General features: G+C 45.1%; 1 protein-coding gene across 1 annotated transcript; it reads right to left on the reverse strand.

The window, feature by feature from the left end:
- Window positions 1-726: 726 nt before the first annotated feature.
- Tmed10 (transmembrane p24 trafficking protein 10) lies at window positions 727-35,643 on the reverse strand. Its single transcript, XM_059279097.1, has 5 exons — window positions 35,359-35,643; window positions 18,286-18,397; window positions 14,067-14,140; window positions 2,231-2,357; window positions 727-1,487 (listed from the first exon to the last, which is right to left on the reverse strand). The coding sequence occupies exons 1-5, from the start codon at window positions 35,581-35,583 to the stop codon at window positions 1,366-1,368; spliced, it is 660 nt and encodes a 219-aa protein (XP_059135080.1). The 5' UTR covers window positions 35,584-35,643; the 3' UTR covers window positions 727-1,365.
- Between the last annotated feature and the right edge of the window lie 25,884 nt (window positions 35,644-61,527).

The following is a 61,527-nucleotide window of genomic DNA, read 5'->3' on the forward strand; positions in this document are numbered from 1 at the left end:
TAGAGGGCCTACTACACAAAACTCTACAGGGACATGAACAAGTGACCCAAACAGAAATTGGGCAAAAGCCATGAACAGACGTCTCATTGACAAGGACATACTGATGGTAAATGACCAGTACATGAAAGAATGGTCAACACCATCTGCCATTAGGAAAATGCAAATTAAAACCATAATGAGGTATTACAGGCACCTATTCAAGGGGCTAAGTTAAAACAACAAGGATAAATACTAATGAGAACGTGGAAATGTAACATGCTATAGCATTCTAGACGAGAGCAGCAAAGTCTAAGAACTACTTCCCACACAGCATAGCAATTGCCCTCTTAGGCATCATCCCAGAGTGATGAAAACTTACATTCACATAAGAACCACCCATGTGATCTTTAAGCACACTGCAGTAGCATCCATACCCTGGAGGAGTATTAGCAAGGAAAAGGTAACAACTAGCAAACTAGCATACATGCAACAACCTGGAGGGGCATTTCACCAGGATGGCGCTGAGTGGGAAGTCAGCCTCCAAAGGTCACACTCTTGATGATTCCACTTCCATAACAAAGGAACAAAGTCACAGACATGGTGAGCAGAGGAGGGAGCCAGAACCCAAGAAGGGAGTGGCTGCCATAGGGCAGTAGGAAGACCTCGTGCTGGAACCACTCCACCTTGAGAAGATCCCTGGGATCACACGTGACAAACTGAGACAGAACTAAACACATACACAAGGAGTTCAAGCAGTTGAACACAAACATTTTAATTGTCTAAAATGAGATTTTCTTTAAGGAGATTATCTACAGTTCAAAGCTCACTTCTTTATGTGTCCCATCCACGACTCTTTTAGGAGACATAAAATTATGAAGGCTATCACCAGAAGCTACGTAAACATTTCATCTAAGGGCCAAGAGAAAGTTCAGGGTGTTTTCACAGGGAAACCGAAGAGGACAACTGGCGTGAAACAAGCTGAGCGTGGTCACAGAAATACTGGGGAAGAACTCGAGTGAAGGACCAAGGTGATGAGCGAGGGGGGGAAAAGCCAACAGCTCCAACGGACCACGTGAGGAAACCCAGGGCCAGTGCTGGCTTTGGCATTAGCTAGGTAACCCCTGTTTTTGTTTTGTTTTTCCGTAGGTGACTTTAATAATCTTGTCGAAAAACCAGTCCAAATCCTCCCGCATTGAAAAGAAGTCCTCACTGACGTGTTGAGTGTAGGTGGCGCCCCATGTTCTCCCACACCAAAAGAAATCAGTTCTGGCAAGAAAACTCCACTGTGCCTTGATGGTACTGTTAGTAGGATGGCCTTGACCTAGGCCAGGCACGTCCCAGCGATGTTCTGCTGGCTGACACCAGGGGACAGAAGACTAAGCCTCATTACTCTATCAACTTCTTGGCCTTGAAGAAGCGACGCAGGTAGAAGACCTGCCAGGTGGCTAGTCCAATGAGGCAGAACATGGAGAAGATGCTGAAGTACAGGACTCGGGTGTTCGTGGACTCTAAGAAAAAGAGAGAGCATTGTAAGTGGAATGAAGGAGTTGCTTCAGTTGGCTAACCAATGGCCGGGGGAAGACAGTGAATTAACCTCATTCTGTCCCTAAGTCTAAGAGTTCAAACAATTAAAAAAAAAAAAAAAAAAAAAAAAGAAGGGGGCTGGAGAGATGGCTCAGAGGTTAAGAGCACTGAGATCTGGTGCCCTCTTCTGGCCTGCAAGCCTACATGTAGGCAGAATATTGTATACATAATAAATAAATAAATCTTAAAAAAAAAAAAAGAAAGAAAGCAAAAAGTCGGGTGTGGTAATATACCTGTGCGCTCAGCACTTGTGAGGGTAAGACAGGAGAGTCCCAGGCCAGCCTGGGCTACACAGCAAGACTGTTCAAAAGCACCGGCTGGGGAGGTACCTCAGTGGCGCCCCACCTTCTTAGCATGCACAAGGCTCTGAGTTCTAGCTCCAGTGCTGTTCTGCTTCTAATCCCATTGAAAACGTTAAAAATCACAAATTGGTATCCTTTGCTACAAGCCAACTGAGAATATGGTTATCACAGAAGACAATTCCAGTCTTCTGAAAATCTAGTCAGCTGATTGACCTTTTAGTAGCAATAGCCCCAAGGAAGCAATTTCCTTTCTCCAAGTTATACTGCACTTTTCCCAAACTGAGGAGAGTGTGCTCTAGAATTCAAGCTCAAGATCTGTCCCCATTATAGTTCACTCATAAGAAAGGAAAGCCACCCTCCCTCACCATTGGTGTCCCGCATCTCCTCTTCCCGCTTCTTCATGTAGGCAAAATCATTAACAATTGATTCGGAAAGGTCCTCCAGGCGTCGTAGCTCCACCTCCAATGGCTTGAGTTTCTCAACTTTTGCAATCTGGAAAAGATCAGAGTTAGGACTCCACTCCCCAAGAAAGCTGCTCAAGTCAAGAACACCAAGCACAAAACCAAACAAGACATCAAAGTGGGAGGGTTTGTAGGGCAGGGGTCAGCCAGTGTTGGGAGGAGGCCAAGAGAAGGGAGGGAATGTGATCAGAATGCATTATACACATGCACGAAACTCTCAAAGTCCTTTCAGAAGTTTACCACATTCAAATTTTCTTCTGTCAGTCATCCTAAGATACGTTAAAATTTGGCTTTCTACCTTTCTCTACAAACCATATTTTTTTCCACCTTAGATGTTTAATTTTGATTAAGATTTCTTGAAGATAAATATAGTAGAGGTACATAGCAGTGGTACACTAAACTCGGCATTCTGGAGGCAGAGGCAGGAAGATCTCCAGGACAAGGTCAGCCTAGAACACAAAGAAAGACTGTCTTCAAAACAAAGCTAGGGAGATACCGTAAACGGCTCAGTGAGTAAGACCACTTGCTATGAGAGCAAGAACACCTGAGTTCATCTCTAACACCCATGTGAGTTTTTAAAAGCTGGGCATGGTGATGCATTCTTGAAACTCCAACTCTGCAGGGCAGGCTGGAGACATGCAGATGGAGGAGCTCAATGGCTTGCCCGCCTAACTAAAATGGGGAGTTGATGGCTCAGTGAGACCCTGTCTCAAAAAACAAAAACAAGTCCAAGAGCAACAGAGGTGGTGCCCGGTGTCTTTTTTATGTGCACAACTTACACACCAAAACAAAACAACCCACGTCTGTAGAGGTACTGTACAGTGGAAGGCTGAAAAGCAAGATGCTGTCTCCCCAGATTTCTGACTGCAATAAAGTACTTTACGTTGCTTTTTCATTCATTGATGGGTAATAGACACTATAATTAGTATGGTAGCTGTGAGAGTTGTATTAGGTCAAATACACACAGAAGAAGAAAGCATATGTTCTTACAGCATCACGGAGTAACTAAAAAAACACAAAACAACAAGAGGATCCTGTTTTGCACATATTAAGTCATACACCTCTAGGCTTGATTACAGTTCAAAGCCAAGAAAAATCCTACGTTTGCTCAAAAACACCAAAAACAAAAACAAAAAACCACCCTAAGTTTTTTCTCCTTCCTTCCTAAAATGATACAGCCAATTATCAAAAGAGCTCTCCAAGGCCTCCCGGTAGGCTGAGGAGTGGAGGATGGAAAACTCGTAAGTAGAGGCACATATCACACAAGTAAAAATGTAGTTGCTTTATGTTTGTTTCTTATCAGCTATTATTTCCTTTATTTTTTATTTTTCATTAACTTAGGGGGGAAAAAGCCAAGCATGGTAGCATACACCTGTAATCTGTACACTCTAGAAGTGGAGGCAGGAGACTTAGGTAATCCTAGGCTAACTACACAGTGGGTTGGAGGTCAGCCTGGGCTACATGAGAGCCCATTACAAATATAGACATATATTTGTGACAACCAGCCCACACAAACCAACAACTTCCCTAAAAGGGGTCTCACTATGGCCATTTCGCCCAGCTGATTCCTTCCACCACAGTCTCTCAGGCTGAGAATACAGGCACCCACCATGTCCAGCTCACATTTTACTTTGAAAAGGACAAAACTGCCAGGCCTGTAATCTCAGCTCTCAGGAGGCTGAGGCAAAAGATCATGAGTTCAAGACTAACCTGGGCTATGTAAGAAGACTAAAAAATAAAGGAATAAAATTCTGGAGCTTTTCAGATCTTATGCAAACAGGTTGCTCTTAAGTTTTCCCAAACAAAGAATTTTTCAATAACGCCCTTTCTACATCTGCCATTTACTTCTTATTTATTTATTTTCTATTATGAGGCCGAATCTCACTCTACAGCACAGACTGACCTCGAACTCAAAGCAAGCTTCCTGCCCTAGCTTCTGGAGTGCTTTCTTTTTTTTTCTTTCTTTCTTTTTTTTTTTTTTTAAAGATTTATTTATTTATTATGTATAAAACATGTATGACTGCAGGCCGGAAGAGGGCGCCAGATCTCATTACAGATGGTTGTGAGCCACCATGTGGTTGCTGGGAATTGAACTCAGGACCTCTGGAAGAGCAGTCAGTGCTCTTAACCCCTGAGCCATCTCTCCAGCCCCCTGGAGTGCTTTCTTTTAAAGGCGACTAACATGGAATGAATGGAAGGGTTAGAGTGATCTCCATGTTCTCTTTTCTAATCTCTCTCTCTTTTTCCTGGCACGAGGTCTTATTATGAAGCCTATGCTGACTTGACTACTACCCTCTTGTCTCAACCTCTAACGTGCTGGGATTACATGTGTGCACCAACCCACCCAGTTCACTTATCTACTCTTCTCTGGGTGAGTACAGAACAAGATAAGGATTATTAGATATCAAAATATAACCATTCAGAGTTTTCCAAGGAACCGTCTGTTAGGGCAGGGATAGAAAAGCTGAGTTTAGTGTAACGTACATTTAAAATGTGCCGCTGAGCTGATGATGATGACAGACACCGAGTCTTCACTGGATGACTGTCGCTTCACACTGGAAAATGCTGGCCGCTTCATAAAGTTAAATGTTATCTGTTCTCCTTCAGTCCCCACATTCCCTTTCAGAAGCAGCTATTGTTATAAACTTAGCATACAGGTTTCCAGACCCTGTTAGAAGAGATTAGTGTTTACACTTTTCTAGCTTTTCTAGCTGAGGGTCCAGGGTTACCATTAACCTATAGTATTTATCTGCTGTTTGATTTCACACAAAGTCACAGAGCACAAAATCCCCCAAGGAAAGCCGGGTAGAGTGGCACATGCCTTTAATTTCAGCACTCAGGAGGCAGTGGCACAAAGATTGCTGGGAGTTCAAGGCCAGACTGGTCTATGTAGTGAGTTCCAGGACAGTCAGAGCTACATGGTGAAACCCTGTCTCAAAATAACAACAACAACAACAACAACAAACAACAAAACCAACCAAACAAAAATCCCCAGGGAAAAGATACCAATGAGATCTATAACAAACCAAACTTAGTCTGTTTAACACCCTTCCCTGCTCTGTGCTTCCCCATCCAAAGCTTCCTGAATGAGACAGAGAAGGCAACGGCATGAAACTTCTTAGACATCAATTATTTAAGGGTCCCCAAATAGAAACTTGCAAAAAGGAACTGGAACTGCAACTGTGGTTGTGCTTCTGCCAGCTAGAAATTATATGTGTGTGTGTGCGTGTGCACGCACGCACGCGCGTGTGCATATATATGATAGATGTGTGTGTGCATATATATGATTGATAGATAGATAGATGTGTGTGTGCATATATATGATAGATAGATAGATAGATAGATAGATAGATAGATAGATAGATAGATGACAACAGCCAAAGGCCTAAAACTCAAAAAAAAAAGAAGCGCCGGTCAAGGACGGCCTATGTAAATTAAATTACATCTATCCCCATCATGGCAGTATTTATTTCTCAACTGTACAAGCATACATAAATGCTCCCAGCTAAAACACTGTAATTACTCAGAAGCAGGGAATAAACCAAAGTCTACCCTGACAGCTCTTCGGTTCTCCTTCAGTCCCCACATTCCCTTTCAGAGGCAGCTACGTTATAAACTTAGCATACAGGTTTCCAGACCCTGTTAGAATATATATGGTGTTTACACTTTTGTGTGTATGCAAGTATACCTGAAAATACAAAATAAAATGTATTTGCTAATGCGCCATACTATACAGTGTTCTGTGGCTCACTGTTTTCAACCTAGAAGGTCTTTTCAAAAGCATCAGCGCTTTGGATTCATTCCATTCTTCCCAATGACCACACGTTATTCCACAGAGCCTATTCATTCACTCAAACCTGTAGCCCCTTCTCTAGCACTATCTTTACAACTATCCAGAACTAAGTAGTTCAATTGTGATTTTCCAATTGAATTTTATTTCCTCAGTGAAATCCATACTGATCCCCCCATCCTTTTTTTAGAAAATGGGTTTCAGGCTACTATTAGTGGGATAAAGATTTCATTGAAATTAAAAAAGAAAGAAAGAAAGAGAAAAAGAGAGAGAGAAAGAAAGAAAGCCTCATTTTTGCTGAATAATAACTTTGCTCTTAATTTAAAACTGAGAAAACACATGTAAGTACACATGTGTATGAACAAATATATAAATAAGACCTACTGAGTTGGTTAAAAAATAAGTAAACAAATAAAATTAAAATAAAACTCAGAAAACTTAAAGGAAACCCCATGAGGAACCATCTGTTGGGACGGGCCAACAGGAACGGAAGGAAGAGACAGGGAGAGAACAGGAGCCAAGGACAATGGTATATACATGTCCAGTGTCGTAACAAAATGCAGCCTTGTATACAACCTAACAAACAGTGGGGATGGTAAGGTGCAGGCTATGTTCAGAAGACACTCTACACCCAAGGAGTCACATAGACTAAAAAAAGCTCAACTACAAGGTGCATTTTACTACACAAACCAGCACATGCATGCTTGGAGGTGGGTGATCAGACACCAGCAAATAAAAGGCTCACAAGTAAGGCCGAGAGCTGGGCTTGGTGAGAGCTACTTGGGAAACTGATGCAGGAGACCTTCCTCGACTATAGAGTGAGCTCAAAGCCAGCCTGGGCAATGTAGTGAGTTCTTATTTCAAAACAGCAAATTAAAAAGGGGGCTAAGGATCTAGCTCAGTGGTAGAGCACTTGTCTAACATACACTAGGCCCCAGGTTCAGTCCTCAGTACCAGAAAAAGGGAAGGAGAGGAAGAAGAAAGTGCTAGAGAGGGAGAGATAGGGAGGGAGGAAAGGAAGGAAGGACAGAGAAAGGCTTTAAGCAGCATGACTAATGAGCCCTTTAACCCATGTTCAGAATGGGGTATTTTATATTTTACCGTACCTTTCAACCATGGAGAGTATTATCACCCTTACATCTTGAGCAAACAAACGAAGACTCAGAGACATTAATTAAGTCACTTCTCAAGGTCTCACAGCTTGGTGGAAGTGAGATGAGATCCAGTCTATCAGAGTGTACTACTCATTCTGTAGGTTCTAGAAATTTCATGAAGGAAAGCAGTGGCCACACTAGGATGCTCCTGATCAAAAGGGAAGGAAGAGCAGGGTGGAAAGCCTATCATCTAAGTGCTCAGGATGCCAAGGCTGGAGGACTGCTGTGAACGAGACCAGCCTGGGTGACAGAGTGAGACGCTGACCGTACACCTACACACACGCACACGCACACCTAGGTGTGGTGATACAAACTCGTGACCCCAGCACTTGGGAGGGAAAGCAGGAGGATGAGGCTCTAGGGCAGCCTTGCCTACCATACAATAAATTTGAGGTGAGCCCAGGCTGCATAAGACCCTACCTAAAATAAAGAAAGAAAGAAAGAAAGAGAGAGAGAGAGAGAGAGAGAGAGAGGGAGGGAGGGAGGGAGGGAGGGAGGGAGGAAGGAAGGAAGGAAGGAAAAACGGAAGGAAGGAAGGAAGGAAGGAAGGAAGGAAGGAAGGAAGAAAGAAAGAAAGAAAGAAAGAAAGAAAGAAAGAAAGAAAGAAAGAAAGCGCTCTCCCCCTAAAAGGTGAACAATTATACTCCCCCTAAAAAGGTCAGAGGGGTCTGGCTAAGTTTTTCAGAGTAGGGCTGGAGAGATGGCTCAGCAGTTAAGAGCACTGGCTGCTCTTCCAGAGGACCTGAGTTCAATTCCCGGCACCCACATGGTGGCTCACAACCATCTGTAATAGAACCTGGTGCCCTCTTCTGGTGTGCAGGTATACATGCAGAACACTCATATATAAAATATAAATAAATAAAATTTTTTAAAAAAAGTTTTTCAGACTAGTAAAATTTGAGAACTTTTCCAGTTTTTCCATTGCTACTATTCTGTTTGTAGGCAAAGAGTAAAACTTGAAAAGAAATTCTGAGTGCATTTTCCAGAAGACCCTCTTCACTTGCCCAGGACTAAGCATTCAACGAATACACCAGGACTTTATAAACCAGTCAGTACAAATCTAAAGAGACATCTCAAGGCTGGATGTAGTGTGACAGGCCGAGTGCTTGACTAGCATGAATGAAGCCTTGGGTTCGATCCCCAGCACTGCAAGTAAAATTAATACTTGTCTGAAAGCAAATGAACCCCCCCCCCCCTTCAACTGCTGTTCTGCTCATCTAAATGTCTGATTTAATGCTTCAGGTTTCTTGAAGAACACAAGATTGTATGTTTCATGAAGACAGACTCATACTCTAGCTACTTTTTTCTCCTAAGGCTGAAAATAAGCTATTTTACCCCGTGCTTGATAAAGGCAGGCCATGACAATGTGACACAAATCTTCCACTAGGGGGTGCCACTCTCCCGATATGTTGCATGTAGCCATTAACTAATCAAAGACTATTAGAGGAACAAGGCACTCATTTTATGAGTTCCTCATTTTACAGAGGAGGAAACTAAACATTCCATAGTCAGCCCTTTTGGTGCAGACTACGATTAGCAGCATCATGGTCTCTTGACTCTTCACCCAGCTAGGGCATTTATTTAGCATCAAAACTGCAAAGCTCGGCCCTAAAACCCAAGAATATTATATTAATCCTGTAGTTCAGAATCATACAATCTCATGCTACCCAATCCTATTTATCTGCAAGTGTTAATTATGAGGACTCCTTCAGTCACTCCTGTCCATGACAGCTTCTTTTCCCTAACCCTAAAGCTATGGTTGGCACAATTAACACCCATACACTGACACATTCACACATTATTGTTCTGACTTGTATCTCCAGCCTGAACTCAAGGAAATTACCTAATACACAGCAATGGCCTCAAAGCAGCCCGCTTTCTCAAGTACTGTGGCCCCCTTAAACAAGTGCTCTGTGTGTGAAGATCACTCTGAATCTTTTTTCCATAAAGCCCACTTGTCCAGAAAAAACCTTCCATCCCACAATAGCTACTACTTTAACATGATAACGTGACTAGTCCATATGGCTTAGAAAAAACTAAAGCCATGTGGCCTTTCCCTGTCTATGACCTTCAGAGCATCAATAAATTAAGCTCTTCCTAAACTGCATTCATGTCCGCCACTCTGATGAAGACGTGAATCCAAAGAGTTCAACGACTTACTTATCTACAGTGGCACTGAGAAAAAAACCATTATCACTGAAGCAAAACTAAGCAGAACAAATAAACCGAACCACTTCAAGACCCATGTAAAAAGTTTCTTGTTACAAGCCAAAGTCAGTCAAATTAATTTGCTACCTCCATGCCCCACTTCACAAAAACAAAAACAAACAACAAACAAATAAACCAGCACAGCTCCCCGAAGTTCCAAAGGCAAAGCAATACATGTGGGGGCTAACAAAAAGTAAAGGTAAAGAACCAGATCCAAGCACCAATCTCCTGGCACCAGGGGAGGTCCACAGCCCATACGCCCGTTCACAGCAGCTCACAAGGCCAGAGGCTGTCAAAGTCAAGTTCAGATAGTAAGTCCAACCACAGGCAGGAAGCTGTGAAAGCTCTCATCTACTCCTGTTGTGATCACCTGACAGTCTCCAGGATGGGCAGGGAAAGGAGGGAAAACTCGCACACTGATCAACCACATTTCAGGGGCCTTCCTCATGGCCTGTCCTTTAACTGTGGAACTGGTGTATGGAAGCATTCAGAGAACCAGAACCCTTGGGAAGTCTCAGCTATGGCCCCAATTCTGTTTTTGGAGTGTCTACTGATAGAATGGCAGACTAATGGAACCTAGCTGAAACAGGACTTCCTCATGTTGAAAACATGGACATCTACAGTAAGAAAGGTCATACACAGCTCAGGGGTTAGGGATTTATCACGGCTCCTTCTTTATGAAAAACTGCCTTTGGCACCAGATGAATGAAAAAGGAAAGGACATGACTGCTCCTAGGTATGATGGGGGAGAAAGTTTACTATAGATATGTGGAAGAGCATAGCCAGAGGCAGAGACATCTGGGAAAGTCCAGAGTAGACATGACCAGGCTGAGCTGGGCCCTGGGGGGGGGGGGGGGGGGCAGGTGCAGTAGCCAGGATGCACAGAGTATACAAACAGACCAGGTAACCAAAATGATTGGATTATATAGAGAAGAGCAGCTGGGGGAAGGGCAGCCCAGCCCCTGGGCTGGAGAATTCAGGGTGGAGGGCAGGGTATGCCAGCCAGGAGGGCCCTGGAACAGGTAAGGCCTGAGAAATTGGGGAGAACCTGGAGGCCAGGTCTGCTTTGACATGTTAAATAGGCACCCCAGCCATCTGGTCCCCGTTTGAAACCTGACAGTCTCCCCAGTTACACAGCCAGGGAGTCTATCCCTGCAAACACCTACTCCAGTTCACAGAGCACAAGCTGCTTAAAAACTGAGAAAACAAAAAGGCTAGATTCCCATACTGAATCTAAGAGATGTCACCATCTAAGGGGCAGAGGCAAGACAGGTGCAGAAGTCCTTAAAACACAAGGGACCAAATGTCTGTTTCTGTATAAAAAGCTCTCCTCTTATGAATTCAAAATGCAAGATTTTAGGCTTCTTTACATTACAGCAAGTATTCTGTCTTTAAATACCACGTTTGTATTAAGGTTATATAGGAATAATTAAGTCCCTCATAAAATTTCAAATAGGTTAATGTGCTATTCTGTCCCACTATTAAGACACTGATTGAGCTGGCTGTGGTGGTGGTGATACAGGCCTGCAGTCCTAGTATCGAAGAGGCTGAGATTAAAGGGATTGACAGTTTCAGCTCAGCCTGGGGCTTTATAGTGAGTTCCAGGCCAGCCTGGGCTACATGCTGAGGCTCTGTATCAAACAGTAATGCATTACTGGATTTTACAGGACAATACAGGATTTCAGAACTGAGTCCACATTCTTGAGATGCTGGATGTGAAGAAAAGGAAATATGCTGCCATCCTGATGCCAAATGGTCCAAATCCTTTTGAGATAAAGGGTCTCCATTATCTCCAGGGCTTAAAATTAAATGTCCCCAAACCTCTATGCTCAGTGCTCTCCAGCAATTAACTAGGAAACAAAATGCTTCTGTTATCTTTATTTCATCACAGGTATTATTAGCCCAAGACAAGTCACAGCTATTGCTAAGCAAGGTCCAAGTCTAGTAGCCTAGCCAAAGACTCAAAAAAGGACTGACTGTGGCCTGTCATAGCTACTCTGCCTCTGCCTCAATCTGCTCTGCTGTTGGGAGCTGGGAGGGGGAAGTCATTAAAGCCAGTGGTGGGCAAGAGTTTGTGGTTAGGAAGCAGAACCTTAGAGCTATGTGGTAATCATGTGCGTAAAAAGCTTAGGACATGCCAGACATCCAAAGCAGGAAGCAGGCAAAGGAAGCGATGTAGTTCCTTTCCGCTAGGGATTCCCCTCTTATATTAAGCAGAGGGTCCAAAAAAAAAACTCCTTTCCCAGTGTTAGTAACACTTAAAGATACTGGAAACGTCAGGAATTACAGGCATAATTCCTGTGGTATGATAGTAGCATCCATACCATTCTTTTTGTAAAGGCACAGTAATGCCAGTTGTTTTTGGGGGAATATGATATGTCTGCAGTGTAATAGGGCTTTAGGTGTCCTGTTATTGAATACATATGCGCCTTAAGGACAGGACAAAGTTACAACAGTTATACAGTAGGAAGCAATGAATGTCTGTTTCCCAGAATGATCTATGGGTGGAAACAGCAGCAGTAAGGAGGCACTGAAAACACTGTACTGACTCTTGTAATTCCCCCTCTGAGGCTCAGGGGACATCGTGGCAGAGGGGGCAGAAAGAATGTAAGCTCTCGAGGACAGGACAGGGAGGACTGCTGTGAAATGCTGGCTTCTACACATGACGTGGCCCTTACACACATGAAGAGCTCACAGCAGCTGAACAAGATCTGAACAAGATCAAGCCTGGGGCGCAAGAGTCCTCAACCTGGCTGAGAAGCTATTGGCTGTTAATGGCTGCTAGGAGAGAGAGACAATTGTTCTTGGGAGTGTTGCCACTGTTAGGTTGCTCATGTCCCACACCCATGTGCATGTAGGCAGCACTAACTAGACTCAGTGGAACTTTGATGAAAAACCAAAAAAACAACAATAACAAAGACATGAAGATAAAAGACATTTGGTGGTGGTGGTGGGGGGGAGAGGCTGGAGAGATGGCTCAGTGGTTAAGAGTATTGACTGCTCTTCCAGAGGACCCAGGTTCAATTCCCAGCACCCACATGGCAGCTCACAACTGTCTATAACTCCAGTTTCAGGGGACCCAACACCCTCACAGAGACCTACATGCAGGCAAAACACCAGTGCACATAAAATAAAAACAGAAAAAAAAAGACATATAGGGATGGATGTGGCCAAAATACATCATGTACATATATGAATTTCCCAAAGAATAAAAAATATTATGCAAAAATAGCCACAGTTTGGTGGTGGTGCACACCTTTAATCCTAGCACTCAGAAAGCAGAGGCAGGTAGATCTCTGAGTCTGACGCTAGCCTGGTCTACAGAGTAAATTCCAGGACAGGCAGGGCTACACAGAGAAACCCTGTCTCAAAAACAAAACAAAATGTCACAATTTTCTTAGTGTTTAATATCTCACAATAGCAGTTTAAATGTGTTATTTTATTTCAGAATCTTGAAGACTTAAGATTTCACTTTTAAACTCATCAAATAAAGAGGCTCTCCTATTTTCTTTTAATTAAACGAGCCTGGAGATACAAGCAATTTAGTCTCTACTGGGAACTGTCTTCTGTTCATTACTGTATCGCTTGCTCTATCTACTGCTTCTAAGAAACCCTGGTTTCACTCAATTGAACCCGTGAACAGAAGCAAGAGGAAAGCTCCATGGACTTAGCATCATTATGCTAGCACTTCCTAATGTACAAGTGGCCAATCACTTCCTATCTGCTTCCACTTTAGGACAATTTCCTTCCAAAATTTTGCCAGAGCAATGTCTGTTCATCATTCCTAAAAATTCTTTGAAATCACTTTAAGCAACTTTTCTTTAGGATACCCCAAAACATCCATTTCTATTGTTCTATTCTATTTCCTGCCAGAATAAAATTTGTCTTTCTTTTGTTTTTTTGAGACAGGGTCTTGCTATATAACCCAGGCTGACCTAGAACTTGCCAGGTAGCCAAGGCTGGCCTCAAACTGTGGTGATCCTCATATCTCTGCCTCCCAAGTTCTAGCTAGGATCACAGGTGTGCACCACAAGGGCCTCCTTCAAATTTCCACTCATCATCACAGCCTCTTGTCCCTTGCAGCTTTTTGTACCACCTTGCCTTCTTCCTTAAGTCTGGAATTACTTTAACTGGAAGTTATTTTTTGACTAGTACTGGCTCTCAAAACCAGCACAGCTATTGGAGTCTACACAGCACTGAATCTATGCCCTTAGACTGATACCTACCTATGGTATGTATGGGAGGGGGTAGGAATTTAAAATTGTTTAATTTTTGACTGAATTCTAGTTTAAAAAAATAGTTTGTGCATCTTCTGCCCCTAGAATGCTAATGGCATGACCGAACTCCTTACCACACCAACACACAGCTGCACAGCCAGCTGGTTCAGTCCACTGGCTATAATCACAGCCAGATTACTGTTCAAGTCTGTTACTACAACCTTTTGTATCACTGGGACAGTAGCTGGTTGTCACATGACTGCTGAGAAAACCACAGCTTCTGGGCAAAGTGCAGCCCATTGGCCTGATTAGGTCACACAAACCTCTCAGTGCTACTCCCTCGTCTGTCTGCCAGAGAGAGCCGTACATACCTCTTCATAATTTTTCGCCTCTACTCCATGCTTCATGTCTAGAATCACGAGTTGGTCAGGTATCCGCCCTGTTCCTGAGAAAGAAATCAAAAGACTCATTGTGCAGAATACTTAAAATTCCGGGAAATCACCCAGCCACCCTCTCTCTCCCTAAGCCTATCTTCTCAATAGAAGGAAACAGTCACAGCTGCTCCCGGCCACTCGGCAGCAGCAAAGTCCTGGCCTGGACTACAGTCACCAGCACTGCAGACAAAGCTTTGGTCTGTGCAGGGTTCCGGGGACAAGCAGAGCGTGCTGCTGGCGAACATCTCCGAGCAGGACACGGGAGACTCCAGCTGTTCCGGAGGGCAGATTAGGAGAAAGAAAACAGCCTTCCTGGACAAGATCCTCAAGTCACAGCAGCATGAACCTGAGTGGCACGCAGGTCAACAAGGAGTGGGCCCCATTTCTATATCTCAGAAACAACCATCACGTTCTGAGAGACAGTCAGGATCTCTTAGGATTACAGGGTATGCTAAGTTTAGATTACTTAAAACAAACTTTCTAAGTTTAGATTACTTAAAACAAACCACTGTGTTGACAATGTAGGTCTTATCTAATACTCCCCTCTTTGATTCCCAACATTTTGACCAAAGTAGGGTCTATTTTAACAGGTGAATAAAAAGTTTTAGGGATATCCCCCTTAAACCTTTGAGAGTTAGAAAAGCTCAAAAAAAAAAAAAAAAAAAAAAAGCCAAATTTACAGTCTGAGTATAACCCTCGGGATGTTTCTTAGAAGGAAAAGGCCATCTGGGAGAACAGGCCCAAGCAATGCGGCACTCGCAGGAGAAAATTCATCTGATTTAGCCCATCTTAAGACACTAGGCAGAAGGGGAAAGATGCAAACCCCAGAAAATAGTCCATAATTTCCTGGATTTTTCCTATTTATAGAATTAAAAACTGCCTGCATGAAGCCAGGAATGGTGATGCACGCCTTTAATCCCAGCACTCGGGAGGCAGAGGCAGGCGGATCTCTGTGAGTTCAAGGCCAGCCTGGTCTACAGAGCGAGATCCAGGAGAGTCAGGGCTACACAGAGAAACCCTGTCTCGAAAAACCAAAAAACAACAACAAGAGAAAAACTGTTGTCTGCATGAAATTAGAAGCCTTAGGCACATTTAGTGCCATTTAAGCAATGGGCTTCTTGATGTCATTGGCCACAGAGAATGTTACTATATTCTTTGCTGCCTGAGAGACAGACATTTTCTGAAACTGGCTGAAGTCAACTCCAACGGTTCTGATGGAATGCTCACTGGGAGCTAGAACTGCACTAGTGAGACTTTACAAAGGTACAATCTCTGCTTTCAAATGATCTGATGATAACGGAGGACAGACAGACAGACTCCCATAAATTTAAAAAGTGAAGCTATACACACACACACACACACACACACACACACACACACACACACACATATTCCATATCTGAAGCTGTGCCCAGGCTTTCCCTTTGTCTAGAATGCTTTGCTCCAGGCTCACCCTCAGATGCTTGCTAGCAGCTTAACAAGGTCAGCCTAGAGCTCACCTCTCCTCTCCTATTACCTTCAGTCCACAGCTAGGGTTATCTGAGCTAAGGATTTGGATTTAAACTTTTACAGTTTAAACTTACACAGGGTGTGTGTGGGTGTATGTGTGTGTGTATGATGTGAAGATATCTGTAGAAGCCAGAAGAGGGTGTCAGATCCTCTGGAGCTGGAGTTACAAGTGGTCCTGAGCCACCCAATCTGGGTGCTAGGAACTAAACTAAGTTCCCCTGGCCGAGTGGCAAACACTTTCAACCACTAAGCTATTTCTCCAACACCCTCCCCTCTTTTAACACAGGGTCTCATGTAGTCCAGGCTAGTCTAGCACTCACAACATAGCTACTAAGTCTGACTGTGACCTCCTGATTCTCCCAAGTGCTGGGATATAGACACAAGGCAAACGTGCACGGCTGAGTATGTTTACAAGACAATGAAAAACAGCCTCTGGACAGACCAGAAAGATCAGCCTGCAAGCAAGAGAAAGACTACAGAGGCGAGACGAAGAACAGAGTAAGAGATGCTGTGCAAACACAAGACCTGAGTTTGGTCCCCAGAACCACGTGAACTCCAGACATGGTTGTGCATGTCTGTCATTCTAGTGCTCCTATGGCATGAGACTGGAGGCCAAGACAAGAGAACCCTTAGGAGCTCCCAGGTCACTAGCCTGCTGTCCTCAGCAACAAACAGGGTGATGGCGAGGACAAAGCCCTGAAGTGGGTAGTCCTCTGACCACATATGTGCTCTGGTATGCAAGGGCCTGCACTCACACATACCAACACTCAGAGGCGTGTGTGCGCACACACACACACACACACACACACACACACACACACACACCATACACACATACAAAAAAAATTTTTTAAGCATTAAAAAAACAAACAAACAACAACAACAACAAAAAAAAAAACAACCAAACCCCAAACCCACAAACTCACAACAGACTAAGACAACCAGGGGTGTTTTCTGAATATTAAACCAACAAGTCTACACTCAAGGCAGCCAGAGCAGCCTCTTTGCCCAGGCAAATCCTCTGTGTAGTCATGAGAGTGACACTGAAATCTATGGTACAAATTTGCTTTCCCTCCTCATTTAGAAGGCTAAGAGGCAGGCATGAATGATGGGTCAGTAGTTAGACTTGTTGCTCTTGCACAGGACTGGGACTTGGTTCCGAGCATCCACATGGTATTTCACAACCATCTTTAACTCAAAATCCAGAGGATCCTATGACCTCTTCTGACCTTCTCAGCAACAGGTATGCATGTGGTGTACATACACATAAAATAAAGTCTATAAATAAACAAACCAACCTGAGAGGGGGATGTCCTGGTTAGTGTTTTGTCAACTTGACACAATCTAGATTCATCTGGAAAGAGAAACCTCAACTGAGAAAATGCCTTCATCACATTGCCTTTACGTAAGTCTGTAGGGCATTTTCTTCATTAATGACTGATGTGGGGGAGCATCCTAAGATTGGGGGCCGAGATGGCAGGAATGGTGGCACACACTTATCATGCCAGCACTCAAGAGGCTAAGGCAGAAGGCTCACTGGGAGTTCAAGACCACCCTGAGCCACATAGTGAAGTAAACTTAAATAGTTCTCAGGCTTGCTTGTCTAAGTGATCAGATCTGCTCCTTCCTGGTCTAGGAATACATTTCTGTGACAGTATCACCCAGCAAATGCAAGGCCCCATGTGCAATCTCCACCATGGCAAAAACAAACAACAAAACCCCACCTTTTCTCTCCTGTCTCTTTAATTTTTAAAAAAAATTTTTTTAAAGATATTCTCACACTGTAGCCCAGGATGGCCTCAATTTCACAGTAATCCTACAGCCTCAGTGTCCCGAGTGCTGGGATTGTAGGTGCAAGTTACTACACCTGCTTCTTGAGTATTCCCTGTCTACCAAAGTCTCCCATTTCTGTGTGTCATAGCATATAGCATTAGCAGTTTCCAATCCCAATTAAAACCACAAAACATAGGCCTCTGGCTGATCTGAGTATAAACTATAACTTCTTGTTAGAATAGTTATCCCATTTCCTTGGCTAATTTGAAGGCCTTAAAGGGTCTTTAAAGCTAAGAAAGAAAGAGAAGAAAGGAAGGAAGGAAGGAAGGAAGGAAGGAAGGAAGGAAGGAAGGAAGGAAGGAGAGAAAGAAAGACCTTTCTAGTTATTTTGCTTTCTGCATTTGCCTGGCAAATAGACAATCTACTTTTTCTTTTTCCAGATTTTAGGACAGAAGATTTAGGCTCAAAGCAAAACTAAGTGGAAACTATCTGAGTCCCCTCCAGCTCCAGAGGACTTTACCACTACACAGGCCAGCCTCTCCACTACCAGCCTCTGCTATGGGAGTGATCTGTGGATGAGAACTTGCACTGATACATTATCATTACAGCACAGGAGGAGATAGAATACATGTCCCAACACACACACCATACAGTACCAGACAGGAGGCTCCACTGCCCTACAAATCCTCTGTGCTATACTTCCTCAACCTTAAATTCCACCCAGACAATCTTTTCAAAGATGTCACAAAAGCTACAGGCATTGGGTCTCTGTATTAGAGTGAACAAGAAGCAAATGAATCAAGTCCTGACTCTAGCAGGTAGCTCTGCAGAGCTGGCGAGGAGGCCTGGTGCAGGGAACACAGTGATCACTTACCCTTGCTCTCGAAACACACTTCAAACATGTCATAGTCTTCTGTGGTAAAGGCAAACTTCCCCTTAGTTGCATCCTCTTTGGCATATAGAATATGGCCAGCAGAATCTGTAATCTAAAGAATAAAAAAGAGTTACTTAGTAAAGAACTCCGAGGAAGGGCAATTATAGAAACTGGGGAGACAGATAACATAAAAAAGATAGTCAGGGGTTGGGGATGTTGCTCAGCTGAAGAGGGCACACATAAAGCCCTGGGCTTGATCCCCAGCACCATATAAAAACTGAGTGTGGCAACACACACTAGCAATCCCAATACTGCCCAAATGGAGGGAGGAAAGTCAGAAGTTCAAGGTCATCCTCAACTACATAGAGACTTCAAAATCAGCCAAGTTTATGAGACTTTGTTTTAGACAACAAAACAAACTAAAAAGACCATGGGGAGCTGGAGAGATGGCATGTACTGCTCTCTCTGCACCTATGTCCAGTGGCTAACAACCACCTGTAACTTCAGCTCCAGGGCATCTACTGTCTCCAGCCTTCTGGGGCTCCTGCACTCATGTGTACATACCCCTACACAGGCACACATATACACATAACTAAAATTAATAAAGCCTTTTAAAAGACACAAGGACTGGACTAAAAGATAAAACACCCCAAACAACAGTAAAATTTGTCCATTCAAATAGGTTAAATTCTCTCTCTCTCTCTCTCTCTCTCTCTCTCTCTCTCTCTCTCTCTCTCTCTCTCTCACACACACACACACACACACACACATAAAAAATGAATCTTAGACATAGAGGATAAGCCTAACTTTCTCTTCAAAAAGACACCTTTGCTGCAAACAAGACACGGAAAGAGGACAGATGGAAGAATGCAGTGCAAAGAACCAGTGCTTCAGGTGCACAGGACTATGGAAGAATGCAGTGCAAAGAACCAGTGCTTCAGGTGCACAGGACTATGGAAGAATGCAGTGCAAAGAACCAGTGCTTCAGGTGCACAGGACTATGGAAGAATGCAGTACAAAGAACCAGTGCTTCAGGTGCACAGGACTATGGAGCGACATGGTGGATTTGAGGGAACAAACTGAAACTTAAGGAAGAACATCAACCAAGTGAAGACAAGAGTAGAGAGCTTGCAGCAGCTGACAGTCCTCTCAGATGTACACAGCACTGCTATCTGCATTCACACCTCAGAGACCAGCAGGCAGCCGCAGGGGTCATGACCTCAGCAAGGAACACTTGGCCCTGAAGATTCTCTAAAGCCTCTGTTCACAGATACTTTTCCTGGGTAACCAATTAAGGAAAAAAGCAAGGAAGCAAACTGCTTGATAACCCTGACTATACACATACTATGAGCAACAAGGTCTGGAAACTAATCAAATCCCAAACTAATGTAGCCAGCGTGGCGCCACACTTCCTTCTTCAGAATCAGTTCACCCACTAAACATTCACTTTCCTGCCGCCAGCCTCCCCAAAGCACACTGACAACTCTTAAGGACAGTTCGAAAAGCAGACTGAAGAGACGGCTCAGTGGTTTAAAGCACTTGTTGCTTTTGCAGAGGACCTGGGTCTGATTCCTAGCACCCAATTGTGACCTCACAACCGTCCATAACTCCAGTTCGAGGATATGACCCGCTCTTCTGACCTCCTCAGTTACCAGGCACACATGTGATACAACATACATACACGCAGGCAAAATATTCATACATATAAAATAAATATGAAAAAAATTAAAAAGGTAGACTGGAGGAACAAAGCCGATGTGAAAACCCCAAGTTGGTTGATGTCCTATGAATGGTGTCTCAGACAACACAGAACTTTCCTAGAGTGAATCTGGGTGAAAGAGACTTCATTATTGCTTGCGTCATTAGTCTAGTTCTACAGGGAGTGGAAATGCGGTTGTTAAGATTCCTTTAATCGGAAGAGAGCCAGTGGAGGCCTACAGGGAGTAGGCAGGAAGCTTCCAGCAGTGAACCAGCAGAGATTCCATCTTCTCCACACTCAGGCAAGGACCAGGCCAGGTCACTGGCCTAGACAGACAACTCAATTTAACAGCACTTATAAGAGCTGGCACACATTTGCCCAACCATCTTATTTCCTAGAAGAGAGATTATGATCACTTTAATTTTCTTCTAAAATATTAAAAGCGTCCTTCAATGATTTTTTTTATTTAATGAAAGGAGCCATTTCAGATTATAAAAGTACTTAAACTCAGGAGGTCCTAAAACTCTTGTTATAGCATTGGTAACAATGTTGCAGGGAGTGATTTGAAAAGAAATCAAGAACTCAGCTGTGTTCCTCTGAAGGACTCCACAACAATTCATACCTCCAATTGGTACTTCTCAATGTCACCCTACACTGTGCTGAGAAACTACATTCATGGAAGATTGTCTGTTCCATGACATCTGAAAATCCATTAGAGGTTAAGTTCATTCTAGGGCAAAGACTCAACTGCATTACTAGAGGGCTGAATGAAAGACCTACCTTTTTTTTTTAAGATTTAATTTTACGTGTGTGAGTATTTTGCCTGCATGTATGTACGTGTACCATATCTGCCTAGAGGTCAAAAGACGGCATTATATACTCTGAAACTGGAGTTACAGTTGGTTGTAAGGTACCGTGAGGCTGCTGGGACTGAACCCAAGTCCTCTGCAAGAGAAACAAAGACTTGAGCTGCTGAGCCATCTCTCCAGCCCCAACCTGTAGAGGTCTCAGCTTACAGAAAGCACTAGAGACCAGAACTGTTAAACACACAGCCTTTTTTCTTATGGGAGGAAACGGTGCCTGTTCACCTGGAAGGCCCGAGTGGATGTTGTCTAACAACCTGGTGATCTTTGGCTATTCTACAGTGCCAGCCTTCACCTGAGCCCCCCAAATCCAGAGCAATCCTCTCAGTCAATAGAACACACCTTTCTGCTTATTACAGGCCCTTCCTCCCTAGGCCCTTATCCAGAACACTTTTATCAATCAATAAAATTCATTCTCATGGCTAAGGTCACAAGTGCTTGGCTGGAGAGATGTAGCCATGCCTAAAGCTTTGTCGTGTTGTGACAACTTGTCATATGGAAACTTGTCCCCAAAGTTTTACTGTGTTTAAATGTGAGAAAAAGAAACGGCTTGGTCAGACTCTAGAAGCAGTTGACCCAGCACCAGCTAAGTCATGCTGACCAGAGTTGCATTTTTACCTCATGAGGATCATTTCTCTGGCAGCTGTGACGCTTGCAGGGGCCCCCACACCAACTCCCACCACTGCCTTTCATCAGCATGAAATCTGCCTTCCAGAAATAATGTGTAATAACGCTTAGTGATCCTTTGGCCATCACAATTCTATCCTTGCTGGGCGGCGGTGGTGTACGCCTTTAATCCCAGCACTCGGGAGGCAGTCAGGTGGATCTCTGTGAGTTCCAGGCCAGCCTGGTCTACAGAGTGAGTTCCAGGACAGGCACCAAAAAAACTACACAGAGAAGCCCTGTCTCGGAAAAAAAAAAAAAAAAGAAAGAAAGAAAGAAAAAGTAAAAGAAAAAGAAGTCTTTCCTTATCACTTAGGTTAACCCAAACATGCAAGAGTAGGTATTTGGATACTTAGAAATCTAAGCAATTGAGCTTCAGGTTGGTCTAACTCATACAAACTGCTGGGCATTCTAACAGATCTTAATATTTTCCTAAAAACCAGTAAGTTTTCTACCAAGTACAAATAACTGCAGTTATTAGCAAAGCTATTAGTCTCACAAAGAAAAAACAAACAAACAAAAAAAACCAAATCACATCCCCTAACCCCAACACCATTATATAAACCAGGAGGTACTAAAACTAAAGAATAGGAAACTGGGCCAAACTCAGTGATTGATCACAGCCTAGAGTCTATGAATTAATCTATTTATTGGTTTTCCAGGTAGGATTTTGCCTTGTAGTAGTGGGTAGCCTGGAATTTATGGTAATTCTCCTGCCTCAGTCCCCTGAGTGCTAGGACTGCAGTCCAAGCAAATGATGTTGCTTTTTGTTTTGTTTGTTACTGTTCTGGGTTTTCAAGACAGGGAGGGGTTCTCTGTATAGGCCTGGCTGTCCTGAAACTCCCTCCATAGACCAGACTGGCCTTGAACTTAGAAACCTGCCTGCCTCTACCTCCCTAGTGCTGGAATTAAAGTCGTGTGCCACTACACCAGGCACAGACGATGTTTTTAACTTCCTTTAATTACAGAATTTTGATTACAGCTGGGCTGGAACTCAACCGGCATCACACTTGGGTAATCTTCCTATAGGGTCCGACTCCTGAACCCTAACTCCTCAGTGACAGGATTACAGCCATAAATCACCCTGCACTGCCATGCCTGGCTAAACAACAAAATACTTGTAGTGATTACCATAGGATTCTCGGATTAAACAAAGCTAATATTAAAATTTGTCCACAAATGACATCATGGAATAGGAAGTAATAAAATGTTGTTTCTAGGTAACAGTTTCTAATGAAAAGCAAACCCAAATTCACAACTTGAAAAGCGAGGAGAAGGTGTTAATTGTATAAGCAGGGTATGTGATGTCAAGACTATGTGAATACTCACACTGAAACTGTCAACGGAGTGAGAAAATGGCTCACTGGGGAAATAGTCATCTAGAATTCTATCTTCTTGGGCTAGTCTAAGCAGTGGTTAGGAGCAGGTTCTTGATTTGGTCCTGAGGCCTGCCTCCTGACCAATTCCATCGTTAAACAAGGTAATATTCTGCCCCAATGTAGAAGGGACTGTAGGTAGCTCAGGCCAATAAAGCACTGAGGAATAAAACGGACAGTGTTCACGTGCAGGAAGGACAAGTGTTTCAAGAGCCTGGGTCTGTACGGGACGTCTGACCTTAAGTCTGCTTGAAATCGAGATTCAAAGACTGGGAGAAAGCAAGCTGAGTTGTATATGATTTGTTTAGTGACGAAAGCCCACAAATTCACCCCAGGGACAATTTTCCTGGAACTAAACATGAACAATTTTTTTTTTTCAAGACAGGGTTTCTCTGTGTAACTTTGCGCCTTTCCTGGAACTAACTTGGTAGCCCAGGCTGGCCTAGAACTCACAGAGATTTGCCTGGCTCTGCCTCCCGTGTGTGCCACCGGCTTTTTTTTTTTTTTTTTTTTTAACATGAACAATTTATCAGGAAGGTCTCTGTCATTTTCAACCACAGCCTGTCAAAGACACAAATGGAGTGAGTTCACATGGGTGCTCTTAGTGACCTGACCCTCTGTATTGATGATGGTCTGATCTCATACAGTACTGCATCAGGATCTAGAGGAACCTGAATGTCCCCACACCCTGGCTCACTGCCTGGCCCCCTTACCACGACTCTCTTCTCCATCCCAGCCCACTCCTGCTGCTCACAGACACCAGTCTTGCTCCAAAATTGCAAGGATGGGACTATTTGGCCACCTGTTGCTACAATTGTTAGGGGAGGGCATCAGAAAAAAAACTTATTAAGAATGCTATCTATTCTAATAGACAATCCAATAAACAAAATCAGGGCTCCCTGGAGAAATGGGGATCCTGGATTCTAGGACCAATCAGAAAATATACATGATCATAATATCTTATAATGCCAGGAAGTGAGGAAGCCCTCAAAAACAAAACCCCAAGGGTGGGAGGAGTATATGAAAGAGACAAGCCCAAGGAAACTGCTCTGAGCAGCCAAAGCTGGAAACAACTGGATCTCCAAATAAAGTAGAAATGGATTGTGATCTGAAGTGTACACTATCTATGAATCCAACAACTGACGGAGGAGAGACAAGTCTCTTTCAGAAGACTGATACCACACCCTTAAGGAGGGAGGGGTTGGGGATTTAGCTCAGTGGCAGAGCGCTTGCCTAGCAAGCACAAGGCCCTGGGTTTGGTCCTCAGCCCTGAAAAAAAAGAAAAAAACAGGAGGGAATCTAACTCTCCTCTCCCTAAGTGTGGGCTGGCCGCACTAAGTGGCTTCATCCCAAAGAGCACAGCATAAAGAATGGCTACAGTGGAGAAGCCTGACAAACACTAGCTCAGCCAGATGATCTGTGACAGTCATGTGATACAATGTGATAAGAGTGACATTTGGCCTCTGCAGCCCCCCACCCGCACCCCACACCCAGCTCTATGAGAAAATCATCAGACAAAAGAGCCATCCTAGGGGCTGGAAAGGTGGCTCAGCAGTTAAGAGCACTGGCTGCCCTTCCAGAGGACCCAGGTTTGATTCTCAGCACCCACACAGTAGCCAACAACCATCTCAAACTCCAGTTCCAGGGGATCCAACACCCTCTTCTGGTCTCTGTAGGCAACAAGCTCACACATGGTGCACAGACATACAAATACAAGCAACACTTATACACACAAAATAATCTTACACTTTTATTGCCCCCTCCCCTGGTTTTGGTTTTGTTTCTCTGTGTAACAGCTCTGGCTGTCCTGGAACTCGCTTTGTAGACCAGCCTGGCCTTGAACTCAGAGAGATCCACCTGCCTCTGCCTCCCGACTACTGTTAAAAATTTTTAAAAATAAATTTAATAGAAATGTGAAGATGAGGCCGGGTGGTGGTGGTTCACGCCTTTAATCCCAGCACTCGGAAGGCAGAGCCAGGCGGATCTCTGTGAGTTTGAGGCCAGCCTGATCTACAGAGTGAGATCCAGGACAAACACCAAAACTACACAGAGAAATCCTGTCTCGGAATCTCCCCACCCCCCAGCCCTGCTTAAAAAAACCCCAAAAACCAAAAAACAAACAAACAAATAAAAAACCCAAAAAAAGAAATGTGAAGATGAAACTCCCTTCAGGTTGGCCCTTATCTACACTCTCCTTAGGTTATGGTCAATCTGATATAATACTGAGTAAAGAATTTTAAGGACTACCACCAACCTCGTAGGTCCTGCCTAGAAGCTCTAGTACAGAGTAAAAACACCCTCAACAAAGACACCTACTCTCTTCTTTGAGAGGCAACACAGGATGTAGTTAAGATGAAAAGAGACAGAGATGGCTCGGCAGGTAGGAGTACTTGTTGATCTTGCAGAGCAACCAGTTCACTCCCCAAGACCCTCATGATGGCTCACAAGCATCAGTGACTCCAGTCTCAGGGGATCCAAGGTCTTCTTCTGGACTCCTTCAGGACCAGACATGAATGTGGTACACAGGTACATACATATGCAAGCAAAACACCCACACATGGAAAAGAAAATAATAATATCTCAAACAAACAAACAACAAAAAAAAAAAACAAAGGGAAGAAAAATGATGGAAGGTTCTAGAGCCTGACTCTTGGTCCATCACTTACTGGCTGGAAAGCCTTTAACGTGGTATGCTTTACTCACAAAGTAAGGATACACTTGTGCATACTTCATAAGATCAGCAAAGAGGGTCAAGACCTAGAACAGTGCCTGTTACACAAGCACTCAGTGGAATGTTACTGTCTGAAGCAGCACTGATCACAACTGTCTGTTAGTCCTAACTCAGAACTCCCTACACAGTCAAGTTGTCCTCACTCTTCCCAGCCAACTGTATTAGGAGATGGCAGAGCAGTGTGCTGTGTTAACGAGACTCAGGGACGCCTGGGACCCAGATGGTCACTGCATGGGAACAGAGGGAAACAACTGCTCCATCTTCAAGGAAACAGCGGAGTATTTAGAAACTGCAGGGTCCAAAGGCCTGGCAAAGCAGAAAGGGAGTAAATGTGCTGGCCAGTGTTTACCAACGTGGCACAAGCCAGAATCATTTAAGAAGAAGGATCCTCAGTTGAGAACATGTACCCACCAGACCGGCCTGTGGGGAAGCCTAAGGGATGTTTTCTTGGTTAATGACTGACGTGGGAGGGCCCAGCTCACTGGGAGCAGTGCCACCCTGGGCAGGTGGTCCTGGATAATACAAGAAAACAAACTGAGCAAGCCTCCAGGAGCATGCCAGTAAGCTCCACTCCACCATGGCCTGTTTCTGTTTCTGCCTCCAGGTTCCTGCCCTAACTTCCCAGAACACACACTGGAAGATCAAGCTGCTTTTGGTCACGGTGTTTTATCACAGCAATAGAAACCCTAACTAACAGTGAGGAATCCAAGGGTAACTCTAGCACTTCCAGAATGTGGTTTATAATCTGATAAGGAGTAAACTACAGGAATAATCTATCAGGAAGCCGGGTCGGCTGCTCATACCTGCAATCCCAGGACTTGTAGGGGCAGAGGAGGATCAACTTTGAGACCCGCCTCAGACTACAGTGAGTATCTGGGCTCCCAGGGAAGACTCTATCTCAAACAACCTAACCCAAACAAACAAAAACCCAGGTGCTCTAGGCTGGGAAAAGACTGGCAAACAATTCCAAAAGGCTATGGCTGGCAATACAGTTCAGCCGGTAAGGGTGCTTGATGACAGCCTGGTGATCTGAGTCCAGTCCCTGGAACCCACACAGTAGAAACAGAAAACCAACTCCTCCTGTGTGTCGCCCTCTGACTTCCACATGCTCACATGGGATTCTCACATGTGTACACACACACACACACACACACACACACACACACACACACACACACAAGTGCGGAGCCAGGGCTAGGAATCCATACCTACAATTTCAACATTTGGGAAATAGAGAGAGGAAGAACAGAAGAGTTATCTTATCCTCAGCCACATAGCAAGTTTGAGCCTCGCCTAGGCTACATGAGACCATGTCTTTTTTTTTGGTTTTTCGAGACAGGGTTTCTCTGTGTAGCTTTGCGCCTTTCCTGGAACTCACTTGGTAGCCCAGGCTGGCCTCGAACTCACAGAGATCCTGGCTCTGCCTCCCGAGTGCTGGGATTAAAGGCGTGCGCCACCACCGCCCGGCGAGACCATGTCTTAAGATGGGGGAAAGAAAAGATAGACTACCTCAGGGCAGGTGTTAGGTAAAGTGAGTATTCTAGAAGTTCTAAGTTCAACTTCCTGCACAAAGAACTATGCAAACCACAAGTTGCCACTGTATCTCAAAAATGAAGAACATAGAATTTACTGATTTTCCCTCCTCGTTTTTCTGGTAAGACTTATTTTATTTGTAATTATGTCTGTCTATGTGGAGGTGGCCCTGGAGCTGGAGTTACAGGTGGTTGTAAGTCACTCAGTGGGGTGCTAGGGACCAAACCCAAGTCCTCTGCAGGAGCAGTCCCTGCACCAAACCCAAGTCCTCTGCAGGAGCAGTCCCTGCTAACTGGAACCCACTCAGCCATCTCTCTAGCCCCCACCCTGATCTCCCAGTCAAGAGCAAATACAAAGTCCATCAGCTGTGCTTCTGGAAGCCAGAAGAGCACACAGATGGTACTGCGAACAAGGCCAACCTGAAACAGCTTCAACACTAAATTCCTTCAAATTTCCCATCCGATTCAGGGCTACACACACCCGTGGTGTTCAAGCTGAAACACAATCAGGGAAGGGGGCTTCTGGACCACTGCTGAGAATCAGAAGTGGGAACTCCCGGGCAGCAGCGGCGGCGGCTGTGGTGGGCTAACATAACAGGCAGATGCTCTCTTCCTGCCTCTCTCAGCATTTACTGCACCGACCTAACACAGGCAGCAGTCATGCTCGACCGGAGGGGGTGGACACAGGAGGAAGAGGAGGAAAAGGAGGAAGGGAGGGAATGAGAAAGAAAGACCAGTTGCTGCCCTAACAACACTCCTGCGGGGGTGGCGCCAGATCAAATGTTTTTTTTCATACTGTTCCAGAGTTATTTACGGTAAAACCCTCCAGCATGACCCTGTTAGCACAAACAAAGCCTTGTTCTCTTTCAACAACTAGTCTCTTGATTTCCCACACATTATGTTGAACAATGAAGTTGGGGCGCAGGATAAGGCAGATGACATCAACCTCCCTCAAATCTGAGGCTTGTTTGGGGGCCTAAATTCTGGTCTGTGGCCAGCTGGATGACTTCACAGAGGGCCCCACTGTCCACACTGCCAGGCTGATATGAATATGGGGGCGGTGGCTTAGCACCATCCAGTCAGCAACTGACAAATCAAAGTCACTGCACCCCTCCAAGTCACCTTTATAAATAACCTGCTCCACTTCTTAAAAACAGGACTGTCTTCAGAAGTCATCACTGGTTTCAAAATCTAAGCAGTCCCCCTTTCTAGAGTAGTTCAGAAGATGCAAAGCTGTAGACGACTGGTCACTGAGTAAGTTCAATGAAGAAATGCTATCCTTTCTTTAACTTTTAGGAAGAAACTACAAGGTCAGGGCTTAAGTAAAAGCTACAAGATTTGTATATAATACAAGAAGAAACTCAACTGCAATGTTATCAAATGTTAACGTACCAACTGGCCTTCTGGAGCAAACCATCTAGTTACTGGTCTGGTTTTAATCTACTGAGAACAGTAACATTAAATATCTATTTAAAAGGCCTATATTTTCACGAAAATAAAAAGGTGAGCCCAAGTAAGGATTCACATGGTAGTTACTGGTAAAAAGAAAAGCTTCTTTTGAGAGATAGGCAACAAGTATTCGATGTTTTCCCTCTCTAACTTCTCTAACACAGAAACGTCTTAGTATAGGCACCGAAATATAATCATTCCCTTAAAAAAACAAACCAAACCTGGAAACTGTATTACACACAATGTGTCTTCACACTGTCCAGCACGCGTGTTCATATCTGCAGTCCCTACACTTAGGACCATCAGTTCCTACAACAGGCTTTATCAGGACCTGGAGTAACAGGGTAATATCTATATTAACCTTGGATGATGAGGGGACACTTCCCGCTTCAAATTTGAGAAGCAAAGTCTTTATGAGCTACTACCGAGGATGGCTTAGCCTCATTTTCTGCAATGAGTGGGGAAGAGAGTGCTAAGGCAGACAACTGGGAATCTTCAACACCAAGTGTGTCTGAAACAGCATGAGAATCCCCACCACCACCACCACCACCACCACCACACACACTCCATGGCTAGCTGTCCAGAGGACGTCCTTGACCACTTCACTAGCCCTATCCACCAATCACTTCCTCCCCTACTGTCTGACTTTTTGTTTTGTTTTTCGAGACAGGGTTTCTCTGTGTAGCTTTGGGCCTTTCCTGGAACTCACTTTGTAGACCAGGCTGGCCTCAAACTCACAGAGATCTGCCTGCCTCTGCCTCCCGAGTGCTGGGATTAAAGGTGTGCGCCGCCGCCGCCGCCGCCGCCGCCGCCGCCGCCGCCGCCGCCACCACCACCACCACCACCACCGCCCAGCCTGTCTGACTTTTCACAACACAATTCACTACAGGAGGAAATCAGGCTTCTTCATCTTCCTTTATGTTTTATCTTTCTTGTTCCTCACTACAGTTCATGGACTTTAACTCATAAACCATTAACATTCAAAAATATTAAAGAACTATTTTTGAATTAATAGAGGGATCACAAAGAGAATGCTCAGAACCCCTCTCATTAAAACATTCCGTATCGCCAGGCCATGGTGGTGTACTCCTTTAATTCCAGCACTCAGGGAGGCAGAGGCAGTCAGATCTCTGAGTTTGAGGCCAGCCTGGTCTACAGACGGAGTTCCAGGATGGCCAGGGCTACACAGAGAAACCCTGTTCATAAACTGCTACCCCCCACACACAAATATCAAAACAAAAACCTACCACCACCAAAAACTACATTCCATATCTGGTCACTTCAACCCTATATGAGGCCAGAGAACAATTAAGTTTTTGTTCAGTGGAGATGATATAGTGTCAACACCCGTGAACAAAGCAAAACTGGTTCCCTGAATACAGAATCATTCAACTCAGTTCTTTTAACTCCATGAGCTCTACCATCACTACATGAGAGGAGATGCCTTAATTAGACCACACACTCCATAATTATTGCAGTTGCTAGCATTTGAATCCAAATCTCTGAGTGGAGATCTGGACTGTCTTCATTCACTATTCTACAGGGATGGTAACGCTCCCTGCAATCCCAGCACTTGGGAGGTGGAGGCAGGAGGATCAGGAATTCAAAGTCATCCTCTGCTACCCTGTGCTACATGAAACCCTATCTCAAGCCCTTCCCCCCAACTCTGCAAAAGAAAAATAAAGAGGTGAGCATGGTGGTCAGTGCCTATAAGCCCAGAAGGCAGGGGGACTGCAGCAAATTCAAGATCAGCCTGGGCTATGCAGAGTCCGTTTTCAAACAAGCAAGCAAAAAATACAGGGGCTGCAGTAGTGGCTCAGGCGACAGAAAAATGGGGACCTCACGTGAGTTTAGATCCTCGGCACCACTTAAAAAGTCAAGTGCAGCAGTGAAAGCCTACAATCCCAGCTCTGGGGAGGCTGGAACAGGATCCCTAGAGTTTGTTTGCTAGCTAGTGTTGGGGAGATCCAGGTTTAGCAAGGGATGTTGTGTTTAAAAGAAAGAAATAAGGTAGATAGTGATAAAGGAAGATACCTGATGTTGACTTCTGGATAGCATGTATATGTGTGTGTGTGTGTGTGTGTGTGTGCGCGCACACACACGGGGGGGGGGGGGGGGGGAGGAGACAGACAGACAGACAGACATGGATGGATAGACACATGGAGATCAAAAAGGAAGCAGACATTACACTAAGGAGGCTGTCCTGTCAAGCAGTGTATAATGAAAGCACATAGGAGGTGCCCACAGCCGAGAACGGACCAACTTAAAACAACACTAAGGAGGCTGTCCTGTCAAGCAGTGTATAATGAAAGCACATAGGAGGTGCCCACAGCCGAGAACGGACCAACTTAAAACAACATTATATAAAGAGGATATTCAGTGTGACTAAAGTAAAGGCGAGAGAATGGAAGTGAAAGGGGAGGGATCACAGACGAGGAAAGCGTGGCAACCACTCATCTGTTCACTCATTTCTTTTGTTAAATTCTGCCATGTGCTAGGCATTACATTAGACATAAGCACTGCAATAACGCACACGCTACTCAAAGAACTTACAGCCTATCTTAAGAGACGGGTCAACACAAGAAAAACACACATCTATAACACAGGCACTAGGTGCACTCATTGGACATTAAAATGTTCTCAGACAGGAGGATGGATCCCAAAGGTTCACCCAAGCACTAGCTTAAACTGGTGGCACAGGCCTGCTACTACTTGGGAGGTTGAGGCAGGAGGATCCTGAAAGAGAGGCCTGAAAGAGAACTGGGAACATAGCTCAATGGTAAAATGCTTGCCTACTAGATTCAATCCTCAGTTCCACCTCTTATCCCGCTCCAAAAAGTGATGGGGATGTAGATGTAGAGTGCTTGTCTGGCATGTACAAGGCCTTGGGTTCAATCCCTAGCAACACATAAAATAGTCATGGTGGCACACAGGTACAAAGCAAGTTTGAGGGCAATCTTGGGACACATGAGACCCTATTTCAAACCAAACCAACAAAAATGAGCACACTATATTCACAAAGATCCTTCAGGGCAATCACCACGCACCGTGTTTAGTGGTCCAGCTATACTACACAAAGTCTTCATTTCTCCTACCTCAACTCAAACTGAACCTGAGCCAGTTGAAGGGTATGTGACTTAAGAGACGACAGCCCAGGCTGATCAAAGACCTGTACTGTGGCATGACATGTAAGCAGGAGCTATGTGCTTTCAAGGTACACTTTTGAAGCTGAAATGATGCACTGTAGGAATCCTTGAGGCAGAATCTGAGCACGAACAGTCACAATTTTAATTAGTAGAACTAAGTGAATAGATACTATAGTTGCAAGCTGCCGAGGGGCTTATGAGTAAATATGAAATACATATATTACATAAAAATAAATGTTTAAAAAATTCAGTACTCTGAGAACTGTTAATTAAAAAGTATATTCCCAGGCGGTGGAGGCACACATCTTTAATCCCTGCTCTAGGAAGGCAGAGGCAGGCAGATCTCTGAGTTCGAGGCCAGCCTGGTCTACAGAGTGAGTTCCAGGACAGGCAGTGCTACACAGAGAAGCCCTGTCTCAGAGCCCCCTCATGTGTACATGTGGAAGTTGGAGGACAACTTTTGGGAGTCGATTCTCTCCGCCCACCATGTGGGTTCCACGGGTTGAACTCTGGCTTAGTGACTAGAGTCTCTGCCTACTGAACCACCTCACCAGTCCACAAGTGACGAAATCTTAGCACATTCTGGGTATTACGTGCTATTAGGGGAACATTATGGGATGTTAATGTTTTGCTTTGAGAAAGGGGTCTGAATATGTTAAACCACACAAGTCTCCAGCTCATGGGCTCAAGTGACCTCACCTCAGTCTTTTTTCACTATGTTGCTCATCCTAGTTCTAAATTCTTGGGACTCAACTAATCCTCCTGCCTCAGTCTCCTTAGCAGCTAGGACTACAGACACATGCAGCTGCACCTAGCTCACTGTTAATTTTGAAAGGGTGTCATATGGCCATAAAACATGGTAGTCATGTTCCTTTTTTTTTTTTTAAGAGACTCAAGCTGATGTCGGCTGGACTGAAATACACTATTACCTAGGTTTCCTGGGCGTGGAAGAATTTAACATAAAATATCTTTTCCCTTTAAAGAGTGAAGATTAAACAAGTACGGGTCCTGAATAGTTGCAGAATCTGGGTAATAGATGTAAATTTTCTACAAGGATGAGAACGAAACACTGCTAAAAACGACCTGGGGTGGTGATAAAACGCAGGACCTTGACTTCGAAATCTGTAATGTTTTCAATTTCCTTTTTAAAACCAGATGGAGGCCGGGTGGTGGTGGCGCACACCTTTAATCCCAGCACTCGGGAGGCAGAGGCAGGCGGATCTTTGTGAGTTCAAGGCCAGCCTGGTCTACAGAGCGAGATCCAGGAAAGGCGCAAAGCTACACAGAGAAACTCTGTCTCGAAAAACAAACAAACAAAAAAAAACCCAAAAAACAGATGGAACAAAGGGGTCCATGTGTTTGCAAGGCAAGTCTCATCAGGAGCTGAGTATTGCTGGGCATACTGGCGCAGCTATGATCCCTGTACTCGCAAGGCTGAGGCAGAAGGACAGAGGGTTCCAGGCCAACCTGGGCTTCCAGTGAGGCCTACAACCAAAAAAACAGGGGAGTGCTGGTCACTCCAAATTCTCTGTCTCCACCCCTTACACTCCTTTATCATCCAGTAATACTCCTTTTGTCCTGGATGCTGCTCAGTTTTCCTCTCTTTTTTAACACCTGGCTCAACTCATTCCTGTGTATTATCTGCTTGGCATTTAGGATTCCAGTAGTCCAATTAAGCTGGCTAGCACTAAGAACCCAGCAGACAAAGTGAGAGTAACCGAGCGCTGCTGAAATACTAGTGAGTAGAAGCACAAACTCCTGCTGGTGATGTCCCTTCAACAGCCTTAGAGCATCATCAGACGTTCATTACTCTAGGTTTTACCACGGGTCCTGTTGTCACTGAATGCTACTAGAAGCAAGGCAAACACTTAACACCCCAGAAAATACAAACAGGAAAACAACTTCACCCTGAGGACACTACTGCTAGCTAGCCTACTAAGGGAGACAGAGGGTGAACAGTAGTTATGATGAGCTCTGTCCAGAAAGGCCCAGTTAGAACCCAAACTGGAAACTAACAATATATGAGGCTTCAAGACAGGTCTTAGGAGGAGCACTACGGAGCATGTTGGCAAATGTAAACTATCTTAAGACAGCCACTGAATGGTTTTCCAGCACAGGACTCCAGGAGAGACAGCAACACTAAAGAGCAAGGCCTCTTTGACTGTTCCATCCAGTTCTTTGATTCTGGGGACTACTTCTACTATGAAGAGCCAGAAGCTCCTAAACCCCAAACATTGTATCTATGGCTTTAAAATGTACCATCACCACTTTCTTGGGTAGACAGTTCAATATTTAAAGAGAATAACAAATGCTGGGTCACAAAACAATAGCCCTGAAAATAGTTTTCCTCTCTCAAATAAAGTATGTTACGTTATCACCACTATGATCCAACACCTTAAATATAAACAATATATTTGAAGCTTGTTAAAAGTAAACTGTTTCAGGCTGGAGAGATGGTTCAGAGGTTTAGATCACTCCTTGCTCTTTCAGAAGACCCAGGTTGGGCTCCTAGCATCCATATGGTTGGCTTACAACTACCTATAACACCCGTTCTAGGAAATCTGATGCCCCTCCACCAGCCCTAGGCACCCACAGGGTAGACATACATACATGTAGATAAAATACTCATGTATAAAATAAATCTTTAAAAAAACTTAAGTAAACTGTTTCTTCTATTTAGCTTAAGAATGGGAAATTTTCACTCTGTTAAGAAGAAACAAAAAATTACCAGTGTTTATTATGAATGAATAGTTACTCAGAACACAATCAACACTTGAATATTAACAACTCACGAATCTGGCCAAGCAGAACTCCATTGAAAACTGGGACCAAATGGCATCATGTAAACTGTCACCATCCAAGGGTCCAGCTGACCCTTGTAGTTAAGAGAAGGCACTAGAGACTGTGACCATCTTGTGTCCAATAATAGACTCTAATAAATCCCAGAAATTACAAATTAAAAGCCAATGCAGATTGTAGCACTTTTCCGTCTAAATACACTTAATGGGCCAATTCCATCTGGAAACCACGTTCATTTTACCTGAGTCTCAGTTTCCTTGTTACTATAATAAGGCCCACGGTACCCATCTGCTCCAATCGGGTGGTGTTTGAACTAAACATACCACCTTTACGAGGCACAGGAAGTGACACGGCAGATACTTAATAAATCACACATTTTATTAGTCACAGTCAATCTTATTGTCTCCACTATCCTGTAGGTGTTTGAGGTGTCTCATGATGTCAGTCCCCGCTGATCCTCTACAGATTTCTCGGGAAGATCACGTTATTGCTCAAGATCGCGGGGCCCTCGCAGAGACGGGTCCCTGACGAAACAGTCCTAGCTCTCTCGACTCGGGGTCCGCCAACGCCTCGCAGCCCTTCCACGGGCCCAGACTTTGGGCGCGCAGCCCCGCCCCGCGAACCCCAAACGCGCGGGGTGAAGGGGCGGTCCCCACCGCACGTCCTCACCGCTGGGGGGGTGGGGGAGACGAAGCCAACCCCCGGCCTCCGCCCGCCCGCCGGCCTCCCCCGGACGAGGCCTCCCCCGGACGCGAGGCCTGCCATCTTGCCGCCCGCCCGCCCCCGCGCCGCCCCCGCGCCGCCCCGGGCCGCACCTTGAGGTGGGTGCGCAGGCCGCCGGCGCCCCCGGACTGGTCGGTGATCTCGTAGGCGCCCGTCACCAGCAGGTCCTTGTGGATCTCCTCGCGGAGACACTTGCGAGAGTTCACGGGCAGGTGGAAGGAGATGGCGACGACCGAGCTGGGGCCCAGCAGGAAGAGAAAGAGCAGCGCGGACGGGCGAGGGCCAGGCCGGGAGAGGGGGCCAGACAAACCAGACATGGTGCCGGAGCCGCGTTCACCACCCGGGGCCTCTAGCGCGCCGGAACCGGGAGCGCCCACGTGACTCGCCTCTGACCTAGCGAAGCCGCCGGCGCCATTTTGGAGATTGGCTAAACCGAGGAAGAATGTATAATAAATACGTTCTTAAAATCGAGGGAGGATACGGTCGTATGTCATGACCACGGGCTTACGGGGCTAGAGAAGAGTTTCCAGGGTTTTTTTTTTTTTTTTCGTACAAGTTTGATTTTCTGTGGAACCGAAAAGACCGCTGAGTGAGCCATAGTAAGTATGGGCAGCCCTGGAAGTAATTCAATTTTTATCGTCCCGGAAGTGGTTCACGCGAGTTTTAAAGTCGGTGACACCATGGCAACCAGCCCCCAATAAGGGACAGCCACAAGGCCTTTTCCCTGGGCCCGCCCACCGGCTGCTGAGACTGGGGCTAAAGTCACACGCACACAAAAAACGAGATTAGTGTCCTGAAACTTACTCTGGGAGCATTTGGGACAGTGAAGCACTGAAGAGGAAAAATACCAAGGGAAGTTTAAATTTGGCTTTTAGTGAGTGCGGGCCACTAACTCAGAGAAGAGTGTGCAGAGATCAACAGGTGGATGTGAATTGACAGGTATCCAGTTAATGCCTCCGAACCTAGTATTCGTCCTGGTGTAACTTTGGTACTCACAATGTACGTCTTATTTATTTAAGAAACACCAGTAGTCTTCTGTGATAAGCTATACTCCAACCAAACATTTAAATTTATGTCTTGGTCCAGTCAGAGATGAGCATAAAATACTATTTACCAGATGAGCATTGTCAAGAGAGGAAACCGCGTGTTTCCAAAGCATCTTCTGTACATCCAAGTGGCTCGTTCATAGTAGGCTGATTCACATAGGAGTCATTCATTCATTCGTTACCTACTGTGTGCTAGACACTACACTATGCATGTATAATGTGTTTATTGATGTACATCCTGATATACTCAACAGACCTAGCAATCTTACCTTAAACCAGTGATGAAACAGCCCCGGGCATTGGTGGCGCACGCCTTTAATCCCAGCACTGGAGAGTCAGAGGCCGGCGGATCTCTGTGAGTTCGAGGCCAGCTTGATCTACAAATCAAGTTCCAGGACAGCCAGGGCTATTTCACAGAAAAACCTTGTCTCGAATGAATGAATGAATGAATGAATAAATAAATAAATAAATAGTGATGAAACAAGCTGAGTGTTCCTTAACCAATAATTACTATATACTGTTTGTCAATTTAAAAAGAATATTTAATGCTTGGCATAGTGGTACACATCTTTAATCCCAGCACTGGGAGGCAGAGGCAGGCATATCTCCTGAATTTTAAGGCCAGCCTGTTCTACATAGTGAGTTCCAGAACAGCCAAAGCTACATAGTGAGACCCTGTCTCGAAAAAAAATTAAAAAAAAAAAAACCCAAAAGTTTAGCATCTTTATGCTACAATCAAATATTTAGAGCTGAAAAAATATACCAACAGCCACACTGAGTACAACATGCTTGTAATCCCAGAGTTTGGGAGGCTGAGAAGGAGGATGGACTTGAGATTGAGGCCAGCTTGGACATACAGTGAGTTCCAAACCAGTCTGGGGTACATGTCTCAAAAATCAGACCCTTCAACACCTAGGAATACACAGTAGCCTATGTGTGTAACCATTACCCACTTCAATTAATGTTTCTTGAACATTAGCAAAAAATAGCCGGAAGATTAACTGTCTGTCCTTAGTGATTTCAATGGTGGTTTTTTTCCTTCCTTCCTTCCTTCCTTCCTTCCTTTCTTCTTTCTTTCTTCTTTCTTTCCTTCTTCTTCTTCTTCTTCTTCTTCTTCTTCTTCTTCTTCTTCTTCTTCTTCTTCTTCCTTTTTCTTCTTCTTCTTCTTCTTTTTTTTTTAATAACTCCTTTCTGTCTACCTAGTCTTTTCCTGGAACAGAAGTCTGAAAAGAAAACAAACACAAACATAATAGAGTTGTTAAACATTTAAAGATCTGGCAAATGCCATATAATATTTTATGAGGTGTCCACTTAGGAACATTTGAAAGTTTGATTGTTTTATCCCTGATCTCAGATAAGATTGACTGTCTACTGAGTACATCCTGAGAATTTGCATAGGCCTTTTCCCTGCCAATGCAGGGGAACCAACATGAACAGTTACTCTAATTCATTGTTCACTCAAGTCCTAGGGGTCTTCTGACCATTAGCACGAGATTTGCAGCCTGAAAAATACCTGTGCATGCTTTCTTTTCTTTTTTTTTTTTTTTTTTTGGTTTTTCGAGACAGGGTTTCTCTGTGTAGCTTTGGTGACTGTCCTGGAACTCGCTCTGTAGACCAGGAGGGCCTTGAACTCATCTTAACTTTTATACAATAGACTATACATTTTTAAATATCTTCACTTTTTTTTTTTCTTTTGAGACAGGATCGTTTGACCCAGGCTGGCCTGGAACTTGCAGTGATTCTCCTGTCTCTGCCCTCTACATGCAGGAACTCACCACCAGACACAGCCTGTTTTCACATATCTTTATGAGCTCATCTGATATTTTCCAAAACCCTGTAAAATAATTTAGGCAAACATTTTCAGTTTTTAGATAAGGAAACTGAGGATATGAGATGATAAGAAACTTGGGTAGTATTTGAAAAAGTGTTGGTGACGTTTACCTTGGAGAATGGTAATGCTTTATTCAAGGAAACTGTGGAGCCAGATGTACATCACAGTGCTGTAGTAAGATTGTATGAGAGGGAGAGAAGTACATCTCAACTCCTAAGGAAATAGCTGGAGTAAGGGGAATTTCTGGTCAAACTGGCTTAGCATTCTTGCTATAAGTGAACAATGTCCGGGCATAAAATTCCAAAAGGACCTAGTTGATAGATAGTTCAGAATAGTATAAATTTAGACTGTCAATATTCAGAATCCCAGGGCCCAGTAAGAGAGCCTAAGGTTAACGTGGCACTTGTTGCCCAGCTTGAAAACCTGAGTAGGATTCCTGGGACCCACATGGTAGAAGGAGAAAACCAGCCCTCGAAAGTTGTTCTTTGACTTCTACCCCTCCACACAGATGGCTGGCTGGCTGGCTGGCTGGCTGGCTGGATGGATGGATGGATGGATGTAAAACAACAACACAGTCCCATAGCTTAAAAATGACAAAAGATCGGCCGGGCGGTGGTGGCGCACGCCTTTAATCCCAGCACTCGGGAGGCAGAGCCAGGCGGATCTCTGTGAGTTCGAGGCCAGCCTGGGCTACCAAGTGAGTTCCAGGAAAGGCTGGCTGGATGGATGGATGGACATCATTTCGACACAGAGAAACCCTGTCTCGAAAAACAAAAAAAACAAAAAAAAAAAAATGACAAAAGATCAGGTGTGGAGATGAGCACCTTTGATCCCAGCACTCCCAGAGGCAGGCAGATCTCTGTGGGTTCGAGGGCAGCCTGGTCTGCCTGTTAAATTCCAGGACAGCCAGATGGCCATGTGAAGACCATGTGTCAGGGAAAAACAAAACAAAACAAAAACCATCTTACAAAGATCAGAGCCTCCTCAGGAAAACACTATAATATTCTGCAGTTTGGAGAAATTGAGGTTGAGAAGTTGAATTACTTCCTGTGTCACACACAGCTCTGGAACCCTTTCTTGTCCTGGAGTCTCACTTATTCCCAGCCCCCAACACTTTCCGTTTCTGCCTTCTATCATTTATTCCCCCACTAGCTCTCCATTAATGCAGCCTCCATTTTCCTTACTTGTATCTGCGTGTCTGCCTCCCCAGCACGGTATCCTTTCTGTAAGGGCAAGGATTTTTGTCTAGTTTGCTCATTGCTTTCTCTTCTTAACCAAAGTAGTGCTGGCTGCTCAGGTGCAGTAAATGCTGGCACCATGAAGGCAAGACAAGACTGGTTCTTGGCTTCTGGCAGAGGTCCTAACAGCAAATTCCCTCCTTTGTTCTTTAGCTATTTCATACAAATTTATTGACTATATGATGTCTCTAAACCGTAATCCTGACTTGAGTTTCACCACCATTATGAAATCCGTTTGCTTTTGTTTCTTTGGGACAGGGTCTCCACATATAGCCCAGATGGTGAACTCTCAATCCTACTCCGGCTTCCTGAGGGGTGGGATTGCCGGCGTGTTCTACCACACCTGGCTACTTTTTCCTTATTAGAAAATGAGTTCATAGAAGGACACAGAATAACAACAATAACAAAATCTGGCCCCTGTGCTTTGGAGCTGGAGGGCAGGAGACAGAGCTCTAGGGAACAATACTTAGAAACTCGGCACTGTATTGAAGAAGGTACCATCTACCATCTGCCATCTGCACGAGGGAAGGGCCTCATTTGGAACTGATGATGGACCAGGAAGGGTGCCACAATAGAGTAAATGCTTCTTCCTGACTAGTAGTCCTGGCCCGTCATGTCTGCCAGCCTGAAACATACCCAGCCAGATAACCTAAAATCCCTTAGCCACAAACGCCTTTGGGGGTTAAGAAACATCTAGTCTATCCCTAAGCCATAGGTTTTTCAACTTTTCTTTTGTGTAAGAAGGAGCGTGCTTAAAACACACCTCACTCAGACAGTGAGTCAGAAGCCCTTATTAAAAATTGGCACTTGGGGGCCCCGGGCATGGTGGCACATGCCTTTACTCCTAGCACTTGGGAGGCAGAGGCAGGTGGATCTCCTTGACTTTGAAGCCAGCCTAGTCTACATGGTTAAGTTCCAGGCCAGGCAGGATTAGATTTTGGGAGGGGGAAAAAAGGCATTGTAACAAGTCTGCTGGGTAGTTCTGTAGCTGGGAAGCACTTTGGGTCTCTAAGGCCACCTACTTTAACCAGCTGACGTTTCAGTGTGGCTTGAGTTTTGGGGGCACCAATCTCTAAGGGTCCTTGGCTGCCACGTCCCTTCCCATTCATGGGTAAAGTCCTACACACAATGTGTGTTTACACAGGTGACACCAGCTCGTTCCTGTGAAGATACAAACGGCCCCTTGGGAGGCAGTTTGGTGGTATGTGCCGCGTATCCTATTCTCTGACACGGAGACCAGTCCCAAGGAGCCCATCAGTGGGTCTTCTAAAGGATGGAGCCCTCTGATCTGGTACTCTCTAGGTGATGTCATTCCATCCCATGACTTTAAGTGCATCTGCAGACTGAGAATTTCCAGCCATGGATCTGCCCTCTGCCCTCTGCCCTCAGCTGCAGAGTCTCCATCCAGCGCCTGCCCCAAGAACTCCACGGAGATGAGTAACTCTTGGTTTCCCCCTCCTTTGCCTGTCAAATCTGCTTCCTCCTCATCTCCCCGGTGAAGAGCACCACCTTCCACCCAGTGCCTGAAGCCCTCTCCGCTTCCTCTTTCGACCCTTCTCTCTCCCCGTACACAGGCCGTTCATCAGCAAATCCTATCTGGTCTGTGTCCTCACTCGATAAGGATCAGTTTCTCCTCTCTGAGCCAGAGGCTGCAAACTCCTGCTCAGATAAGCAGATCAAATCAGGCATGGGACCTTCTGTTTCTATATTGCCTAAGAGCTAAGAATGTGGGGTTTTTTTCTTTTTCTTTCTCTCTCTCTCTTACATTTTTAGAGGGTTATTGTAAAAAAGGAGGAGGAAGAAGAGAATGTTTGGCCAAGAACTTCTGTGACCCCCAAACCTGACACAGTTACTATCTGATCTTTATGAAAAGTATTTTGCTTTTCTCACCTAGCAACGCCCTCGCAACTGTTATCTCCTTCCATTCTTCTTGACCTCCAGCCATACTCATTACTACACTCAAAGGAATTTTTTTCCAAGTTTTATTTATTTGCTCTGTGTATTTTGCCTGCCTGCATGTATGTCTGTGCACCACGTGTGTGCCCGGTGCCCGTAGAGGACAGAAGAGGGCATCAGATCTCCTGGGAACTGGATTTACAGACCGTCGTGAGGCACTTTGTGGGGTCTGGGTTTCAAACCACAGTCTTGTGGAAGAGCAGCCCGTGCTCTTAACTGCCGAGCCATCTCCAGCCCCCAAAGAGATTAAAAAAAAAAAAAAAGTAAATCAGGTCAACTAGAATCAAACCTCCACAGTTTACCACAGTTCCCAAGGCTACTGCAAGCTCTCTCGAATTTTGTCCTTCCCCATGTTGACTTCCTCCTCATCCCTCTTGGCCACCCTTCGTAGTAGTCATCCAGCCTTGCACACAGCTTATGCTCCAACACGCAGGCCCCCCTGCAGCTTCCCTCCTCAGGTCTTGTAGACTCTGGACTCTGCAGTGTCCTCATTCTTTAGGTCTCAGTTCCTACCCCACCTCCCGGAGGGCTCCCCGCTTACACGTACCCCCCCCCCCCCAGTTTACCCACTAGCATGCTATCTTGTTTCATTACCTGCATGCTCAGAAGTTGTCACTAACTTGTGTATTTCTCTTCATGTGTATTCACTCCCACTTCTCTGGCGTTTAAACTCCAGAAGAGCAAGGGCTTTGTTTGGGGTCTGATATATTTCTGAAGTCAGGCATAGTCTCCTGCAGATAAGTGTTCAACAAATATTTGCCTTGTGATTGCATGAACTACTACAGCATAATACAGAGTGCCCAGGACGTGGTGGGCAGAGAACAGTTGCTCAATAAACGCTAGTTCCTCTATCTAGCAGTATTTTAATTGCCATTTTTCATATAGAGAAGCTGAGGTCCAAAGCTGTGAGGTGGCTTGTCTGAAACCATACAATGAGTCAGTGTTAGAGCTGAGAATAGAAGTGGCCCGTTTTCAGATTAGGACTGTCACCACCCCAGATAAAACTCTGTATTCCGTACTTAGTTCCCACTCTGTTGAGAAGTTTTATACTCATGGGTAGTCAGTCTTTCCCTGCCCAAACTAATGTTCCTAATACAACGTTTATGGTTCACATGTAAATTTAAGTCTTCCAGAACATCCACAATGATGTTAATAGTTTAGACTTACAGCATCTCCCCTCAATTCATTTTGCTTGGAAAAAAAAAAAAACCCACGAGATTTATATTCCTCTTCAGATGTCTGTGGTAATAAATTTCTTTCTCATGGTGCTAGGAGTTAAATCCAGTTCCTCACACTTGCTAAGTAAGGCCTCACCAGCTATCCGTGGTGATCAGTGCCCTTCCTCGGTGTTGACTACAGAACACTTTAAGATCAGGACCCACTGTGTGTGCTACAACCTATACATGTCTCATGGCCAAGATCAAAGTTTGGTTTGGTTTTTTGTTTTTTGTTTTGAAGACAGGGTTTCTCTGCATTGCTCTGTAGAGCAGGCTGGCCTCGAACTCAGAGATCCACCTACCTCTGCCTCCAAGTGCTGGAATTAAAAGCGTGTGCCACCACCACCCAGCCAAGACGGAAGTTCTAGTGATATCTGTGAACTGAGGATATAAGACATCTAGATTCAATTCCAAAAACAACACAAATCAGTGGATACAGTGAGTGTGCTTATTTAATCACTCTAGATTGCACTGTGTGTGAAACTATCACACCATCCTTCACAAATATAATTATTGCATGCCAGTTTCTTAATTCAGAAGAATGTTAGAGATGATTTAAGAAAAAGATGCAAAATATGCCTCAAAACACAAGTTTCAGAAAACAATCCTGTGAGTTGAAAGGATGAGTCTAGAAGGGTCTTCCCTCCCTCCCTTTCTCTTTCCCTCCCTCCCTCTCCCTCTCTCCCTCCCTCCCTCTCTCCCTCATAAACTCTGTTTGCTATGGATACTGTTCCTAGAGCCTGGTGGAGATCTGGAGTCCTGGAAACCGGGGAGGAGAAATCCTGTGGTGGGCCTGAGGTAAAAAGGAGTTCACTGGGCCAACGCGAGTAAAGTAACTGAAGGACAAAAGAGAGAATTGTAAAGACGGAGTTCTAGGGGACAAGGAAGTAGGATGAGTGGCCTAAGATGAGAACTGCAGAGGCCCCCTTTACCTTGTGTGGACGGCCACTCGTGCTACAGAGAAGGAATAATAAAAACACCGAGACAGAGAAACGGGAGACTGCCTTGAGAAGAAGCCCGCAGTTCCCTAAGCGCCTCCGAGGAGAATGCAGACAGAGTCAAAGGGTATCTGCTCCCAACATCAGCAACACCCTCCACCTGGACACAGCCATGCCTGAAGCGTGCGTATGTGTAGATCCCCAGATGACCCTAGATGACTTCTGGAAGCCCTGGGACCATAAGACTTGGTGGCCTGGAGTGGAAAACCACACCGATAACAGGCCTTCATTCCTGGCTCTGAGGAAGTCTGGGGATTTCCTCCGATGCATTTTCCTTCCCGGGCTTTGAGTAGTCAGCATCTGGAGTCGGCTGTAACTGCTGATGCATTTGTCATCTACCTGACTTTAAAAGTTACATTTTCTGCGCTGGGTGTTTTTGTGACCCATGCCTTTAATTCCAGCACTCAGGGAGGCAGAGGCAGGAGGATCTCAGTGAGTTCGAGGCCAGCCTGGTCCACAGAGTTCCTGTCTTGAAAAACAAAACAACACTTGTACGGGTATACTCGAGCACATGCATGCATGACTGTGCATGTGCCATGGTGTGTGTGTGTGGAGGTCAGAGGACTCAGTGAACTACCCTGCCACGTAGCCATGGATGGACTTGGGTTGATGTCGGGTCTCCTGCCACAGCCAATCTTGAGTGCTGGCATTGCAGGGGTGTACTATCTCACCTAGCTCTGAACTGTCTTGAAGCCTGCTAAAACTCATTCTTTAATGGAAGCTCAGTCCCACGAGAGACATGAACCACACAGGTTGGAAAGAAAAACAGTGTCAGGAACCTTGATGACATCTGCGTCACTGCTGTCCCGTCCTCATCCACTAGCCTGGCCTCCGCATACCAGAACCACCCGGGCAGCTTTTAAACACCCCCTCCCCCACACCCCAATGCCTAAAACCTAACTCAGAAGAACAAAAACAGAGTGTGTGGGCATGCCTCCTGGAATAAGATGTTTTCATCCTGCCCTGACCTTGTTTGTTGCACATTGGAACCATCAGGGAAATAACTGGGTACTGAGTGTGGGGGTACACTACTTCCATCCCAGCACAAGAGGGGCAGAAACAAGAGGACTGCAAGTTTGAAGCTAGCCTGAGCTACAAATTGATACCTTGTCTGAAAAACCCCAGCCAGAGCCAGTGGGAGGGCTCAGTGGGTAAAGGGGCCTGCTGCCAAGGCTGAGGACCTGAGTTCGATCCCTGGGACCCACCCACGTGGTAGAAGGAGAAAATTAGTTCCTGTTGTCTTATGACTTACTCATACACACACACACCCCCCCCCCATAATAATACTAGTACTTAGTAACTGAAGAAAAAAAAAAAAAGCCCTATTGGGATAGGCCTAAATTGCAGCTACTGAGAGTCTGAAACAGGAAGATCAAAAGGGTAATGGGGTTTGCCAGGTAGATTGATACACATCTGTAATCCCAGATCTTAGGGGGCTGTAGGGGACTTCTGTAAATTTGAAGCTAGCCTGAACTATATAACAAGACCCTATCTCAAAGGGAAAATATGTATCAAGGTTTGCCTGGGCTACAGAGTTGTTTGGCCTTATTTTGAGACTCTTTCTCAAAATAAAAAGTGGAAAAAGAGGGGCCTGGAGAGATGGCTCAGAGGTTAAGAGCACCGACTGCTCTTCCAGAGGTCCTGAGTTCAATTCCCAGCACCCATATGGTGGCTCACAACCATCTGTAATGAGATCTGGTGCCCTCTTCTGTATACATAATAAATAAATAAATAAATAAATAAATAAATAAATAAATAAATAAATAAATAAATCTTTTTTAAAAAGTGGAAAAAGAGGTAGAGATACATCTCATGAACAGAGTGCTTGCATAGCACATGCCACAGGCCCGAGGTCCAATCTCTAGTATATTAAGGCAGGTGAGTAGATAGAGAGATAGATGACAGACAGACAGATAGGTGGAGGTTGATGCCTGGCTTCCACTCCCAGACTTTTGGATGCCACTGGTATAGGGTACAACCTGAGCATCAGGACTCAAAAAGCCCAAATTGCCATGATCCAGTTTGTATCCAGGATTGAAAACAAATTGGACTGGCTAACTAACCCTGGCCCGTTTCTGTGTTAGTCCCTAAGATCTCCACGCCTCTCTCAGTATTTCCATTTCGTTTCTCCCGACGGAGAAAGCCCTGCCACCCTTTCACCTAGAATGCAACACAAAAATCTGTCCTCTGGGAAGGAGAGTGTCTGCAACAGGAGCTTGAGGCCAAGGTTCATTTCCCGCTCCTGCAGGCCACTTGCCCCGGCTTAAGTGCTGGTGAAGAGCAAGGAGTGGGAAGCAGGGCTTCGAGGCACGAGGAAGCGTTTTCCATGGCCCCCAAGGAAACTTTTTTCTCCCAGCTTGCAGAAAGTCACTGCAGCACGTGGGCAAAGGAAGTATTAATAATCTTTGTGAAGACACACTTTACGAAGCTTTGGGAACCGCATCCAGCGCTGTCTGTTCCACAGATGGCCAGCTTCTGCATTTTGAACGACAGCTTTTGAAGCTGGTGCAGTTCTTATCCCTAAAGCAGAAGCCCCCAGTTAGAGAGAGGGAAGAAATCATTCAAGTCTCTAGGCCAGAGGTCAAAAGCTACCGCCTACATAGTGGTCAGAGACAAAAAAAAAAAAAAAAAAAAAGCAGTCATTGGGGGTGTTGACCTTTTTTGGAGCGAAACTAAAGTAACATCACAGTGTCATCCAATGAGGCCTTAGTGGTTTGGACTGGCCATAGCTCTTCCACTCAGCCAGAGACTTTGGACTGATATTTATGTGTTCTAGGTGGTGTTGACTTCCTTCTTTGTAACTTGTGAAGCCAGAGGCAGGGCCAAGCTTTGGACTTCTAACAAATCTGTTTCTAAACTAGGAGTGCTGGCTTAATACACCTGTAGTCCTAGCATTCAGGAAGCCGAGGCAGGGGTTCAAGGTCAGCCTGGGTCACATAAAGAGCTCAAGGCCAACCTGAGCTACTGTATAAAACCTTGCCTCAAAAAGAAAAAAGAAAACTTTAATCAACCATTTAATGCCCAATCAATCAATCAATCAATCCATAAATGTTTGCTGTTTTGTTACAATCATCTGAATAATAAAATATATGAGTATGTGTAATATAAAATAAAATAATATCCAAAGCAACACAAGTCCCTGCATCCCAAGAGAAGAGCAGTAACCGTCCTGTACAGGCACTACCACACTGTGTTTTGTCGCCCTCCTTTGGGACCCGGAGTCCCATCTGTCTGCAGGCAGTCACTTCCAGTGCTCAGTCTAACCTCAGTGACCTCTACAGGGAAATGTGTACCCAGGACGCAAGCCTCTGTCCTGGTTTTCTAGGACAGCCGTAGCAAATAGCTTCAAAGTGTATGACTTAAAATATTAGAAATACATCCTCTCGGAGTGAGTAGGGATGCTCTCCCTCTGAGGGCCGAAGGGAAGACTCCTTCCAGACTCTTCCATCTTCTGTTGGCTCCAGACAGTTCTTGGCCCATGGCTCCATCATTCTAATCTCTGATTCAAACTTCATGTAGCCTTTCTCTTCTCTTTGTTCTTTGTGTATTGAGGACACGTGTCACTGATTTAGGACTCAACCAATAATCCAGAGTGGTCTCTAGATTCTGCACTGTTCACATCTCCAAAGACCTTTATTTCCAATAAGGTCACCTTCACAGACTCTAGAAACCAGGACTTCCACATGTCTTTCAGGGGATACAATTAACTCCACACACCCTCCAACTAGAGGAGAGCGGAGGGATATACAAAATTCTACCTGTCCTTAAAGCTCAGGTGCCGGGGTGTTGCCTTCGGCCACAGCGCTCACCTCCTCCACTAGCCCTTCTGTTTTCTCCTCTCCTGTCCTGCTTTTCTCTCTCCTCATGTCCGGATTGCCTGCACCAGACTACCTAAGGAGGACCAGCAAGACGGGTTAGCAGGTAGAGGTGCCCGCACTCAGGCCGGAGACCTGAGTTCAATCCCAGGATTCCATAGGTGACAGGGAAGAACTGACCCCCAGGAATTGTCCTCTGACCTCCACACAGGCACTGTGGTATATACATGGCTGCTCTTATACAGGTATACACATGTACACACACACACACACACACACACACACACACACACACACACACACAAGAAATCTCTAACAATGATTTTACTTACAGAGTTAGCTAAGAAAAAAATATATTAATTTCTGTCCATTCTGTGTCAGCTCCTGCTGTCACTGCTACCAACAAATCAGGCCTTCTGGGGTCATGCCTAGAAAAGTGGAGGGCAGGGTTTTAATAAAATTTTGTTAAAATTTTTTTAAATTTAATTTAAAAATGTGTTGTAGCTAGAGTTTTCCTGCCTGGCCCACAGTCAGGACAAATCTCTCTCACCTGCCAGTCCCACAGCCGCTCAGACCCAACCAAGTAAACACAGAGACTTATATTGCTTACAAACTGTATGGCCGTGGCAGGCTTCTTGCTAACTGTTCTTACAACTTAAATTAATCCATTTCTATTAATCTATACCTTGCCACATGGCTCGTGGCTTACCGGCATCTTTACATGCTGCTTGTCCTGGTGGCGGCTGGCAGTGACTCTGACTCAGCCTTCCACTTTCTAGCTTTATTCTCCTCCTTGTCCCGCCTATACTTCCTGCCTGGCCACTGGCCAATCAGTGATTTATTTATTGACCAATCAGCAACACACTTGCCATACAGACCGTCCCACAGCAATGTGTGCTCTTGATTGCTGAGCTATTTTTCTGGGAGATTCTGAAGGATTTGAGGTGCCACCTGACCCTCTGCCACTCATTCTTTCTGCATCCCTAACATTTTAACTTGCATTCAGCTGATGGGAGGCAGGGTTTAAGTACAAGGGCCACAGAGTAAGAATACCGGAAGTCCGCTGCCCGCTAAGTCCACCCTGTCGTGCACCTGCAGTGTGCCTTTAGCCTTCCTGAATTCACTCTGTTTGCTCCCTCATGTAACAGGGATAACTGGAGCACCCACTTCTCAAGGCTATGCTGAGAAATAAATGAAATAAAACATTTAAATGGCTTAGAAGAGCATCTGGCTCATGGTACAATCCCCAAAATTTTAAGCTGTCATGAAACAGGAGAGGTTGGAGGTGGCTGATTTTCTCACTGTATTCCTAGCCCCTTCCTTCCCAGGAGCTTACTCTGACCTTTCTGCCGTCAGTGGTGGTTAATGTTGATATCATCTTTTTCCTTCCACACGCTGGGCTACGTTCTGTACTGCTGGCCCTGCATACCCTAGGTTCCATACCTGCGGACTCAGTCAACCACGGATGGTCAGTAAATGTGTAAACACAAGAGCAATTGCATCGGTCCTGGACGAACACATCTGTCCTTTCTTCTTGTCGTTCTCTAAACAATATAGTGTAACAAGTATTTATGGAGCGTTATATTCTATCAGGTAGCATAACTAATCTAGAGAAGATCTAAATTATACAGGAAGATGCATTTGGTTCTGTGCAAATACTATACCATCTTAGATAATGGGCTTGGCCATCCTCAATTTTGATAGCTGATAGGGTCTTAGTAATGACTCCTTTCATGCTTACAGCAATCTTTCACCTAATGGATAAGGAAACGAAGGGAAGGGGCTAATCTCGGTGGTCCACCTGATACACCTGGAAAGAACTGCCTCCATCAAACTGGCCTTTGGACAAATCTGTGGGGCATTTCTCTACATTGCTAATTGATGTAGGAGGATCCATCCCACTGTGGGAAGTGTCATCCCTGGGCAGGAGGGCCTGAAAGGCAGCTGGCCTTGAGCCTGAGAGCAAGCCAGTAAGTAGCCATCCTTTGTGGCTTCTGCTGCAGGCTCCAACCTTGAGTTCCTGTCTTGGCTTCTCTTCATGATGGGCTGCACACTGTAAACTGAAATAAACCCTTTTCTTCCCTGAATTTGCTTTCCGTCATGCTGTTTATCACCCCAACAGAAAACGAACAGGAACTAAAACAGACGAGTTGAACACCCTGCTCAAAGTCTACGGCCAGGGGACCTGGACGTGAGAAGAAATATCTGTTTGGGTCCCACCTCTGTTAGTACCCTGTTCTTCTCTATCACCCCAAAGGCTTTCTTTGCCTCCTTCTTCTGGCCCAGCCAGCTCTGCATCCTACACCTCACACTACCACACCGTTTTTTTGTTTTTTTTTTTACAACAGTTCATCTCCTTTGATTCCCCCAGGCCATGCATTTCCATCACCCTCTTGAGCTGCTCTCTCCAGGAAAAAAAGTCCTCTTTTCAGAGGTATTGACGCTGAGCATGCTTCTCCGTTTTCCTGAGACACTCCTTCAAGTCCTCCGTGTACTTTCAGGATCCTCCAGATTCAGTTTCCGCCCTCAACATCTCCGTCCAGAGGCCCCTTACGCCAGCATTCCTGCCGGTCTCCCCCAGACCCCCAGCTACACTGGTGTCTGTGGGAAGCTGTCTCTTCATCTTCCCTCTCTGTAGCTCCTCTGATGGGAAGAGCCCACGGGCCTGGATACCAACAGTAGCCAAACCTGCCCGTCGTCTACCACATCCAAGGTCTCTTGACCACCTCAGATCCGTCCTTCCTCCCAGTCAGGACACAGTTTCTCATACAGACCCCCTCTGTTGCTCACTGCCCACCTTTTCTCACTGGCTCAGGGCATAGGGCTTACGACCAGGCACACAGGCCTTATCTCTGTGCAAATACGTCCTTTTTCTCCAGGACTGGTTCTCACCCAATCGGTAATCAGGGCAAACTTCCTTTGACAATTTACTGAACAAACATTTACTGTGTAACTGCTCTAGGTAGGGTTCTGGCTAGGCCTATAAAGAGACCAAACCTGATCTATTATGCCCGGAGGCGTCTCATTCTGGTAGAGAGGAAGCAGGGACTCGGATATGTGTGGGATGCTTTGAGGTGGTCCTCCTGCCTTCCCCCTAATCTCCTTTCTGCTCCTTGCTCACTTTCTTATATTAGTGCAAGCTGGTTGCCCTTTCAGACCCGGAATTTCCTTAGCTGTGCATGGGAATAAGACTGTGTACGTTTGTTGTTGAGAATTAACGAAGATAAGGTGCATGGAGGGTGTGGCAGGGCGCCTAAGATAGGAACATTGGCTCCAGCAGCCAAGAACTGGTGCCACCGTTTAGATATAAACCAAGAGGTTTCCACCTGCTGCAGGGTCAGCCAACCAGGCAGTCAACAGGAATGTGTTAAAAAGCAATGTGTTTGTCTGTGTTTGGAGTAAGGTGGAGCCCACGAGTGAGGCAATAAAACATAATTCTCCCTTAGTTAACCGGGTGTGAGCGGGTGGTGGCGTGATTAGCTGAAATGTATCTGTACATGACAAGAAAGCATTTCAGGATAAGACTGTTTCCCAGGTCAATGCTAATTCTGTGGGTAGTCTATCAAGGAGAGATCACTGCAGGCCTGGAGTAGCTGGGAATTTTCTCACTGTTGAGGAGTCAGCATGCAAAATCACAGCACCCCAGGCAAAGCAATCATCAACACTCAAAACACAAAGCGAAAACAATTGTTTTCCCTCCATCTCCCCGGCACAGTAAGTAACCGAGATGCCAACCTCTAAGCATCCATATTTGATTCTTCCTTAATTCTCCGGCCTGGATTTGCAGGGCACATGGGAAGGAAGAGGAGAGATGGGGCTAGAAAAGTCTGGATGGTTGAGCCTTTTGGCACAGTTCTGTAATCCCAGTTTCTCTGCAGGCTGAGGCAGGAGGGACACAAGTTCAAGTCCTGCCTGGGCTCCGGAGCAAGCTCAAGTTCAGCTTGAACTTGTCCTTGTCAGTTTGACCTTGTCCTGAAATTAAAAAGTAAGAGGAAGGAGCTCATGAGTGCCCACCTCTGTTGCAGAATATTTGTTTACAGTATAAAGATGTGTCTCTGCCTAAGGCACCTTCTGATTGGCTTAATAAAGAGCTAAATGGCCAATAGTTAGGCAGGAGAGAATAGGCAGGATTTCCGGGCAGAGAGAAAGAAACAGGGAAGAGGAATCTAGGCTCATGATTTCACCAGCAGACTTGGAGCAAGTCATATATGCTGTACTAAGAAGAGGTAACTGAGCCATGTGGCAGAACATAGATTTAAAAAAATACGGGTTAATTAAATTATAAGAGCTAGTTGGGGAAAAGCCTAAGGTAAGGCCAAGCTTTTATAATTAATAATAAGTCTCTAAGTCATTATTTGCAGGCTCACAGTCCCAAGATAGTCCGACAAGAAAGCTTGTTACACAGCCCTCCTTGGGAATTTTTAAAAAGTTCTTGGTGGCAGTGGTGGGTGTGTGTGTATGTGTGTGTGTGTGTGTGTGTGTGTGTGTGTGTGTGTGTGTGTGTGTTTAGCCACTGGTAGGGTGGCCACACTTGTGTAAAAATTTCCTATGCAGCTGCCCTAGTTAGGGTTCTGGCTAGACTATAAACAACCCTAGGTAGGGTTCTGCCTATGATTCTGTAAACAACCCTAATGAAGCTCACTGGATTACCAAAAAACAAACAAAACAACACTCAAGACACCACAAAGAAAAAAGATATGAAGATAAAAGAGGAATTAAATGGGAAAAGTATTATTGGGAATGAAAGAGGTCACATTGTGTGTATGAACATGATCAAAAGATATGCATGTATAAAAACATTGTAAGTAAACCCGTTGTTATGTGTAATTAATATATATTAATAAAAACTTTTTTAAAGTATGAGAGATGGCTGTGGATATTATCTGGTGGTGGAGCACTTAAGTTGCTCCGGGTTTCGATCCTCAGTACCATGGGAAGAAGAGGCAGCAGGGGACACTAAGTGATGGACAAGGAGAGACAGAAATTGAAGCTATGCCAGCTGCCCTTTGACCCACATGGGGAAGGATGCTAACTATCCCTCTATTGGAGGAATGTTCTAGAGAAGGACACCAGAAGGACACAGGTATGGCCATGAGCACTAGCTCTGGTGTGTGGCCTACCTTGATTCTCATCAGGCCCTCAGGACAGGCTAGCCATGTGGTCTTGGTGAAGTTACTTTATCTTTTAAAAATTTTTTATTATTAAATTTTTTCATACAATGTATTTTGATCATATTAATCCCCCCTCCTCTTACTCCTTCCAGATCCTCCCTACCTCCCTACCCATCCAAATTTATGTTTTTCTCTCTCTTGTCTCAGAAAAAAAAGAAAAGGAAGGAAAGAAGGAAGGAAGGAAGAAAGGAAGAAAGGAAGGAAGGAAGAAAGAAAGAAAGAGGAAATTCAACACAAACAAAAAACAATAAGACAAAAAAAAAAAAAGCCAAAACGAAACAAAAAGCACACAAGAAACATGGAGTCTGTTTTGAGCTGGCCAACTACTCCTGGAAATGAGGCCTGCTCTGGAGTGTGGTTCATAAACCCAGTGATACTCCATTGGAAAAAAGTGTTTTTTCCTTACCCAGCAGGCCTCAGTTACAAATAGCTTCTTGGTTAGGGAACTTTATATCTACTTCCTCTTCCCAGGGTTGGGATTATGTCTAGTTTAACCCACGCAGGTCTCGTGCATACTGCCAGTTTCTATGAATTCATATGTGTATCAGCCCTGTCATGTCTGGAAGACAATTTTTTCCTTAGAGTCATTGCCATTTCTGGCTCTCATGATTTTGCTACGAAGACACCCTGTAGTTGGAAGTTTTTCTATGTCCTGCCCGGTCCCGAAGCCACTCAGACCCAAATAAACACACAGAGGCTTATATTATTTTCAAATTATGGCCATGGCAGGCCTCTTGCTAGCTAGCTCTTATATCTTAAATTAACCCATGTCTATAAATCTATACCTTGCCACGTGGCTTGTGGCTTACCAGTACTTTTACATCTTGCTTCTCCTGGCGGTGGCTCACAGCGTCTGCCCTGCCTCTCCTTTTTCTTCCTATCTGTTTGCATTTCCTGCCTGCCTCTAAGCTGCCTTGCCATAGGCCAAACAGCTTTATTTATCAACCAACCAGAGCAACACATATTCACAGCCCACAGAAAGACATCCCACAGCAACACCCCATGTAGGACAATGACTGCTTCGAAGTGTCATGCTCTGTGCGTTGTCCAGCTGTGGGTCTCTGTGTCAGTTTCCATCTACTGTAAGAAGCAGCTGCTCTGACGAGGACTGTGTGATGCTCTGTTCTGTGGGTAGAGCAGAATGTCCCGTTAAGAATCTTTTTATTGCTATGTTCCTTTAGCGGAACAATAGAATTAGGTTTTCCCCTAGGTCGAGTACCTATCTAGTCTCAGATTCTTGGCCACTTTAGCAGTGTCAGGTTCCATCTCATGGAGCGGACCTTAAATCCAATCAGAAAGTGGTTTGTTACTTCTAGAACGTTTGTCCTTTAATCCTTTTAACCCTCAGTTTCTTATTGTCCAAATGAGGGTAAATTTCGTAGAATTTGTAAAGACCATTAACTGCACAACACAACACAGAGAGTGATGAAGTTTTCTTCCTCCCACTTGAACTTCCAGGACTGCCCTAGAAATACAGAATTAACTAGATTTAGTGTCTAGCTCCTTCCCTGCCAACCCATGGTTAAACTGGAATGAAGCTATCTATGCTTAAAATTCTAAGTTTCTCTGGTAAATGCAAGTGGACTTGGTGGGTAGATAGACAGCATACCAGTTCACTGTCACAGCCTTTGGAAGGCTGTACTCAGTGGCTCTGGGTGCAAAAACTTGTTAGACCAATATGCAGAGAAGTGAGGGGAGGCCAAGAATCCTTCTTTCCCTGCCCAGGATGCTCAGATCTGGGTTATCCTCCATCACTTCTTTTCCTTTGGTGATGGTAAATGTGGGGATGGGCTGGAGAGTCAAGTGACTTCAACAGAGAAGAGTGAGGGGCTCGCTGACCTCCCAGAGCTGACTGTTCAGGAAGGTACCTGGTTTAAATGTCCTGGGAAAGACACTGTAGTAACAAGATGTCCAAGGGCCAGGGCTCTCAATAGATTACTAGACACTGTCCACTCGGAATGCCAGAATCAGCAAGGCTTCCGTTGATGAGTTTGGGCTGGTCTGTGGAGGCTGTAGATCCCTGCCATTTTGTCAGCAGTGTCCAGGGTAGCTGCACTGTGTAGCCGAGGATGATGATGGGTGATTCTGAGGCAGGTGACATAGGCCCTACCTGTTCCTCTGAATGATGCTCCTTTGTGCTCCTTCCTGAGGAAGGAGTGTGTGCTGGAAACTTAATCCCCTAAGGCGACAGTGTTGAGAAGCTGAATCTTGAAACTATTTTTATTACGTGTGTGTGTGTGTGTCTGTGAGTGTGAGAGAGAGAGAGAGAGAGAGAGAGAGAGAGAGAGAGAGAGAGAGAGAGAGAGAGATGCCACACAGTCTTGCTTTCAGCCTGACCTATTTAAACCATAGCAACCTGAGTGATGCTCTTATACAGAAACTGCATCCCACCCCTTCCTCATCCGGCTTCGTCGATTCCAGGGTGTCACATTCCAATCTCTTCACCATGGGCAACAGGCTGTGGGGTCTGACCTTTCCTTTCCCATCCCCCTCATTCCCACTCCTCTTTCCACAAGGAACTTTGGGGTCCTCACACTGAGCTGCTCTTGCCCTACAGCTTTGGTTCTTTCTCAAATAAAAATTGAGCATAATGTACAACAGACTTCAAGACGACACTTCACTACGTAGGTGGTATAGATGCCGCGGCAGAGAATCCAGATGTTTAAGTAGGAACAGAACCTAGGGCTGTCTGTTAGCATCTCCAGTGTAAGGAACAGCTCGCTTTTTGCCACATTTCTTGGGTCCACCTGTGGTCTGAAGGACCTTCTCTGTGGCCTTTGCTTTTAGCTCCTTGAGTCTCTGCTGCTCAAGTTTACATTCTGTTTGAAAACTTGGTCTTCATCGTGTCTCTCCAGCCTGCTTCTTGGGCTTTTCAGGGGTATCTTGCTACCTTCCTGGCCCAACATGGCACTCAACACCCCTTCCCCAGACTCTGATCCTGAACTTTGCCCTACAGCTGGGGATGTAGTTCAGTGAGTGGAAGAGCACTTGTCTAGGACTGTGGGAGTCTCTGCACCTAGACGACCGCTCTCTTCCAGCTTGGGCTGTGTGTGGCTCCTCCTCTTTCTCCAGACCACAGAGGCAGCCTTTTCAGAGAAACTTTCTCTCACTTAGTGGGTCCACCTGACACTCATTCACTTAGTGGGTCCACCTGACACTCATTCACTTAGTGGGTCCACCTGACACTCATTCTCTACATCTTCCCTGGCTTTCCTTGTGTCGTCGCTGAAAATGCCCCCTTCTAAGAGAGGAAGTCCACGAGAACAGGGAACATTGCCATAGGAACAATGGCACAAAAGGGTTCTCTGTAACTACTGGTTAGACCAATGAGCAAATAAGCACACAGAAAACGTTCCTGTGGAAGAGTCTGTGTTTCTGTGTCCACAGACACATGCGTACACTTGCACATGGTGGGAGGCTTGGCAATGGACCAAGGTCCTAGGGAAGAGCGCGTTGAAGGAGGAGGAGAGACGACTGTTGTGAACTGTATCTCGGTGCTGCGCACTATTCCATGGCTTTTAGTACATTCAGTCCTTACAATAACCCACTGGGCACTGTGAAGAAAGTTCCAAGGATCCGAGCCATCACAGGATCAGGGTCTTAGGGATGGGATCTGGCTTTGTTGTCCCTTTTGTCTAGATAAAGAAACCGAGTCTTAGCCAGGCAGTGGTGGCACATGCCTTTAATCCCAGCACTCGGGAGGCAGAGCCAGGCGGATCTTTGTGAGTTGAAGGCCAGCCTGGTCTACAGAGAGAGATCCAGGAAAGGTGCAAAGCTACACAGAGAAACCCTGTCTCAAAAAACCAATAAAGCCGGGCATTGGTGGCGCATGCCTTTAATCCCAGCACTCGGGAGGCAGAGCCAGGCGGATCTCTGTGAGTTCGAGGCCAGCCTGGGCTACCAAGTGAGTTCCAGGAAAAGGCGCAAAGCTACACAGAGAAACCCTGTCTCGAAAAACCAAAAACAAAACAAAAAAAACCCAATAAACAAACAAACAAACAAACAAACAAATAAATAAGAAACCAAGTCTTAGCCGCGCAGTGGTGGCACATGCCTTTAATACCAGCACTCTGGAGGCAGAGCCAGGCGGATCTCTGTGAGTTTGAGGCCAGCCTGGTCTACAGAGAGAGATCCAGGAAAGGCGCAAAGCTACACAGAGAAACCCTGTCTCAAAAAACCAATAAATAAATAAATAAGCAAACAAACAAACAAATAAGAAACAGAGTCTTAGAGAGAAGAAATGACTTGTCTGAAGGTAAGCTATTAACAAGGCTAGAGCAGGCTATGAAGCCAAGGTTTTCAGACTGTAGGGTAGTCTTGTTACTCATTATCTTTCTTCATTGTTGGGGAACAAAAGAGAAAGCTCTGGGGAAGGTGGCCCTAGGAAGCAATGGCCAGGTGGCAGTTGGAGCTAATAACATTGGCAGAGGGAGAGGGGAAGCTAAAGAGAGACATTTTCTAGTAGCCTCACTATCAGCTCAGTCCAGAATCAAGACTGTCTTCATTTTATTTATAAACTGTTGGAATTGGTGTTGCTTTTTAAAATAAAATATATGCATGAAGACAGTATGCTAACTTGAAGTTTCAGGATACCTTAGCTATGAGTAAGACTTCCTGAGTTATCAAGATGTCCTGAGGACACTACTAACTTTTTCTGAATATCAAATTGTGTGACCCAGAGGAGTCTGGCTTCAGTGGGGAACTGTACTAGTTAGAGTCCATAGTTTTCAGAAGAGTCAGCTGGCTAGCTGACATAGACCTGTAATCCCAGCAGTCGGGAGGTGGAGATGAGAATCAAGAGTTCAGGGCCAGCCTTGGCTACTACACAAGACATGAGATCCTGCCTCTAAAGCAAACAGGCAGTGGACTCATTAGTTTAGGCCTCCTGTCTTAAATTTTCAAATTATATCAAGCCAAATAGTGTGGGCCCTTACAGAGATGAGTTAGACTTCTTATTTACCTATAAAACCCAAGCCATTCACTAGCCATTTTGAAGGAGACTGTTATACAGGGGTTTAAATTAGTTCTTAGTCCAGGCAATGCCATTAAATACCATGTGAGGACAATCGGAGAGTCTGTATTGTCGAGAACCACCAAATCTGGCTTGGAATTACTAGTACCCACTCCCATTTCTAAATCCTTGTTAAAATTCCTATTCCCAGGAGAGAGTCTGACCAACTCATGTTGGGCCATATGCATGTCCCATAGGGTCTGAGATTGACTGGCCTCTAGGAGTCTGTAGGTTAGGAGAAGAAAGACTTTTTTTTTCAAAGAACAGATGCTGGCCACATTGAAGGAAATGTATGCACTAATAGGTACTGGTCATTTCTGAGTAGAAACGATGTGACTAATTTACATCATGCTACTTGTCCCACTTGGTTGCTTGCATCAGTAGCTGTACTTGATCCTTTCAACATCCAAAAGCGTAATAGTGTAGGTATACTTATTTAGCCTGTGTATATGCGTGCATGCGTGTGTGCAGTGTGTGTGTGCATGTGTGCGGTGTTTGTGTGTGTGTATGTGTGCGGTGTGTGTGTGTGTGTGTGCATGTGTGCGGTGTGTGTGTGTGTGTGCACATATGGAAGTCATAGGGCAACCTGAGGGGAGTCCCTCTATGTAGGTCCTGGGGATTGAACTCTGGTCCTCAGGGTTGGCAGTAGGTACCTTTTCCTGCTGAGTCATCTCTCTGATCTGGTTTTGATTTTACTATGTGATTTTTTCTTGTCCGTTTGGTTGTGGTGTTCAAATCACTGGTTTGGTTGTGGTGTTCAAAGAGAAACAAAGCTGGATGTGGTGGTAAGCACCTCAGGAAGCTGAGGCAGGAGAGTTACCAGAAGTTTGAGTCCAGCTTGTACTCTATAGTGAGTTCCAGGGCAGCCTGAGCAACAGACATGTGAGATATATGCCTCCTGAGACAGGCGTCATAGTGGAGAGTATTCTGTAGTTAGCTGGACATCTGTCTGTAAGTTGGCCCTTGGGAGTCACTGACCAATTAGACATTTTTTTCTAGACGTCCTTTAGTCCAGTCTCTCATCTTATCTCTTGCTGTTGCAATTAAGTATTATCAAGGCACGGCTTCTGAGCACTTGCAATTTGTACTATTATATTAGAGTTGGCTATCAGCAGGATCTCTTCCGAAGTCTTTGGGACAAAACCAAGGACGGAGAGGTCCAATGGCTCCAAGCCCTCCATTTATTTTGTTAAGTGTGTCTGGGGCTTGTGGCTCTTAAACGGGGGCTCCAGGGAGATGACATTGTCCGCTCTTCCTCTGAGGACAGTGATCCCAGGTCACACCCTTCCTCTCGCTGTAGCTAAGCCTCCATAGCAAACACACCTACGTCTGGTATTTCTGAGTTGATAGCTGTGTGCTGAGGACATGCTGTTCTCAGAGCCAGGTCCGTTTTGCAACTTCTTCTTCTCCTCCTCCTCCTCCTCCTCTTCCTCCTCCTCCTCCTCCACGCCTCGGTCCTGTCGATGAGCTCTTCTGAGTCTTGACACGTGACAAGCCATAGGTTCTGGGTGTTCCCTCTAGGATGTCACAACGCTGTTCGCTTTCCAGTAATGGCAGGAGTTCAGAAGGATGGTGGTCTCTGGACATGGAGATCTGGTGTAGCTGCAGACGTATCACGTGATCTCAGCTTGCCCCTTCCCATTCCTACAGCAATTCGTAACTAAGAAAAGGTTTCTAATTTTTAGTCGTTTAAATATCATCCTCACGATTTTTGCCAAATCTGTGTGCTATCCATCTGTTATTTATTTTGTATTTTCATTAAATTAATTACTGTGCTTTGCCATAGTAACCACCACCCCTTCTAGCCTTGCTATAAACAAGAATATTCATGAAGTTACCATTTCGTGAAATCAGATCTGTTATGACACTAATTTTTCCAGTTCACAACAAAATAAATACACATTTATTGTGTGTTACCTACAATCCCCTCATGTGCCACTAGGTCTTCTGTGCATTACATTTTGGGGGAAATTAGCCTAAGAAAACCCAGGCATTAGGAAGATGGTGAAGGTGAAGCAGGTCCCACCTCCACCTCCTCAGCCACATTTCTACCTAACACACATGAATATGGAAACAGCATACTGGAACACTGCTGCTGTGGGTCCCCAGGTCCCCTGACATGGTCAGTGTTCCATAGACAAAGCAGCTAGGAAGGGAGTTCCTGACTTGATCTCCTTCTGCCTTTTACATTTCTCATGCGTGCATCTAGTTTGCTAGAATTTCCTTCCTCCAGAGCCCTAACTGTGAGGGGGCCTGAGAAACATAGTTTGTAGAAATAGAAGAAGGCTGAGGAGGTGGGGGGAGAGAATGGATGAGAGGAGCCAGTCAGATCCAGTGCGTTGTTGCCTGTCATTGGCAGCATGGCTTCTGTGAAGGGGGAAAAAAAATCAGAGAATGGAAAAGAGAACATGATCAACCCAGCTTTTTAATTACACTCTGTGTGTGTGTGTGTGTGTGTGTGTGTGTGTGTGTGAGAGAGAGAGAGAGAGAGAGAGAGAGAGAGAGAGAGAGAGAGAGAATAATCTGAATAATCTGAAGTTACATACTTGCAAACATGCAGGTAAAGTCAGTAAGTGTGACCTTGGTAGTACAAATGGACCTGCCATTCTCAAACACTGGGAAAATGAGTGTTGCAGAATATTTGTTTAACTATGCAAAGATGTGTTGCATTTGTTTAATTATATAAAGATGTGTTGCTGTTTTACCTTGCCTGCTAAGGTACCTGGTTGGTCTAATAAAAAAACTCAATGGCCAGTAGCGAGGAAGGAGGAATGGGCGGGACTTCCAGGCTGGGAGAGCAAGTAGGAGGAGGAATTTAGGGAAGAAAGAAAAGGAGATGCCAGGGGCTGGCCAGCCAGACATAGAGGAAGCAGGAAAGTAGGACATACAGAATGAAAGAAAGGTAGAAAGCACCAAGGCAAAATGTAGATGAAGAGAAACAGGTTAAATTAAATTAAAAGAGCTAGTGGGGACAAGCCTAAGCTAAGGCCAAGCAATCATAATTAATAATACGTCTCCGTGTCTTTATTTGGGAGCTGGTTGGCAGACCAAAGAAAATTCCAACTACAGGAGAATGCTATTGAAGTAATGGCCTTGGTTTTGGTTTGTTTGACAGGATCTTGCTATATAACCCAAGCTGGCCTTTAGCTCAAGGCAGTCCTATGCCTCAACCTCTCAAGTGCTGGGATTGCAGCGGTGCACTACCATGCTTGGCTACTCATGCCTCCTATGACCTGTCCAGTGTGGACCTCAGCCGTACTTTCTGCCGTATATGCCCCTTTATTATGGAATGCTATAGCTGGGACCCCCTTTCATAATCCCTCGACATCTGACACATTAGATGGACCCTATCTGACCTCTTGTGTTACCTTTCCAACACAGTGACAAAACACTAGAGATATTAGGAGGAAAAGCTTATTCTCACAAGCATAGTTTCAATCTATGGTTGGTTGGTTACGTGGCTTTGGGCCTCTGTGAAGATTGTATATCATGGTGGGAATGGATGGCAGAAGAACCTAATCCCTGAACTGGGAAGGCAGAAATAACCAGATTGCTGGCCAGCCAGCCTAGCCTAATCAGAAAGCTCCAGGCAAATGAGAGATCCTCTCTCAAAAACAAGATGGAAGACCAGTGAGGTGGCTCTCAGCGGTTCAAGAGGTATTTGCTGGGCACACCTGGCAACCTGAGTTTAACCCCCAGACTCCCCATAAAGGTAGAAGGAGAGGGCTGACCCACCTCCACATGTGCACACACACACACACACACACACACACACACACACACACACACCATGCACACATATACAATAATAATAGACAAAACAACAAAAACAAAAACTGACCCAGAGAGCTTCTGAGGAACAGTTCTCAGGGTTGATCTCTGACTTCCACAAGCACATGTATACACATGCCTGGGTACATATGTCCATACACACACACACACACACACACACACACACACACACACACACACACGCGC

Source organism: Peromyscus eremicus, chromosome 14 (assembly GCF_949786415.1).
Source record: "Peromyscus eremicus chromosome 14, PerEre_H2_v1, whole genome shotgun sequence".
Lineage (NCBI taxonomy): Eukaryota > Metazoa > Chordata > Mammalia > Rodentia > Cricetidae > Peromyscus > Peromyscus eremicus.

Coding starts and splice junctions, on each gene's coding strand:
- Tmed10 (XM_059279097.1), bottom strand. CDS start 35,583: ATGTCTGGTTTGTCTGGCCCCCTCTCCCGGCCTGGCCCTCGCCCGTCC. Junction 14,141..18,285: donor AGTGTGTTTCGAGAGCAAGG/GTAAGTGATCAC, acceptor TTTCTTTCTCAG/GAACAGGGCGGATACCTGAC. Junction 2,358..14,066: donor AGGCGAAAAATTATGAAGAG/GTATGTACGGCT, acceptor GATCTTTTCCAG/ATTGCAAAAGTTGAGAAACT.